Source organism: Salvelinus sp. IW2-2015, linkage group LG28, assembly GCF_002910315.2.
Source record: "Salvelinus sp. IW2-2015 linkage group LG28, ASM291031v2, whole genome shotgun sequence".
Classification (NCBI taxonomy): domain Eukaryota; kingdom Metazoa; phylum Chordata; class Actinopteri; order Salmoniformes; family Salmonidae; genus Salvelinus; species Salvelinus sp. IW2-2015.
In genome coordinates, this window is record NC_036868.1 from 27,014,415 (window position 1) to 27,070,900 (window position 56,486).

The 56,486-nt window shown below is 42.7% G+C and overlaps 3 protein-coding genes across 10 annotated transcripts; 2 read left to right on the forward strand and 1 right to left on the reverse strand.

Moving 5' to 3' along the window:
- The first annotated feature begins 10,261 nt into the window (after nucleotides 1–10,261).
- On the forward strand, nucleotides 10,262–22,290 carry LOC111954501 (fermitin family homolog 1). 4 transcript variants are annotated; one of them, XM_070435834.1, is made up of 16 exons: nucleotides 10,262–10,447; nucleotides 11,058–11,196; nucleotides 13,251–13,405; nucleotides 14,167–14,400; nucleotides 14,749–14,886; nucleotides 15,804–15,990; nucleotides 16,173–16,275; nucleotides 16,409–16,516; nucleotides 17,256–17,387; nucleotides 17,591–17,640; nucleotides 17,936–18,167; nucleotides 18,282–18,358; nucleotides 18,453–18,600; nucleotides 20,840–20,964; nucleotides 21,135–21,276; nucleotides 21,445–22,290. In XM_070435834.1, exons 3-16 carry the CDS (start codon nucleotides 13,255–13,257, stop codon nucleotides 21,616–21,618), a joined length of 2,001 nt encoding a protein of 666 aa, XP_070291935.1. In that variant the 5' UTR covers nucleotides 10,262–10,447; nucleotides 11,058–11,196; nucleotides 13,251–13,254; the 3' UTR covers nucleotides 21,619–22,290. The 4 variants fall into 4 exon arrangements, with proteins under 4 accessions (XP_070291935.1, XP_070291934.1, XP_023830052.1 ...); XM_070435833.1 differs by lacking the exon at nucleotides 10,262–10,447 and adding an exon at nucleotides 10,450–10,525; XM_023974284.3 differs by lacking the exon at nucleotides 10,262–10,447 and having other exon boundaries at nucleotides 10,635–11,192.
- Nucleotides 22,291–23,398: 1,108 nt separating this feature from the next.
- trmt6 (tRNA methyltransferase 6 non-catalytic subunit) lies at nucleotides 23,399–39,766 on the forward strand. Its single transcript, XM_023974057.2, has 12 exons — nucleotides 23,399–23,714; nucleotides 24,081–24,211; nucleotides 24,322–24,431; nucleotides 25,048–25,139; nucleotides 25,242–25,325; nucleotides 25,516–25,640; nucleotides 37,086–37,256; nucleotides 37,365–37,537; nucleotides 37,677–37,762; nucleotides 38,506–38,608; nucleotides 39,087–39,173; nucleotides 39,288–39,766. Exons 1-12 carry the CDS (start codon nucleotides 23,608–23,610, stop codon nucleotides 39,447–39,449), a joined length of 1,431 nt encoding a protein of 476 aa, XP_023829825.1. The 5' UTR covers nucleotides 23,399–23,607; the 3' UTR covers nucleotides 39,450–39,766.
- LOC111954368 (golgin subfamily A member 6-like protein 25) lies at nucleotides 39,632–47,563 on the reverse strand. 5 transcript variants are annotated; one of them, XM_070435837.1, is made up of 7 exons: nucleotides 47,342–47,563; nucleotides 46,472–46,518; nucleotides 46,267–46,360; nucleotides 43,787–44,732; nucleotides 41,821–41,968; nucleotides 41,495–41,593; nucleotides 39,632–40,286 (listed from the first exon to the last, which is right to left on the reverse strand). In XM_070435837.1, exons 1-7 carry the CDS (start codon nucleotides 47,388–47,390, stop codon nucleotides 40,206–40,208), a joined length of 1,464 nt encoding a protein of 487 aa, XP_070291938.1. In that variant the 5' UTR covers nucleotides 47,391–47,563; the 3' UTR covers nucleotides 39,632–40,205. The 5 variants fall into 5 exon arrangements, with proteins under 5 accessions (XP_070291938.1, XP_023829824.1, XP_070291937.1 ...); XM_023974056.2 differs by having other exon boundaries at nucleotides 39,632–40,289; XM_070435836.1 differs by having other exon boundaries at nucleotides 39,632–40,289; nucleotides 43,661–44,732.
- Between the last annotated feature and the right edge of the window lie 8,923 nt (nucleotides 47,564–56,486).

Consider the following 56,486-nt stretch of genomic DNA (forward strand, 5'->3'; position numbering starts at 1 on the left):
CCACAACAATCACATTCAACAAATGCTCAGGAAACGAACAGAAATAAGAGGGAAACACCGACCATCCTATATTACACTCTGAGAGAAGAGATAGCGCACGCAAAGAACTCCGCCTGGTTGGTTCCCGACAGTGAGTGGTGTTTGAGTGTGCGTTGTATGGCGTGCTGCGTGTGCGTGGCGTGCGAATTCGTGCGTCCGTCGTGGGTGTGAGTGTGTGTGTATGTGTGTTGTGTGTGTGAGGTAAAAGGAGGTTGCTGCTAGCCTCTCAGCATTCTCTCAACCATATTGCACAACTTCTGTACAGACTAACGACCATGCTCAAAAACAGCATTGCAGGCTTCCTTTCTAATTGTACATTTATCGCTTTTCAAACAGGAGAAGAAGAGAAGTGTTAGGGTCAAGACACTGAGAGGTCTGTGGATAGGCCGATATGGGCCAGCATCTGTCCCAACCTCCCCTGGTATTTAAAGGTACAGTAGGCTGTATTTTCCACCCTTCCGCCGGTCTCCGTATTGGAACCAGATGCTGCTGGATGCGAGGCCCCACCAATTGAAATGGACAGGGCAGATGGAAGTAGCTCCCCCTGCATGCCATACCACCCCCTGGTTGGCTTTCATTGTGATCGAAAAGCACTCCTGCATGGGTGGGCGTGGTGTGGGCCACACATAACACCACACATTATGTACACATATATACCACGCACACACATGCACGCACTTGTACATGCACTCACTCAACACGCAGCATGGCACACACCACACACACACAACACACACACACACACACCACACACACACACACACACACACACACACTCTTACACACGCACACACACACATACACACACACATATACGCACGCACACACACAAACACACACGCACACATAATTTCATCAATTTTAAGGAGGATTAAGTTTATTGTCATGAATCTTGCCCTGGAGGCAGAACTGAGCGGTTTCGACTAGATTGGCCAGCTGCAAAGTCAAAATTGGCTATATCGTAAAAATCCATATAAACAAAAATGTCTTTTTGGTCTTAATTTTAGGTTAGGGTTAGGCATTAGGGTTAGCAGTGTGGTTAAGGTCAAGGTTAAGATTTGGGTGAGGTTTAAAATAAGTTTTTATGACTTTGTGGCTGTGCCAGWAAGTGACCACTCTGCAGAGCTGCCTCCAGTACATGAGTCATCCCAATATTATTATTATTATTATTTGTTGAATTTTTCATCAAATCAAATCAAATGTTATTTGTCACATGCGCCAAATACAACAGGTGTAGACCTTACAGTGAAATGCGTACTTACAAGCCCCTTAACCAACAATGCAGTTTTAAGAAAATACCTCCCAAAAAAGGAAAAGATAAGAAAAATAAATAATTAAAGTGCAGCAGTAAATAACAATAGCGGGGCTATATACAGGGGGTACCGGTACAGAGTCAATGTGCAGGGAACCGGTATTGAGGTAATTATGTACATATAGGTAGTTATTAAAGTGCCTATGCGTAGATAACAGAGTAGCAGCAGCATGGGGGGGAGGGGAGGGGGCAAAAAGTCTAGGTAGCCATTTGATTAGCTGTTCAGGAGTATATAGAAGGGGTACCGGTYCAGAGTCAATGTGTCAATGTGTGGGGGCGAGGTATTTGAGTTAATATGTACATGTAGGTAGAGTTATTAAAGTGACTATGCATAGATAATAACAGAGAGTAGCAGCAGCATATAGTCTGGGTAGCCATTTGATTAGCTGTTCAGGAGTCTTATGGCTTGGGGGTAGAAGCTGTTCAGAAGCCTCTTGGTCCTAGACTTGGCGCTCCGGTACCGCTTGCCATGCGGTAGCAGAGACAGCAGTCTATGACTAGGGTGGCTGGAGTCTTTGACAAGTTTTAGGGCCTTCCTCTGATACCGCCTGGTGTAGAGGTGCTGGATGGCAGAAAGATTGGCCCTGGTGATGTACTGGGCCGTTCGCACTACCCTCTGTAGTGCCTTGCGGTCGGAGGCTGAGCAGTTGCCATACCAGGCAGTGATGCGACCCGTCAGGATGCTCTCGATGGTGCAGCTGTAAAACCTTTTGAGGATCTGAGGACCCATGCCAAATTTATATGAGTCTCCTGAGGGGTAAAGGTTTTGTCATGCCCTGTTCACGACTGTCATGGTGTGCTTGGACCATGTTAGTTTGTTGGTGATGTGGACGCCAAGGAACTTGAAGCTCTCAACCTGCTCCACTACAGCCCCGCCGATGAGAATGCGGGTGTGCTCGGTCCTCCTTTTCGTGTAGTCCACTATCATCTCCTTTGTCTTGATCACGTTGAGGGAGAGGTTGTTGTCCTTGCACCGCACGGTCAGGTCTCTGACCTCCTCCCAATAGGCTGTCTCATCGTTGTCGGTGATCAGGCCTACCACTGTTGTATCATCAGCAAACTTAAGTGTTATCTTATCTCTTAAAAATGCCACAAAAACACTACATACATAAATGAAGGAAGTTTTTATTGTTAGCAGCTGATAAGAAGTTCCTTGTATGTGGACACATTTAAAGTTTAACCTACCAATTGGTTTCATTATGTGATAGTTTTTACAAGTTACTGTCAATGTACTAATGACTGTAGGGACTCTGGCTTGTGTCTACTCCGAGATTGACCTTAGAGAAGCCCTTTACCGTTTCTTTACCTGGCCCTAAAACACTGGCGTGGCGCTAAGCCTGCAACCCTATCCAGCCATGAATTACTACAGCACCTAGCAACCATAAGAACAATGGTATGGTGCCAGTGTCTGTGTGCATAAGAAATAGAGATATATTGTGTGTGTGTGTGTGTGTGCTGTCTCTTATACACATCTAGATGTGTATAAGAGACAGGTGTGTGTGTGTGTGTGTGTGTGTGTGTGTGTGTGTGTGTGTGTGTGTGTGTGTGTGTGTGTGTGTGTGTGTGTGTGTGTGTGTGTGTGTGTGTGTGTGTGTGTGCGTGTGTGCGTGTGTGCATAAGAAATCATGTGTCCTTTGTGTTGCAAGTGACAGGTAATTGAGGCAGATAGGTAGGGGGAATTATGGCAAGGAGGCAACTTTAAACGCTGCACGGCTTTACACAGCCAAGCGCTCGCTGTTTGGTAACCTACCACTATTACACAACCGTGGCTCCTTCTAATTTACACACAATTGCATTAAATGCAAATATGATTTTGGTTTTATTCATGTGTAATAATGTTTGTATTTTGACACACAAAATGGCCTTGAAAGTTACCAAAATGTGTCAATAATAGTAACATAATTTTCATTTTAAGTCAGGTCAAACTGATGTAGGTGCAAATAATGAAAGAATCCCCAAACATCTTATGATAAGAATTTGGGTTGGAGGCTGAGCACACCTTTCTCGTCTATCTGTGTAGATGTTGTCAGACTGTGAAGGAAAAGCCTGTGGATTGACAGGAAATGTCTTCTGTGACTTCTCTGGTCAGCCTCAGCCCTCTCTGCCCGGACCAAGATTCAAAACAACATTAACAACAGAATCTCCATCTGTGTAGATTTGGCTGACATGTAATCTAAATGTTGTATTGACCTGTAGGGCCAGGTCATAACTTGAGGAGTCTGTGCCTATTACAACCCTTGTATAAGAAACCTTTCCTGGCTTAGAAACTGTAAAATATACAAAAAATATGTTTTCTAGGAATAACCTGTAGGTTTTCAGATTGGGGGATTAATGCTGTAAGGGATTCATCCGGACTGAGCCGTGCATTCAGGGACGAGAAAATCAAACGAGCGATGGACTCACACATGGGTTAAGGTGCGTTGGCCCCTTAACCGAGGGGTTAAGAGGGAGTATTATACACACACATGCACACATGCACACAGGCACGCATGCACACACCACACACACTCCTTGGGGGGTTAAGAGGTTGTTTTGTTTCTGCTGTTCGGGCCCTATGGCTGTGATTAAGAGTGTTTCCCCTGTCCTCTGCATGTCCTGGCGTTTAGATGTCACCGCTATGGTAGGAATGCTGAGAGGAGAGGCCAGGAGGGGTCACCGCCATGATGTAAACATCAACATTTTCTTTCTTAAATGGATTTAGGCCACTTGAAAGGAAAGGCCCCCTACAGCAGTAGAAAGCCTGATCCAGTGGCTAAAAGTTGCCCTGAGGCACAGATCTAGAATCAGCTTATACCCTTTCTAAGTCCAAACCTTAACCATTAGGGTGTAAAACACCAAACTGACCTTAAACCAGCATCTAGGGACAGCTTCATCCTATACTGGGCGGTTGGCTGTGCGTGTAGGGATTGGGAGAGGGGCTTTACCCTGAGATGATCAGAACAGTCCGTTTTTTTTTTTTTTAACTACGGTCGATGTCCGCGCCCAGGTGGAAATCACATTGGCATAATAAAAAAATCACCATCAGAATCTGTCAGTTTAAGCTAGAGATATCTTTGTAAGATGTCCACATCTGCGGTGAAAGGTGACAGAGCTAGAGTGATGTTAGTCAGAACAAAATCAGTCTTCTCACAACATTTACATTTACATTTAAGTCATTTAGCAGACGCTCTTATCCAGAGCGACTTACAAATTGGAAAGTTCATACATATTCATCCTGGTCCCCCCGTGGGGAATGAACCCACAACCCTGGCGTTGCAAGCGCCATGCTCTACCAACTGAGCCACACAAAATCGTCTGGAGCATCCGAATGGCTTGGCCTACAAAACACGATGGTGTTCTCTGTGTTGCTCTACGACCCCCACAAGCGCCTTGGGACTCGTCTGAAGTTGGTACCGCCGATCTGCCAACTTCTGTCTGTACCATCCGAACAGTTTGGGCTACACACTAATATGACCCGTCTGTGTAAAGGTGAGACTCTCACGAATGCAAACACGTTGGTTTTTCTCTACGACACTTACAGGCCTCACAGGACTCGTCTGAAGGTCCCCCGGTATCAGTCGAAAATATTAATGGAAGTTTACAGTATATGGAGACCGTTTAGTGACAAAAAAGAAGGTTTTAAATATGTGTAAAAAATATAAATGTTTCCTAATCTTTCTTATATCTCTCAGATATAGGACAGACACTTTACAACCAACTTCCTTTAGATCGTTTTTTGGGGACTATCTGTTGTTCCATGTAGTGAATCTGTTATTCAATGTGTTTGTATGGACTAATAATTTTTGTTCATCAAATATTTTTTTGTATATATTTTGTTGATACTTCAAGGGGTCTTAAAATGTTAAATCAAATAGCAAAATTATCCTTGGTATAACCTTTCCGTATAGCTTAGTAGAACTCGCCCCACTCCTCCCCCCTCCCCCGGCTTAGACAGGGGCTTAAACTCTTATGGGTTAACACCCTCTCTGGAGCAGGGCCATGGCAGGGAGCGGACAATAGAGCCTTTGTGACTTCCTGATTGGACTATCTGATCACAACAAACACAGTAAGGGTTAAGTCAATGTGGGGGGTAAAGAAAAAGTCTCTCAGCTCCAACTGAAAGTTTCTTGGGCCTCAGGTCGAGCTGTCGGTTTTCCATAATGCCAGGTAGATGTTGTTTGATTTTAAAACAGGGTTTAGCGTTGTGCAAAGCGAGTTACAACTCTGTAACAGCTGATTCATCCTTAATTTAGTCAGATAAATCATTGAGAACGAGTTCTCTTTCACATGAACCACCTGGTAAAAGTTAGACGATTGTCAGTATTGTTGTAATGACCATGTGACATTTGCTCTTTCTCTCCAGTGGGTCCGGGATCCTTCAGGGTCATGTGCAATCGGCAATAAACAGCTAAATATGACCTGATCTTGTCCAAAAAAAAAACGTATTTTTTGGGTTTTCCTTTGGAAAAGATTTTGCTACATTGTGCCGTACTGAACATGACCCTGTTGACATGGTTTGAATCAACCAGACATACTGACCTTGTCGTCTTTGTAGGGTTAGTAGTGATGCAGATATGGTTATTTTCTGACAAGGCCCTGACACTTGATATGTTGGTCAACACCCTGGTCYCTCAATGTTAGGTTTACCAAACCATAAACATTGTGTCCGTAGGGACTTGTTGCACTATGAGAAAGCCCAGGACATATACTAGCAGCCAGGCTGCTATACATATACTAGCAGTATACTGCTACGGACCTTCAGCTACAGGTTTTCACGGGTCCGGGTGAACCCGATATACCTGAGACCCAACCTGGGCCCGATTGCGTTGGGGTCTGAAACTCTAATTTGTCCCTCAGGTCTGGGTCTGGTCCTGTTTGATTGTCATCAGGTCTCAGGTCTATGTAACTACAGCTGAAAGACCCGAGTGGGCCCAAATGGACCCGACCACGGCTCTGCATAGCTTATATCATATTTATTTTAAGCTAATAAGGTGAATTTATTTACTAATTGAAGGCCAAGCCAACAGATAAAGACTTATRCGTTAATCAGAAGAGCAACTAAAAATAATTTTTTGTCACTCTGGTCCTTTCGGGTCAGGTCTGATTATTCTCGGATCCATCAACTGTTGTACTATACACTACCAGGTAGAGGCTGGCCTTAAGCACAGATCTAGGATTAGGTCATGATCCAGAGTTCTAACCTGAAACCATAAGGTAAGGAAACATCAAACTGACCTTAGATCAGTGTGTAGGATCTACTGTTTTAAACCAGAGCAGAGGGTGTTCATTTTCGTGAGCCATGTGACCATGGTTGTGGTAACCAGGGTTGGGGTCAATATCATTTCAATTCCAATTAATTTAGACACTAACCCACATTTTCCTAATAGAAAAGCATTGAAGATAATTGGAATTGGGATTTCAGTGTACTTCCTGGATTGACTGGAACTGAAATGGAATTGACCCCAACTCTGGTGCTTACACAGAATGTGATGCATATATAGACTTGGCCTGGACCTGGGCCACAACCAATCCAACCAACTGAACCAACCAAGCAGCCGACCAACCAACCAATCCAACTATCCAAGCAGCCAGCCAATCAACCATTCCAACCATCCAATCAACCAGCCAAGCAGCCAGCCAACCAACCAGCCAGCCACCCAAGCAGCCAGCCAGCCAACTAGGCCACATGTAGGCCTTCCTTCCACTGTCCTAAGTGGGAAAACACAACCCATAAGCATGTGGCTTACTGGGTCCTCTCTGACGTAAAGGGGCAATCTGGGATTCAAACAATAACAAAGTGGGTGTACCAATTCCAGATTGGCCCTGTAAGTAGAGGAACGAAACCAATCTGGATGAAAAAAGTCATCCACACGACAACCAGACACATTCTTCTGGGTTACAATTCCATGCTACTATCTGTGAAGTGAAGTAAGTAAGTGGCTCTTGTTTTATTCTCCTATTATGAGATTGTTGATTTACGTAAGAAAGCAGAGAGTGAAACTCCCACAGCTGCGGCTGTCCCAGGCCAGGAGGTGTCTCCAGGACAGGTGTGTACTGTATCGTACTCTGGCACAACGTCTGTCTGTTTGCGTCAGGATGTAGCCGTGAAAGACCTCTGTGTGATCTGAGAGTTTCAGTACCTCAGGGGCACTTCCTATCTTTAGATACACGTGCGTATCTTGGGACTTCAGGGCAAATGATGTACGTATTGAAGTCGATTGAAGATCTTGCAGCTGCTGAGATGTGTGAAAATGTGTGTTGTGAAAATGTGCATGTGTAACAGAACTGAACGTTGAATACTGTTAGTATGCCCTCCAAAAAGCCTAAATGCTTGATTACTAGAATGCATGGCTGACTTCATGCCCTAACATTCTATTGAAATCGATATGTGCATTACACACACAGATTTCAGCTTGGATTGGTCCCTCATAGAGTTGAATAGTAACAGTCCCAGCTCCCTGTACCTATGAGCTGAGCAGTGTAACCTGAGTTAGTCACAGGTCAGAGGTCAGTTATGGAACTCGAAATAGAGGGAACGGCCCCCTGCCTTCCTACCACTACGCTGTAGGCTTGTTTGTTTTCTCTCTCTCAAAGTGGTGTTCAGGCCCTCTTAATGACTACTAATAATACACACCCTCACACATCTCCCTCTGTTTATACGGCCCTGTTAACAGCATGGGATGGACTGAATGAGACCTGTTGTGTGTGTGTGTGTGGTGTGTGTGTTGTGTGTGTGGGTGTGTGTGTGTGTGTGTGTGTGTGTGTGTGTGTGTGTGTGTGTTTGTGTGGTGTGTGTGTGTGTGGTGTGTGTGTGGTGTGTGTGGTGTGTGTGTGTTGTGCGTTCTCCCGTGTGTTCCCTGGTTTCCATATTTCCATCTCACACCCCCTATTTTCTTCAGTTCTGAAGTCTATAGCCTGAAGGTAAGAGCACCTGCCAGTTTTTTTCTCTGTAAACCCGAGATAAGACAATGGGATCTGTAGAGGTGTCTTGTTACAGAGGCAGAGCAGGGATCCAGACACTGTAAAACCTCTCCTGTCGCCTCTGCACTCCAGGTGTGAAAAAGGTCACCTCCACACTCCAGGTGTGAAAATGCTACAAAAACATTCAGTCTTTCATGCCAGCAGAATTGGGGGACTGAAAAGTTTCAGCATTTGCCCCCGAACTCATAATTTGACTTGAACTGTGCCAGGTTGGTTGCAGCTCTGCAAGCTGTTAAGTTTTCGACGTATCGTTTTCAAGTGCACATGTTCCATGTTATGCTAGTCACTGTGGAGGAATGTGGAGTGAATGGACAATGAAGTTATTGAACTGAGAGAGAGACAGAAAAAGAGGAAGAGAGAAAGAGAGGGGAGATTAAGCCTAATAGCAAGCAGAGGGCTTTCCCAGTTTGTTTTAGAGTGACACAATAGCTCCCTCTGCTGGTTCCACCACCACATCATCACACACATGACAAGACACGGAACTTCTCACTTGAAAGCCTTGTTCTTTTTATAGGCTCAACCACATCCATCATGGCTTTGAACTGCACATATTCACTAAGTAGTAGTTTGGCCTGCCCAGCCCGGCCTGCCCGCCCTGGCCCGACCTGGGTTGACTGACTGACTGACTGACTCACTTCTTTATATGTATGAGGGGGAGAGAAACTCTTTGATCCACACCCATTGAGGATCCTGCGACACACTGATGGCTTTATAATACAGTAGTAACTAGTCCATGAATTCCATCTGAGTGACTGTAGATTCTCCACCTGGGTGTACAGGCTTTTGCTTCAGCCCTGCTCTAACACACTTGACTCAGCTAATKATGGTCTAGATGTGCAGGTCATAAGAAGTATCAGGTGTTTAAGAGCATGGCTGGAGCAAAAGCCTGCATTCCCCAGTAGTTCTGTAGGAGAAGGGTTGGCCTTGCCTGGCAACCCAAACTCCTTGCTCCGGCCAAACACTACACCACGCCATCCATGCCCACGGACGMTAGTTTCTTCTCTGCAATGAGTCMGGATCTGAGTACCTCCCTGARYATTTCTAGAACACAAACACATTCTAACAGTTCTGATTGGTTCTAGAAACCGATGGGTTCGYCCAGAGCCAGAATAKGCGTGGGTAAAGRGGCGTTTTGAAAATTCCTCAATACTCTGACTGGTTAGAGATGATCRAATTGCTGATCCAATTTTGTACCACACCTCTCATTTGCCTYGTCACTTTACCCCTACCTATATGTATACAGCTATCMCAATTACCTCATACCCCTGCACATCGATTCGGTACTGGTACTCCCTGTATATAGCTGTAATTMTTWATTTWTTTATTTKACCTTTATTTAACCAGGTAGGCTAGTTGAGAACAAGTTCTCATTTACAACTGCGACCTGGCCAAGAATAAAGCAAAGCKGTTTGACACATACAACAACACAGAGTTACACATGGAATAAACAAACATACAGTCAATAATACAGTAGAAAAAAAAGTCTATATAAAGTGTGTGCAAATGAGGTAAGATAAATAAATAGGCCATGGTGGCGAAGTAATTACAATACACCAATTAAACACTGGAGTGATTGATGTGCAGAAGATGAATGTGCAAGCAGAGATACTGCGGTTCAAAGGAACAAGAACAAATAAATAAATACAGTGTGGGGATGAAGTAGTTGGATGGGCTATTTACAGATGGGCTATGTACATATGTATTTTACTTGTTATTGTTAATCATTATTCACTGTTTATTTATTCCTCGTCACTATTTCCTTTTTTTAATTGTATTTTTTATCTTTATCTTTAAATCTGCATTGTTGGAAAAGTACCCATGCTTAGCTTAAGCATTTCACTGTCAGTCTACACCTGTTGTTTACAAGACATGTGACAAATAACATGTGATTTGATTTGATTTATATTTTGACGTCACCACAAAATACTATGATGGTGGGAGTCTCAGACTGAGCAAGTGCCTCGTTCACGTGCTAGTRAGAACTAGGACACTTGGACATTTCRGACTAACTAACTGGTTGTAGTTTAACAGGTGCCGCGTTCAACGAACCAGTTTCCTAGTCCCGACGAGTATATGAACGTGGCATAGGCTATGTAGCAAACAGAGCAGCGGACGAATTCAGTTCGAGTCGTTCYGGTAAGGGTTGGCTACTCCTATATGCTCTGTCCACCACTAGTATCCAGTTGGTGGCAGGCTTGAGTCATCGTTACCACTGTAGGTCTATTTTCAATTACTATTCTGTGTTTCAGTACATGGAGTTTCTAAATGTTTGATTTCCTATGTAGCCTAACATGTTGAACAGTAACTCAAATTATATTTGATCTTTAGTTTTATGAATGCATGTGTAATGCCACTACATCAACCAAAAAATACACAAATAGGCTACATTACATAAGTGCAACTATCGTGACTACACYTTGAATCAGTGTTATGATTCATACGGACTTGGAGACAGGATGTTTGTGGGTATGACGATGTTATTAAAGTAAGGGAAGGTGCGCTGACTGACTGGTTCATACAACTCAGACTAGTCTAAATAGGAAGTTTACCTGTTCCTCCCCAACACACCCATTCCAAATGATAGTTAGCCTTCTATAATTAAACATGTGTACAGCCTACGCCACATGCTAGTTTCGCGAGTAGGCCAATACAGGTGGGAGAACTTGCTACTGAGACATTTTACAAGGTGAAGCTTCATTTGCCGTTTTAATAAGTGGGGTTATTTTGTGAACGTGGACTGGACTAGGCTGTTTCCTTACCTGTGTGAACTGGGCGGGTACCTGAGCGAACGGGACAACAGACCGCACCACACTCACAACAGAAGAAGAAGAAAAAAGATTTCAGAGACGGAATATTAATTTAAAAAAATACTTTGATCAAGGTGAGTTTTCTATTTAACATGTGTTCTGTTACAGTCAATTTGGTTTTAGCGCGCTACCTGCGATGAAAGGGCGTGAATAGAGATTGTAGCCTATATACCTGGCTGAGGTTCGGGCTAAAGTTTTAGCTTTGTAGGCCTATATGCGGTGGGCTAGTWTACAGTCTACTGTAGCCCTAGATAGCACATTTGCTATGGCATATGCTAGTCTACTAAATGTAGGGGAAAGTGAGGTAAGTTGAGCCATTTTTWAAAATTCAGCATAACTCCCTCAAGGGAAATTTGACTTGGTAAAAATCCGTTTATTGGACCTAACTTGCTTACAACTTTTTTTCCATAAAATGATGACCTCTTCCTAAATATTTGGTCAAATTATACATTTTGTGTATGGTTTCCTAGAAACAAGGGTGGCTCAGCTTACCCCTTTAGCTAAACTTACCCCACTCTCCCCTAACCTGAAAATCTATATTATAGTCATGTTTTTTAAATTCATATTTCACCATAGAAGAGTCTCAGAGCATTTTTATGGGAGTTAGAGACGGTTATTTTCTTCCAGATTTCCTCATGTGAATAAAAATCATTATAAATTATTGCTGCAAAACAAACATGGAATCTGGGTTCAATAACATGTTCTCTACAACCCTTGTTTTGAGTTTTCATGTGACGAAGTAGTCTACACTGTATCTCATTTGGGGCAGCATCTTTGTTTTGAATACTGTAGGATATTGTAGCCTACAACTATTGACAGACTTTCCCAAGGCCTGGCTATAAATGCAAACCACGTTTTTCCATCACYCTTTGTTCTTTGTTTTTGCTCCACATTTTTGTCCTGGTGGTTTGCTTATTAATGCACAGTAGGCCTATTTTGGCTGTCTCTCTGTGAGGGTGTGAAGTTACAGCACACCCTCTCTGTACCCTGCAGCCACTAGTATTGACAGGTTCAGACCCCACAGCTATGTGAAGTGAGTGAGAGGATCACTCTGACACATTGTGATCTCGATTAACTCAATGCTTTAACAATTATTAACCATAAAACCATAGGCTATTTAAAAAAAAAACTTAAAATACATTTTTCAAAACACTTAACAATAGTCCCTCTCTCTATAGCTGTCCAGCTAGCATACTTCAGGTATTTGTACTATCCAAAGAGAAACAATGAGACAGGTATTTCTACATAGCCTCGGGCGACAATCTGACTGAGAATCTGAGCAGCTCGGTAAGTTCCCTGCCATTGTTCTGCGTGTGTGTCCCATTGTTTACCGGGAATTAAGACGGGATGATAGAGAGAGACAGATCTGGGTTGTGTGGTTGTTTTGCACAGTCTCTCCCGCGCCAGATTCGTGTTCCTGCTCGTCACACATTCCACGGATGGTACTCAAAGTCCTCCCTCGCTCCCTATCTCCTTTCCTTCTCCCTTGGTTCCCCTCTACAACTTATTCATGGAATGGGAGATATATGTTTGTGATATATGTCCCTCCTCCTCTCTTTCTCCATTACTCTCTGTCCGAGAACTGTATTTTACTTTACCCCTCTCTCTCTGTCCTCCATCTCTTTCTCCATTACTCTCTGTCCAAGAACCGTATTTTACTTTACCCCTCTCTCTCTGTCCTCTCTTTCTTCATTACTCTTTGATCTCATCTGTTTGCAGAAGCCCTTCAGAACAACTCTAATTACATGTAGTGCAGTAGTTTTTTTCCCCTCCAGACCAGCTGTGGCATTCAACTAGGACACCAAAGTGTTTTACTGTACGTTCCACTGTTTTGCTTTACCTCTGGCAGTAGCCCAATGGATACTACACACTATAGCTACACATGGATATATGTGTGAAAGGATGTTTTATTCATAAATGTAGCACCACCTCAGCCTCTGCTTTCAGTCAGCCAGTACAACAGATGACATGCCCTTTCACTGACCTGTCTTCAGTCAGTGTTTCGGGGAAGCCACAGCAGGATCAGTCGCTCAATCCTATGTTCATTCATGCAGCACATTTTAACCAATACATTTGCTATTAAGTCCTTTATCTCTCTGCTAACCTCCCTCTCTCCCCTCCTCTTCGGGCAGGGCCATGGTATCCACGGCAGAGTATGGCAAAACGTCATGGGAGCTGTCAGTCCAGGTGAACCAGAGAGGTGGAGATGAGGGCATGAGGTTTAAACTCCGAGTCAAGGGAGACCTGCACATCGGAGGACTCATGCTCAAACTGGTGGAGAAGATCAGTGAGTCTCTCTCTCTCAGTACTAGACTGGAGAACACACTCTGGTTTGCCCTACATTCCTCTAAACTGCTGAGTAGTATTGTCTTCCCACAATGCTTCAGTACCACAGGCTGAAGTTCACCATATCTATTATCTCATATCTATTCACCTGGGAAAAATCTCCCAAAGACCCTATTCCCTGTGTGGTGCACTATATTTGACAGTTATTATGTCTACAAAATGAGTGCASTACATGGGCAATAGGGTGTGATTTAAGACACGGGCTGTGTTCATCCAGGAGGATTAGACATTAGGGACTTCCCCATGGGAAGACAGCATGAAAGTGGCCTYAGGCAAGGTGTGTTGTGTTTGTTACGTCAGCGTTAAGTAGGCATATGACTACATGTATATGATTAAGCCATATATGACTCAGTGGCCGGTCATCAGACTGGACTAACAGTGGTCTGGTTTTAGCCATAACACTCACAACATGATGTCTTAGAGAATCATCAAGCCACACCCATCTGCTTCCTGTGGGGACTTCTTATGCCTGCTGCAGGTGGTTTGTTTGGCGTAAACTTATGGGCAGAAGCTTTCTCGTATGGTCAGAAACTTACTCATACTCCATGCTGAAATTGTTCATAGACAATTGAATATCAATTTGAATTGTGGATGAAATATAAAATGATACATGTTTAATGGCAATGTTTGTACTTTGAGAAACMTCTGMCCTTTTACCCAACCATAACCCRTCTCTTTCCCTCCTCTCCCTCCCTCCGCCAGAGGCCCCTCAGGACTGGTCAGACCATGCTCTGTGGTGGGACCAGAGGAGCTGTTGGCTGCTGAAGACCCACTGGACCCTGGACAAGTACGGTGTCCAGGCGGACGCTGACCTGCGCTACACTCCCCAGCARAAACCCCTGTGCCTGCAGCTGCCCAACATGAAGACAGTCAAACTCACCGTCAGCTACTCTGCCGTCGTCTTCAAGACCGTCGCTGAGATCTGCAGAGCGCTCAGTCAGTACCCTAACCGGGCAATAGTGCCGCTCTGAAAGAACTAGATCACTGTTTAATATGGTGAAGTTCCCAATACGGGAAATGTTCGCCATATTGTTCGAACTTCTCCAGTTCTCTCACATCTTCACCAGGGCTGGGGGGGGGGCTAGGGGCAAGGACCTATGGGGTAGGGGTTTAAATCTAGATGTAAGGATATAGGTCTAGGATCTAGGAGTCAGATAGGGTGCAGTGTCTCTCCTTGACCTGGTCTTCCTTTTTCCGGACGTCAGGAGGCCGTAGGAGAGGGAAGGGGTTAGGGTGTAGTCTTAGAGGTCGGATCTCTCCTTGACATMCCTCTCTCTCCTCCAGACATCAGGAGGCCAGAGGAGCTGTCCCTGCTGAAGCCTCCAGATGACCCGTCCAAGAAGAAGAAGAAGAAAGACAAGAGCCCAGCACTGGACGACGTCTTAGACATGGACATCGTCAGCGGAGGCTCTGGGGGAACAGGTGAGAGACACAGTGTTATAAGCGTGTTATAAGCATATGAATACAATGTTAATGATGTGTTATTAGATGTACTGTGTCTTCAATGGTCAGATTCTTCCAATCTGTTTTCATGTGACGATTTTTCAACCAGTTAGCCAGTTAGCCATATCCTGGTGACAGCCCGTTTCTGCTTTAGCCAACCCCTTTATTGTCGTCTCTCTGTCAATATAGCTTTGTTGAATCATAGAAACCACCAGGCCCTTAGGCCAAGTTATCCTCTCTGAGAAGTTAGGCTGGCTCAAACTCTCCTCATATCGCGACGGTCTGTTTTCAATCACGCTGTGAAGGGATTTAATCTATCACTATTGCAACACAGTCAAGGTTTCGAACCTCTGGCTAACTCAAAGTGGATAGCTACTGACTTTTATGTCTCGCGCCACCACCAGATTCCGCCCACATGGTGGCTTCTGTACACTTCTGAAACAATCTAAGAAGGACTGGAGAATTCTATAAAGTTTCTGAAGATCTAAAAGAATACAGCAATCATTAAGGAAATCTGAAAGAATAGAAGCTATAGTTCACAGCTTTGTTCTCAAGGCTTTCGTTAGCGCATCCTCTGCAACGCAGACACACACACTTTCTGGGTCTGCGTGAGAGTACAGTAGCTACGGTATAGGGCAGCTGAGGATTCCACACCAACTCATAAAACCAGCCTCATTTTGACAGTTGCTCTGAACCGTGTCAAAGGAATTATTTCTGWGTTAAAGGCTCTGCTGCTTTTAAACAAATGTAGACGGGGCCATTTTGCCCCCACAATCCTCTCTGTTCCCATGAGGCCTCACTCCTAGGCTAAACTGATTCTAGATCAGCATTCTCACTCAGAGCCTTTATGAATATGGGCCCTGAGTTGTATCTCCTCCTCCACCTGACCCCTCCAGGCAGTCCCCTGTACAGTAAGACCATGGTGCCCACCTACGACCCAGAGAACGGGACTCCTGCCTCGGCCACCAGCCTGTGGTTTGGGGACAACCCACTGACCTCCAGCCAGCCCAACCTGCCCCCTGCGGAGCTGTCCAAGATGTACCAGCAGCTGTCCATGGTGGACAAAGCCATCATCAACGCAGGGTAAGAGTTACTCAGAAACAAAAACTCCATTGGAGCGAATAAACCTTGAGAGGAACCAGACTCTAAGGCTGGACAGGTAGAAAAGACTCTAGTTGTTGCTATGCTGGAGGGCACTGCTCTGTCTCTCCCCTGAGCACATAACTGCCTGGTTGACTGTGACATGCTGCTGGTGTGATTGACAGGTGGCTGGACTCCTCCCGCTCCTTGATGGAACAGGGCATCGGAGAAGATGACAGACTGCAGCTGCGCTTCAAATACCACTGCTTCTTCGACCTCAACCCAAAGGTTAACCTAACCCCTAACCTTAACCCAAAGTGGGAGTTTGAATAGCCACTGAACCTCGACCCTATGGTGATACTAACTGTAACCGTAACCCCCACGCCTAACCCTAACATTGACTGATTTGTGTGTGTTTCAGTATGATGCTGTGAGGATAACCCAGCTGTATGAACAGGCTCGCTGGTCCATCCTACTGGAGGAGATCGACTGCACTGAGGAGGAGATGCTCATGTTCGCCTCCTTACAGGTAGACACGCACGTGCACACTCACACCTGCCCACACGCACGTCACACATTCAGACATACACGCACACATACACACTCGCGAGCGCGCATGAACACACACACACACACYCTCTCACACTATTGTCCATCTGGGAGATCCGGTTTGGAGTCTCATTCCAAGAGAAGGCCTGTTGGGACAGGAGGGAAATCCCATAGGAAAGAGGGTGGGAGGGACATCTGGCTATCACCCTGTACTCCTCTGGTTGAGAAAATATAACTAACAAAAAACTATGAAGCGAAAGAACTTATGACTGTTACATGTTAAATGTTCTTCATCTCTGACTTTGATACCATTTTTTTTTTTATTACAAATTATTAATTTTGCAGATGCTCTTATCCAGAGCGACTTACATTTTGAATGTCTTTTTCCATGTTCTCAGCTGATATAAAAACCATTGTGAAATCCCTGAGATGGTTATTGCTTTCACCTGCATAATTACTGGAATCACAGGGCTCTCTCTTCCTCCCAGTCTCTTGTGTTATCATCTGGCCTCAAGTGTTGAACTAAAATCTGTTTTAGGGTTCAAACCTGCCATTTAGACCGCTAAAGGCTGGGTATATTTCGTTTTTTCAAAGTTGTCTGTTAGTTTTGTACTCTTCTTATCTGGGGTGTGTTGTAAAATCCCCAGTTGCTCTTAGTATGATTATATCCCCCAATTCCCATCGTTCACTGATGATTATTAATGTCAATATTGTTTCAGTATCACATATGCAAGATGACTATGTCCACGGAACCTCTGGACTTCTCCAACGAACCAGAGATGGATGAAGTAGAGGCTGCCCTATCCAACCTAGAGGTGACACTTGAAGGAGGAAATGCAGACAGAATTCTGGTTCGTGTAGATTTCATACATATGAAGGATTCATACTCTTTACATATATAAATGATAAACAAGTTTGTTTTCAACCGTTTCAGAGGGTTCAACACCTGTATTTAAGCAGGGGTTGATGGGTAGTCTGCTTAGATTGCATGTCTCAACGTGATGATGTCACTAAGTCACAAGATAATTGACAGTTGCTTGTTCCCGCCCCACAGGAAGACATCACAGACGTTCCGAAGCTGGCAGACTCCCTCAAGCTGTTCAGGTAAATCCCGAGGGCCCCTGTATTTGCCCAGAAACGCACAATGTATTGTATACTGTACCTCTATATCTATGTAACGGATGGAAACATAAGTCAAAGAGACCTTGAATGATAAGTAGTAGAAATAAAATGCCATTTCACTTCAGATAAGGGAAGGTTAATGCACCACGCTGTATATGGCCTGGAGTCCATGACACAGACAGTTCACACAGCAACATTGAATGTGCAACAGTGTGACTGTGTGGGGACACAACCTGTTCATGTTTTCCCTCACGGAGCATTTTTGTTTCGTAACCAGGCCTAAAAGACTGACGTTGCGTCCGTTTAAGGAGTATTGGTTCGTGTTTAAAGACACCACCATCTCCTACTACAAGAACAAAGAGACGGCTAGCGGAGAGCCCATAGAACAGTTGCATCTCCGAGGATGTGAGGTGGTCCCTGACGTCAACGTGACGGACAAGAAGTTTGGAATCAAACTGCTGCTCCCAGTGGCTGATGGGATGAACGAGGTCTACATCCGCTGTGACAACGTAAGATGCTATTTCTTATTTAACTTTTTAGTTTATTAAAGCTGGGGCACCACCAACATGACTCATGACATTGTTCCTCCTACATATTGTTGTAACAGTTTTGTTTTTATCCAGGAGACACAGTATTCCAAGTGGAAGGCAGCCTGTACCCTGGCCTCKAAGGGCAAGACCATGGCTTACAGCTCCTACAGGTCAGACTTGTTTTACCTAATACTTCARATGCCTTGGACCACATTAGCAGGGTTGTGACTGTAAACTGACCAAGAGAAACTGTGATTGGTCCAGGTCGGAGGTGAAGAACATCCAGTCTTTCCTGCAGATGAAAAGTCTGGCGCCCCCTCCTGGTCAGGCTGCTCCAGACTTGGACGCCATGGAGATGAACGCTGAGTGCTTTGTCTCGCCCAGATACACCAAGAAGTACAAGACCAAACAGGTGGGTGTCTATCTTCAATATAGAGTGATCATTCATGATTCAGTGTTTGTGAAGCCATAGACAGAGAGAGGATGTCACCAGAGCTCTCCAGAGAAAGAGTTGATTATCTCTGGCAGGACTCAAGTGACACAATAATACTTATCTCAAATCAAATCACAAGGTCACATACACATGGTTAGCAGATGTTAATGTGAGTGTAGCGAAATGCTTGTGCTTCTGGTTCCCGACAGTGCAGTAAAATCGAACAAGTAATCTAACAGTTCCCCAACAACTACCAAATACACACAAATCTAAAGGGGTGAATGAGAATATGTACATGTAAGTATATGGATGAGCGATGGCCGAGCGACATAGGCAAGGTGCAACTAGATGGTATAAAATACAGTATATACATATGATATGAGTAATGTAAGACATGTAAACATTATTAAAGTGGCATTATTTAAAGTGACTAATGATCCATTTGTTAAAGTGGCCAGTGATTGGGTCTCATGTAGGCAGCAGCCTCTCTGAGTTAGTGATTGCTGTTTAGCAGTCTGATGGCCTTGAGATAGAAGCTATTCTTCAGTCTCTCGGTCCCAGTTTTGATGCACCTGTACTGACCTCGCCTTCTGGATGGAAGCGGTGTGAACAGGCAGTGGCTCAGGTCGTTGTTGTCTTTGATCTTTTTTGCCTTCCTGTGACATCGGGTGCTATAGGTGTCAAGGAGGGCAGGTAGTTTAAAAAAWATATATATTTTTTAAGGGGTGGATCAGCTTAATATTGCGGAAAGAATGTTGCTTCCTTCAATGTAATTGTCTGCATCATTTCTAATCCCCCATATATTTTTTGTAAATATATATATCCAGATACATACACGCATGCATACATACATATACACATATATAAATACACATACCTATATAGACATACATACTTTTTAAAAGAATATACCTTTATTATTATTCCCTGCAAACCCTACCACCGATTCCCCCAATTGGAGTAAACTAATAAACACTTCTGCTTTTACCTTCAATTTATACATCTTATACACATTTTAGACAGTCTACTTTACAATAGTTCTCTCTTGTTTGTTCTTAGTCCTTCCTCTATTTCTTATGTCCATCCAGTTTGATTTCTATTTGTAACTGCTATTTCACAAAAGTTCCGAACCTATATATATTTTACAGATCCCGAATGTTTTACATTGTTTATCTTGTTATTAGTCCCACCCTTCAGCTCCATTCAACCCCTCCCATCTATCTCTCAACATCATCCATTTCGGATTTCTATTTGCCATATATTTTCAACTTTGCTGTGATGCTTCACAAAAGAATTGAACCTTCCTATTCTCATAGCTTCTACAGATTGTAAATTAAATTTTAATTATTATATTATTGATTGATTGACTATGGCTTTTCAAATCACCCAGTATTGCAATCTGTAGCGTTAGTTCTAGGCAAATGTTGCAATTCTTCAGCCATTCCTGGACCTGTGACCAAAAACGAGCTACATATGGACAATACCAAAGTAAATGATCTAATGACTGCCTCCTCACAGCAGATTCTGCAGATCTGGGAAAATTGTATCCCCCATATACGTATATATATAACATTCTATTAGTTGCAATAATTTTGCATAGTAATTTAAATTGAAAAATTTGAAGTTTTGAATCCGGCGTTGTTTTGCGAATCAATTCATAAACCATGTGCCATGGAATGGGTACATCGCAAATCTCTTCCCAACTATTTTGCAATTTATATGGCACAGCTGTCAGTTTTTTGGTCCTTAAATGAAATTGGTATATGTTTTTATTTATCACACTTTTCTTTAACCATTTATGTTCTTTAATGGATCTGATTTTAACAGCTAACATTTAGATGGCAATTCATAGATATGCCGATAGTGGACAACCTTGTTTTAGTCCTCTTGACAGTTAAAACATTTCTGAGAATTAGCCATTATTTACTATTTTACACCTAGGGTTACTATACATAACTTTAACCCATTTTATAAGAGTATTGTGTATTGTCCATGTAAAAAAAAAATGATTTATGAGGAATAATAATATAATACATTTTTGCATCACAACACTGAAGTGTAATAGGCCTCCAATTATTTAAATGGACTGGATCTTTATATTTACCACTTGGATCCTGTTTCAGTAATAATGAAATCAGACCCTTTCAGTATTTGTTAGATGATTGACATAATGTCTGTGTAAAGTAACCTAAATGTCCCTTTTCTGTCTCCTGTCCAGCTGACAGCGAGGATCCTGGAGGCCCATCAGAACATCGCCAGGCTCTCCCTCAATGAAGCTAAAATGCGCTTTATCCAGGCCTGGCAGTCCCTGCCTGAGTTTGGTATCAAATACTACATTGTCAGGTACGTAAATGTGACCGACCAGGTTCAAACAGCTCAAGACTGTGTTAGCGAGATAAAGCCTAGGAGTTCGCTCAGGGAGCAGGTCCCAGGCAAAGTTACTCATCACACAATCATGGTTCACAAAACCACTATGGTTACATAAAGACATTATGAATGTGTGTGTGTTCCAGGTTCCGAGGCAGTAAGAAGGATGAGCTGATGGGTATCTCCTATAACCGTCTGATCCGTATTGACATGTCCACTGGCCTGCCTGTCACCACCTGGAGGTTCGCCAACATGAGACAGTGGAATGTCAACTGGGAGATCAGACAGGTAAATGGTTCTAGATTGATTGATTGGTTCATTGATTTATTTAATTGATTACTTTTTACAGATTAGAAAGTAATGGATAATAGTTGCTTTTGAGAAACCAGTTTCTCCTGAAAATGTATCTATAAAGTACATTAATCAGTAATAATCCATGTTGTTTCATGTCTCCAGGTGGCCATAGAGTTTGACCAGAACGTGTCGATAGCCTTCTCCTGTGTGAGTTGTGACTGCAAGGTGGTCCATGAGTACATAGGAGGATACATCTTCCTCTCAACACGCTCCAAAGACCAGAACGAGACACTGGACGAGGAACTATTCCACAAACTTACTGGAGGGCAGGAATGAACCTGGGACATCAGCTTTCATTTAGTGCCGTGGCGATCAAACATGAGGATTTGTTACAAGCTGAGACTATCCATGCAGTCAATCATTCATGTACTGAAGGCCTGTAAAAAGCCAATCCAGAGTCAAGAAAGAATTTAAATTAATTGCTGATATGGTTTTGTAGGCTACATAAATGACATTTTCATATTGTAAGTGCAGAGAAAAGTACACTTATTGGTCACATTTGATTCTAAGACCATCTCTACAAAATGTGTGGACCATCTCTACAAGGCTTATTTGTCTGACGGTTAGGCCTGGCAATTCATTCGGCACATGGGCTGTACATCTTGTCACCTGTTTACCTTGGTGTAGCCCAGAAAAAATCTCAGTGACAACCAGCAGACAGTGGTTGAAGAGGAGGATTTAGGTAGTTTTACCGACACCAAATTTTTTAAGTCTTTGAATTCAATGTTGTTGGCTAATTTCACAATCACTTTATCGGGCTGCTCATTGCCCTATTTTATACATATTACTTTTATACTGTTTTATAATGTAACATTTGCAATTGTATTACAATCCAACAGAATTTCAAAGATATTTCTGGTGGTGGGTTATTATCATGTTGAACGAGACATTTGTTTACACTGGAATTTCTCTTGACTGAACTGCATTGAAATAAACTTGAGAAACATGTTTTGGTCAATTGTTGTCTCTGTAATGGCACAATGTTGAGAGCAGTTCGTGGCGCATCTACATACAGTAGAATTGGCTTTCCGGCCTTAGATCAGTTATATAACCCCATGTGAGAAAGTTAAAACATCCCTAGACACATGAGCATGTAAGAAGACCAAAATTGCTCCCTCAGTCTTTGCTAATTATGTCAAACGGATTATACTGTATGTCAACTGTATGAGAATTATGTTTTGAGAATGGAGGCACATACTAAGGAAGCCCATTCCAGCCATGAAAAAAATCAATAAAAATGCTGATACTTTGCTGATACAAAATGTTGAGATAATAAGTTGAATGTTTTAGAAAGTAGAGCATGCTTATGTTTCTTAATTTGTAACATTGTGTGGTGATTTCAGAGGTGGAACCACAGGTCCAAGGTGTGGTGGGGGAGTATTTCAATGAACAGTCATGAATACATAATTTCACATTTCATAGTTCCCTGCAATATAGTGTTGGAACAGATAGGTCCTGCCCAACAGTACTTTATCCCTATTTTAAACGCTTTTGTGTCAATATTTGTTGTTAAAGAGAATCAAAAGCTTATGCTAGCTCAACACGTTGCCGGCGGCCCTGCTTTGCTGATCTCTGCAACATGGATAGATGGAAATCGCCACATAATGCTACAAATTAATAATATATCCTGTATGTTCTGCTATCTTGAAATGTCATGTTAGTCTCTTTAAATGTCGAGTTAGTTTCTCGAAATGTTTAGTTAGTATCTCGAAATTTGTATAGTATCAACAAAAAAATATATTCGTGGCGGGGATGACTAGCTAAAACACAGCCACGACCGGAAATGCCTTTTCCGTAGCAGGTTAAGATAATTTATGCAGCAGGTTAGGATAATGAACGTAGCCGGTAAGGAGAATGAGGTTTGGGGAAATTATCTTATAATGTGCTACAAAAGCCACACTTCCGCTAGTAGTCTTCTAGTCACAAAAGAAATCGACAACGATATTTCTGAAGTCGATTTTCCCCCTGTTTTCGCGACCACCTATCGGAAGCTAGACAATCCTCGTACTTCTCTACCATTGGAGGATACGCTCTACGAACATCAATGAGCCAATCAGAGTCGAGTACGATGAGCGATTGATACAGCGTCGACTAATCGTCCTGAATGCTAAGGAAATGCAGGCTAGCACGTGGGTCAATTCAGTAGGCGATCTCTCCCAAAAATACTTCATTTCAGTACATTACTATTCTCTTTGGTGATTTAAAACAAATATTCTAGTGGGTGAAAAGTCGATTTTACCACTAAGCTGGCTATCAAGCTTTCTAATGGCGGACAATGGCGATAATGACTCCCAGCACAGAGTGAATGAGGGTGACTACGTAGTACTGAAACGGGGAGACATCTACAAAGCTGTGCAGATTCAAAAGAAAAAGTGAGTCCTTACACAACTTTGCACATGCACGATCACATTATCTGTTGATTTGCGTTAGCTAACAATGCTTCACAGTCAAGTCAAAACTTTTGCCTGTACTAATGTTCCTAGTTTGCAAGCTATGTCTTGTTGATTAGCATTGTCCAATTGCCGTCATTGCTTTCTAGCTAGGAGTAGGATACTCAGCCAGGTAACGTTAACGTAACATTTTTACATTTATACAAGAGAATGTCATGTTGCCAGCTTCAAGCTGGATGACATATTGGCAGTACTCCAGTTGTGCAGTCAGTATAGTGTATCATAGTGGACTCACTGTGTGTCATTGTGCGTTTGAGATGATCTGACATGTCTTCTTCCCAACCCCAGGAAAACTGTATTTGAAAAGCAGTGGTTCTTCCTGGACAATGCAGTGGGGGAGTTGTATGGGACCACCTTTGAAGTTGTGACTGGTGGAACACTGCAGCCACGGAAACCTAAACTCGTTGAGAGCTCTGCAGGTAGCTACATGCCAACAACAACCATCTCAATTTTTCTCTAACTCAGGTAAGGATTCAGTTGTCCAGGCGCAGAGTTGATGTCTGAGTCTTGTTTTTGTGCATCTCTTTAGATGCCAAGGAAGCAGGAACAGACAACAGGAACATTCTGGACGATGGAAAATCACAGAAACTCACCAGAGACGATATTGAGACCCTCAAAGAGCAAGGTCTGAAGGGACAGGTACGTGCACCTCTGGATATATGTGGATTAGTTGTCATTGATGTGGATTAGTTGTCATTAGCCGGAAGTGGAGATCCTGGACTGGCGTTGTTACATGTGGTCTGCGGTTGTGAGGCTGGACTCTAAAATGACATTGGTAGAGAAATTAACATTAAATTATCTGGCAACAGCTCTGGTGGACATTCCGGCAGTCAGCATGCCAATTGCACGCTCCCTCAACTTGAAACAACTGTGGCATTGTGTTGTAACAAAACGGCACATTTTAGAATGGCCTTTTGTCCCCAGCACAAGGTGCACCTGTGTAACGACCATGCTGTTTATTCAGCTTCTTATTATGCCACACCTGTCAGGTGGGTGGATTATGGCAAAGGAGACATGCTCACTAACAGGGATGTAAWCAAATTTGTGCWCTAAATTTGAGAGAAATAAGATTTTCGTGCATATGGACAATTTCTGCGATTTATTATTTTATTTATTTTTGTTTATTTTTTCCCAGCACTTTATATTCATAGTTTTTGTTCAGTATATGTTGAAGTTATGGTGAAAGTTTTCATTCGTTTTGTTTTATGTTGAAGATGCTCCTCTGACTTCACTTTCCCATTTCTCCTCTCCATAGGAAATAGTCCAGCAGCTGATAGAGAACAGTACAACATTCAGGGACAAGACTGAGTTTGCACAGGAGAAATACATCAAGAAAAAAAAGAAAAAGTGAGTCAGTGGAATATAGGCCTACACACTCCAGGACCAGGGTTAGTGATAAATGAAATAGGCTTTCTGACTTCTGAATGTCTTGTGTTCTGTTCCCTCCAGGTATGAGAACAGTGTGATGGTTCTAAGGCCCTCCTGTCGTGTCATGGCTATGATGTACCACGGCAGAGAACCAGGGAAGATATGGTGAGTGTAGCCACCATGCCAGCTATGTCATACCCAGGCCTATTTGTAGGGCCTGATGTTTTTCCTGGCTAAGTCAAGTGGTCAGGAAAACCTCTGGGCCCAAATTCAGTTTTTATTGAGAGAAGTTCCTCTCTGTATAGTATGTTGTTGTTGGAGTAACCAAGACTGTGTCTCTGCCTCCCTCCTCCAGCCACCTGCGGTATGACACCCTTGCCCAGATGCTGACTCTGGGGAATATCCATGCAGGCAGTAAGGTGCTGGTGTTTGAGACCTGTGCTGGACTGGTGCTGGGGGCTGTCATGGAGAGGATGGGAGGTAACTGGACTATAGAAATGTCTGGAAGTATCATGGATAGACCTGGCATGACCTGCATCTAAAATGTCACCCTATTCCCTATATAGTGTAGTAGGTTTGAACAGAGCCTCAAATAGTGCACTATGTAGGATAATACGGTGCCATATTGGACGCACACATGATGGCTTAATTCTGCATGATTTATGAATTGTGTTTGCTCTGTGGCAAGCCGGTCTGTTCCCTGTCTATGTTTACCATGCTCTGACTGCCATGTCAGCAGTCAACGTTTTATGTAATACATTTCAATTGGAAGGTCCTGTAACGAATATTCATTTTTTTCATTACATTTTAGTCATTTAGCAGAAGCTCTTATCCAGAGCAACTTGAAGTTAGTGCGTTTACCTTAAGATAGCTAGGTGGGTCTAGAGCTGTTGCGGTGACCGTATGCCACACCGGCAGTCATGACCACAGTAAAATTCCATGTGACCGCAGTAAAATGCGCTCTGGACCGATGTTCAGTCTAAGCTGCGTGCGTGCACACAGTAGCCCCGAGATTGCTTCGCAGCTTCRCAGGACTGCTTTATATAGCGCAGAAGAAATATCAGGCCACGGAGAGAAGCACGAGATTGAACTTAACTAACTTTACTGACAGGGAAAACAGCCTACAAGCTATTTTAAAAGGTCTAATAAATCCATGTAATATAGCCTACTATAACCTTCACAATAAAGCCATTATTTATTTTAAAAAGCATGATATAAAGAAAATGTAGTCTATTTCAGAAGGACAGAATAACATGCTCTGAGTTGTCCCTACGTTATGTCTGATGTGGCTATGCCAAATAGCTGTGGGCTACACTAGTTCATTTAGCAGACAATATTTGCTTATAATTCCGTGACCTTATTTTATAGTATGAAAAATAGAATTGAACAAAGCTGAATAAAATATAAATATTTTCTCCAAACAATTTGAGGGAGTGTGCACATGCGACTATTCTGTGTTGAGCGGTTAACAAGGAAATAGGTACTCCTATATGCTTAACTTGGAGTTATTCATGTAACTTTAGTTGTTCTATAAACGTTGGGCTATATGTTTTGATTTTTAATACATTGTAAGGCTGCATGATGCGACTTTAATGATGATTTGAAGAAAGTTGCTTGAAAGGCATGAGCTCTGCTTTGGTTTTTTTGCGAAGGCTGTACACACTCCAATAGTCTCTGTCACAATTTGACAAGCACTTTATAATTCCTCAAATTTCACGGCGGCATCCCTTTTGTGGCTGTAATGCACCCTAAAAAAAATCCATGCCTTTTGTGGCCCGGAGTGCTGCGTTGTGCCTTTCTCCGTGAGTCTGCTGCGCAATCCGAAGCGTTTCTCACTCACATGGCTCTCCGTCACGTGATCGGGTCTTTCTCACAGGATACAAGTGAAGACGGACACGTTGGGGACACTGCGTGCGTCCTTAGCCAATTCCAAGGTGCATATTGAAGATATTGGAGGAACTCTCCACATTTACTTTTCGTCAGCCAACAAGATGAGTAGGCCTAACGAACAGCAAAAGCACTAGCCTATGTCAATCTATTATCCCCAATAGTATGATCTATTCTGTGCGAGAAATAAATATCCCAAACATAGTCTGGGACAGTTGTGGGATGCGATAGATCCCAGATTAATACAACCACTAGCATCAAAACAACTTTTTTTATGCAATGGGGCTGAGGCAACAGATCAGAACGTTTAGCTTAAAACGTTGATAAACTATAAGGCTATTTCTTCACATTATAYGCACAGCAATGCGCACATYGTAGTAGGCTATAAACACTAATGTTCCTTTAGCGGAAAACACCATTATCAAAAGTAACCGCAAGTGCAATTATGCATGTAATGCTTTTATTATAAATGTGCGTTTTTATGGTGAAAATMATCTTCCCCAAACTTGAAACTCACGCGCTGCTTATGTATGCCTGTTTGGCTCTACACCCCTTGTAAAGCGGATTAATGTGCTTAATTTTAAGAAGTTATTTGGCCATTTTAGTTGTGATACAAACCTTATTGAAACATATAGGCCTATGGGCTAGGTTACATGAGGTGTGCGACTATGATTTGAAGAAGTCGACAATAAAAAGGCATTGTTTCTTATGCTGTGCATCATTCACAAGGGATAATAATATTATTTTCTTGTTTTTTGGGGTATTTTCCTTAACTGCATTGTTGGTTAATGGCTTGTAAGTAAGCATTTCACTGCCAGGTCTACATCTATTGTATTCAGCGCATGTGACATACAATTTGATTTGATATAATTCACAAGTGATTGTCACCCATCAGACTATTATTGATTTAATCTTGTCTTTACATACTAAGTAATATATGTTTGACATTTGTTTTGATTTAGAATGGACCATTATTATGCAGCTGTATCAAAACAGGGGCAGCGGGAAAAATTACATGTCATATATGCACTTAAATTGCAAATGGAGGACGTTCTTCCCCGTGGTTAATTTTCATGCCTGCCAGGTAGGCTATACTCATGTTGTAAATATAAGCAGTGTGCTTAATATTAGGTAAGTTGAGAAATAAATATATTAGGCCTAGCATATAGAAATCTGATGGGAMGCTCGTCTTTTTATTAGCGGCCATCACTCTGTTTTCTTCCGCAATTGCATAGCCTATAGAAATGTTGCGCAACATGAGCTCATGGGCTCTCATTAAGTGTTTGATTAGATTTTCCAAACATTTGCATTGATGTCAGAGCGATTAGAGTGCTGAGTACCAGGCAGTTAGCAAGTTTGGTAGGCTACTAATGACCAGCAGCATCATCAGAGCTTGGAGAAGCCTAATTACCGTGACTAAACGGGCATTTGGAATTTGACTGTCTTTATGACTCGTYACRGCTGGTAAATGCGCTTGTGTTGAGATCAAAGCAAGAGCTGCATGTAGCCACGTGTGAACATTTTGTTCACATCCTTTGCTCGTTAGTGAGTTATTAGCCCAGTTGGATCATTTGTAGGCAGCAATAGGGGAGTGATTGCTTCCTACAAYAGCACAAAATGTGTGCATTTCTAGACATCTTTGAAAAGCAAGTCAGGTAAAGAGCCTTTTTTTTGTCTTAAAGGGGTAGTGTTGTATTTTGAAACAGGTTGGAATACGCTAAGTGGCCAATAGGCAGAGGGTAGCATAATTTGTCTGCTWCTCTGTATTAACGGCATGGGAATAATAATGCATTTTATTTTGTAGTGGTTTCTTCCATCAAACAACAAAACAACATMTTCAGTCACCTCCTTGTCTSAAGGACAAGTGGATAAACAGGTTGTCAAGCCCTGCATGTTCTTTTCAAAAGTCTCATGGAATGTAGGCCTACATTCCGTTGTTTTTGATAGTAGGCCACTCTTAGAACTGTAACTTAAAGCGGGTACAGCCTCTGTGTTCACAGTAAACGCGCACTGGAAGTTGCACAGAATTTTCACAACGTTGAAGTTTGCGTTCAGCAGACCTGACATTTGCTCTGTGCCCTAAAATGTGCTCTGGACATGTTGGTACCAACTCGTTAATTACCATCAGGCCGCTAATGACCTGCTACTCAGCGTTCTATTGTCCCTCTAACATCAATGCTATTGAAAATCACATCAATCACTTATCCAAACAGTATCATGCTTTTAAAACTCACCTCTCTGTGATCGATCAAGTTGAGGAAAGAAGTTTTAACCGGTTGAAACTGAGTAGAAAACATGGTCGTTGTAGAAGCCTCAAAACGAAACGGACAGCACTTTKTAAGGTGATGATTCATTCCGTAACGCCCGTACACATATTAGAACCTATGGACACGCATAGGACTATATATGAGCCCAAGGCTGAAAATACCTGAATTAAAATAATGGTAAACCTGAATTTAAATAAGGTTTGAGTTTACCGCATATTACACACAGCAGAAAAACATAAAACAAAACGGATTTCGGATGTCTTCGGTACATAATTGGTCTAGCCTATACTCCAAAATTAAACGAATTATAGTAATTGCCTTTAAGTGTGGACTGTATTATGCATAGGCTACTGGATTGACCGGTTACCTTATGCTACTCTCCAAACTTTTCTACCCACGAGTCTGGGAGGGAAAGTATAGCCCTAGGCGATGCTGTTGGTTCATTGATTGTGCAGGGCGGCTTACAGTTGGCCTACAATTATAGAGAATTTGTATTTGATTTTGAACGGCCTAGTAATAGTGAATGTTGTATATTTTCATAATTAATAGGCTGACACATTACCTCTAGCTATACAGAACATCTCCCCACTGTGCTTTTCCATCTCATCTCCTTCATTCCATTCTCGTGCATGCAGAGCAGTGGAGGCTGCTGAGGGGAGAAAGGCTCATAATAATGGACGGAACGGAGCAAATGGAATGGCATCAAACGGAATGGCATCAAACACCTGGAAACCATGTGTTTGATGCATTTGATACCATTCCACGGATTCCGCTCCAGTCATTACCACAAGTCCGTTCTCCCCAATTAAGGTGCTACCAAACTCCTGTGGCACAGATGGCCTGTCAACAGTTTAATGAAATATGTTTTGTTGTGAAAACGTGTTACTATTGATGTTCCRGAACAGATTTAACTTGTTTTCCCAAATTAAGCACGGGGTAGCTGSAGGAACAGGGTTGGAGAGCACATAGCATACAGAGTTTGGGCGGAATATAATTTGTCGCACAGCGAGAATATGCTCCTCAAACAGTGGTTGTTTTGAGTGAAATACAATGTCGTGAATATTAGATAAAGGGAACCTGAGTTTACAAATAACAAAACAATTTGATACTTATTTAATTTATTTAATTAACAAACTTATACAACACCCAATTCCCATGTGTGGAAAAAGTAATTGCCCCCTTACACTCAATAACTGGTTGTGCCATCTTTAGCTGCAATGACTGCAACCAAAGGCTTTCTGTAGTTGTTGATCAGTCTCTAACGTCACCGTGGAGGAATTTTGGCCCACTTTGTGGGATTTCAAGCATGAACTGTTTGTTTCAAGTCCTGCCACCACATCTTAATTGGGATTATGTTTGGACTTTGACTAGGCCATCCCAAAACTTAAAGTTTGTTGCTTTTTGTGTGTGTTTTGGATCATTGTCTTGCTGCATGACCCACCTGCGCTTCAGCTCACAGAAGTATGGCCTGTCATTGTCCTGTAGAATGATCTGATAATGGGACCCAAGTCATCCAAAAAGTTGACTCAATTTTGCCAAAAAAGCACCTGGAYGCACCTGGATGATCATCAAGAATCTTGAAAGAATGTTCRATGGATAGATGAGTCAAAAGTATAACTTGGGCGACATGGGTCCCATTTATAGTCGCATCGTGCAGTCCATATGTTTGGATTTCTACGTCATTCTAAGGTTTGTATCAATATCAACTTAAGTTGCCAAATAACTCTTAAGTCTAGCGTATAGGACTTGTTTCAAGTGATCACTTTTACGCTCAACATATCCACATTTGCGCACTTGATCCGGATTGGGAAAAATATCCTTTCTYTTTTATTCACCTATGTTTAATTATATTCTTCTTACTATAAAATCATATAATATAAAATAATGCCACTGGACTTACAAGCATATATTGTCTGATAAATGCACAAGCCTACAGTCTATGGCATGGCACTGTGACATCAAATACAATAGGCCAATCAAAAAAAATGTATGCACTCTACTGTAAGTCGCTCTGGATAAGAGCGTCTGCTAAATGACTAAAATGTAAATGTAAATATTCTGTTCTTCTGAAATACATTTTCCTCATCATAATGTTTCTTTAGATCTGCCTAAAATAAATCATGCATTTATTGTGATATTTTCCAAAGGCGTGCATCAGCGGCTTGTATGCATTGAGGCATGGAGATGCGAAATGTGCTTATGTTAATTAACGGTAAATTACCGTGAGACAGGCAGTCTTTTGCATGACAATAACCAGCTGACAAAATGTCATGACTGCCACAGCCCACAGTATTCAGACCCCTTGACTTTTTCCACATTTTCTTACGTTACAGCCTTATTCTAAAATGGATAAATAATATAATCTGCATAATTTACACACAATACCCCATAATGACAAAGCGAAAACTGTTTTTGTTTTGCAAATGTATAAAAAAATAAACAGATAGCTTATTTACATAAGTATTCAGACCCTTTGCTATGAGACTCTAAATTTAGCTCAGGTGCATCCTGTTTCCATTTAGTATCCTTGAAATGTGTCTACAACTTGATTGGAGTCCACCTGTGGTAAATTGATTTGATTTGGAAAGGCACACACCTGTCTATATAAGGTCCCACAGTTACCAGTGCATGTCAGAGCAGAAACCAAGCCATGAAGTCAAAGGAATTGTCCGTAGAGCTCCGATACAGGATTGCGTCGAGGCACCGATCTGGGGAAGGGTACCAAAAAATGTCTGCAGCATTGAAGGGCTCCAAGAACCCAGTGGCCTCCATTATTCTTAAATGGAAGAAGTTTGGAACCACCAAGACTCTTCCTAGAGCTGGCAGCCCAATGGTCACTCTGATAGAGCTCCAGAGTTCTTCTATGGAGATGGTTGTCTTTCTGGAAGGTTCTCCCATCTCTGCAGCACTCCACCAATCAGGCCTTTATGGTAGAGCGGCCAGACGGAAGCCACTCAGTAAAAGGCACATGACAGCCCGCTTGGAGTGCCTAAAGGCACCTAAATGGCTCAGACCATGAGAAACAAGATTCTCTGGTCTGATGAAACCAAGATTGAACACTTTGGCCTGAATGCCAAGTGTCACGTCTGGAGGGAGTCTAGCACCATCCCTATGGTGGTGGCAGAATCATGCTGTGGGATGTTTTTCAGCGGCAGGGACTGAGAGACCAGTCAGGATCAAGGGGGGGGAAATGAATGGAGCAAAGTACAGAGAGCTCCTTGATGAAAGCCTGCTCAGGACTTACGACTGGGGCAAAGGTTCACCTTCCACCAGGACAATGACCCTAAGCACACACCCAAGACAACGCAGGGGTGTCCTTGAGTGGCCCAGCCAGAGCCCGGACTTGAACCCGATCGAACATCTCTACAGCGACGCTCCCCATCCAACCTGACAGAGCTTGAGAGGATCTGCAGAGAAGAATGGGAGAAACTCCTCAAATACAGGTGTGCCAAGCTTGGAGCGTCATACCTGTCATGACTCTCCTGGTTGAGTATCCAGCCCTCAGATCAGCTTGGCAAATGGCTGACAGATAGCCAGACCCCATCTCTCCCACAGGAGAGGAGAGMACTGCTGGGCTGGTTTTGACACCTTAACACTCTGTCATAAATTAGGGAGGATGGTAATTTCTCTTTGCGCTCTAATATTACCAAAGCAATCCCCTCAGACTTTTTCTGCCAAAAACTATAACACCCAAAAAGTGAATATTGGAACAATATTTATGTGATAGGAATGGTCAGTGYGGATCTAAAGAATAGTCKTGTCATATTGTTTATTTTGTGATGTCATTAACTGTATAACGAAAATACTGTAACTTAGGAAGGAAACCCCCTTCGGCTGTGAAGTTTCCATCCAATATGATGTTAATACAATATGAAGAACGATTAAACTATTTTTGTTAGGATGGGAGTGTAATTTTAGTTRTCTAACGAGATCATAGTTTTCATGTCCCTTGCACATTAACTAAGCTACGCCCCAAATGAGTTCAGAGGAGCGTGTCAGTGTGATGGAACCGCCCTTTCTGACCAGTGCTTAAAAGGACTCGCTAAGAATMAACATATTCKGACCAGCAGACGGACAGCGTGAGCTCAACGRTACGAATGGTTGAAACTCTGAGACTCAACACGAGATGAGAAGATAACCTCCACACGAGACCAGAAACATTCAGTCTGCAGCTGTGCATGTGAAGTAGTCCTAGTCAAAGTCCCACTTTGAGTAAAGACACGAGGTGGMAAGGAAGAAATCCCATGTCAGACAATCACTGGCGCATCTGAGTAGGTATTCTACTTGAACACTCCACTACCAGAYAAGCTCTACAACTAAGAAGGACATTGTGACCTCTGGTGGACAATCCGAGCATTACACCGARGCATGAACTATAACTACCCTGTCCACATAGAAGGGTTGATTGGATCGACAGAGATAGACGACGAACAAAGACATCTACGCGTTAATATATACATTGCATTTCTTATCGAATGGGCGGTGGTTAGGGTATTAAGTATTTTGATTACTGTGAGCGTAGTTTCCAAATGTATGTASGATAAGTTTGACTCTTTTTGTCTCTCCCTCTCTTTATCTACCCCTCCCTCTCCATATGTGTAACAAGCCATCACATTGTGTCAGTCCACTAGGGACTTTTGTCTCATGTAAGTGTGTGTGTATTCTGTGTTGTTATTTAGTTAGTAAATAAATTATTTAAAAAAATTTGTGTTGTACTGAATGATCAGAAAAGGCTGGGGTTCTTGRGGATTCAAGAGGTCTGCGACATTCAGAATGAGACTGATATGAACGAGGTAATGATTAATAAATCACTGTTATCGATATATCTTATAGATACCATCTCCCGAATTAAACTCAAGATGATAACMCGTTAAACAACTTCTTCCGTGGTGCCCCAAATTCCCAATGAGTTAATTGCTACATGAATAATTTAATCGGGTAACAATTAAACATAGTTTGATTCGATAAATAACAGTCATCACATTAATGAAAGTCATGTCACGACATACCCAAGAATARTCGAGGCTGTAATCGCTGCCAAAGGTCCTTCAACAAAGTACTGAGTAAAGGGTCTGAATACTTAAGTAAATGTGATATTTCAGTATTTCTTTTTCATTTTGCTAAAATTTCTTAAAACCTGTTTTGCTTTGTCATTATGGGGTATTGTGTATAGATTGGGGGGGGAACGATTTAATCAGTTTTAGAATAAGGCTGTAACGTAACAAAATGTGGGAAAAGTCAAGGAGTCTTAATACTTTCCGAATGCACTGAATGCACTTTCCGAATATCAACGTCATAGTAAACATTTTCCCTCAAAATAGCTATCAGCAAAGTCAGCTAATAAGGGGGGGAAACAATTCAAGTGTGAGTGTTAGTTCACAAAATATACTTTTTTTGTTAGGGTGGGGAGTGGTGCAYGGGGGGATGCTGTGGGATTATTTAAGATACTCTTTGAAGAGGTAGGGTTTTAGATGTTTTCCGAAGATGGGCAGGGACTCTGCTAGCTTCAGGGGGAAGCTGGTTCCACCATTGCTGCACAATACAGTCCTATCTGACTAAGGTCACAACACGGTGTCAAAAGTGCTTCAACCTGATCAAATATATATACAGGAGAGATTATTTCACAGAAAACAATAATGTTCCTTGTAGAGAACGATATATCGGGCTGATGTTGGCCTTTTCTAGTCTATCGGCCCATCTTCTGCGAGTCTACATATCAAAACTACTGCTATGCCAGCTGCCACTCATCGCCTGAGCCACGAGCACTGCACATTGCTGAGGAATGTCTAGCTGGGAAAATTAGCAGCAGCAGCAAGCTAGCTCTTTCTTCAACAGAAAGGTGCAGTATTGATGGATGAATTGACACAGTGGCCAAAATCAAACTCCTGTTGCAAATATTAGATTAATTAATTCACTAATAAGGCTTGTGTCAACATGCCCAGACATGGATGCAACAAGCAGGTTTACTAGCTAAGCAGATAGCTATGTGACCTTTTAGGAAAGATTACTAATCTGGGGTGTTGGCTAGCTAGATATCAGATAGGAGCTATTAGCTATTAGCTAATAGGAGCTATTATTAGGAGCTATTAGCCAACGTAGCTAGCTAACGTTAGCTGGTTACCATTTTGAACGTGCACCAAGTGAAATGAGCGATGGAGAGAGATGTGATAGGGAGCCGGAGTTAAGGCGTCCGGTGAGTTTTTTTTTCAACTGTTCAGGCACACAAAAAGCAAGCCGAAGTACGGTGCCTTTGTRTGTGAATGGTTAACAGTAGGGATTCTTCAATGAAGTCTTTGATGTCATTCAATGAGAGACAAWTCATTTTCATGCAKWTTTTTTRATTGAGAAATACTGCACTGTAAAWTTMKGTSACMKAAWTTAATGACAGATTTCTTGAGTTATTTTAGATTGTGACTATTTTGAGGAAGTGTATKCTGGCTATGGCGTCTCAAAATAGACACACCGAACTATTGCCGCTTTTTTCTCTCAATTTTCAGTCGAAGGTCTTTAAAGCGAATATGCAAGCACACTCGTTTGGTTTGGCTACCGGACGGGCTAGGCACCAGCCGGACTGAAGCATGCTGACACCTTTTGAGTTGTTACGAGTTATCGTCCTGGCAGCTAAAAAATACAAAACTTTTTCCTGATCACAGAAATTGTCAAAAATACTAGTTTCATAAGCATCCGTGATCACAAATCATGACGTTACGTTAAACCCATTTTTTGGATTGAATAGATGTTCTTTTAAATTCTCAAACTAACAGCAGTGCRTATATGATGTRCTTCCATACAGGCGTGACATGCTGGAGTGATGCTTATATGCAAATGTTGTTGATCAGTAGGCTAATATGGAAGGCAAACTGATTGTTTGTCATCGGCAGCACCATAGACTCCACTGATAAGCCAAAACAAGCTCAATAACTCAATGTATGCACACACTACTATTGAATATGCATTCACCTGTATTGTGGATAGGCCTTGGCTACATCTTGATTTACCCAGTTTAGGGTTACCATTGAAATAAAATTATTACCATTATTGTTATGTAGTTTGGTAAAAACCAAGTCAGATGTATTGTTTTGATTTTAAAATGTATGCAAGGATCATCAACTATATTCAGCTGCAAGCCGATTTTGTCTTGAGAGGATGGTCGGGGACCGGAGCATAATTATAAATAATTTGTCAACTGCAAATTGACCGCAAGAAGCCCGAACAGATGTGTTTGACTAAAACATAATAATTTCAAACTTTGCTTACATTTGGATGRGATCATGTGTCTCTATGTTATGTGTGGGAATACTTCTTTAAGATTTCTTAAATTAAAATCACTTGAAACTGATGTACTGGAGTTTTTACCGCCTTATGTCCAACAATAAAATAAAAAATAATAATGTTTTTGCTCAGAACCCAAATAAAACCATCCGCGGGCTGATATGGATACTCACACCACCATGAACAGAAGCGTGTTCAGAGTGAGCTGAGTGCAGGGAGCAAGTGACAGACAGAAAGGAGCAGCTAATGATTTCGGCTTTCAGGCAGGGCCTTAAATTTGACAGATACAATCGAGGTAGGGTGGGGCCTGAACGTCGCGGGCATGGGTAGGAAAGGTCGTACTCGACGGATGTTGTAGAGCATGAACCTGCAGGAGTGAGTCACTGCTTTGGTGTTAGCAGAGAACGACAGGGTGTGGTCCAGGGTCACGCCAAGGTTCTTTGCACTCTGGGAGGGTGACACTTCCATCTTCATATTCTGTCTCTCCTCTCTCATCCAGGCTATGGGTCAGTGGTGCAGATGTACCCAGGAGGAGGTCCTGTGAGGGCGGGGATGGAGAGCTTTGGGTTCCCGTCCCACTTCCACGACACGCTCCATGAGTTCCCCATCTGTCACGTCAACGCACTGCTGGCGGGGGCACTGGACACAGAGGCCAAAAACATAGACGCAGGTGTGCGTTTGTGTTTATACTAGGAATGTAATAATTTAATAGACCAACAAATGATATACTATCTTATCTATTGAATTTATCAATTTTTTGTTGTTGTCACAACTGCAGATTCCGGACAGGCCAATGGGGACAAGTCCAACCTGACCCAGACTGGCCCAGAGAAGGCAGAAAGCAAGGAGTGTAGCGCAGACACGGAGGACCAATGCATGGAGACTAGTACCAGTACAGACCCTGCCGCGGACAAGGAGAGAGAGGATAGGGAGAAACTTAGAGAGATCAGAGTATGACAGCACATAGTAAAGCAGCAAATGGTGTCTGTTGTTTGCCACACCTGTTTGTGCTTGTGTGTTCCAAAGATTCGTTCAACTTAGTCCGATCAATGGCGCACAAATTGAAGAGCAACTGCGTGTTGTGTTTTAGGGCCAGGAGAGGAAGGTGAAGATGGAGGAGAAGAGGAAGAAATTAGCTGCTGCTGCTGCCGTGCTGGAGGGGAGGAATGCCGACGGGTCAGTCTGTTCTCTCACCCCCATCCACCATTTTTCTGTTTTAATAACACTTGGCAACAGTGAACTCTGGACTTGTTTATTAAACCATTAATAAGAGGTAATAAACATGTATGAGCTCTAATAACCAGTATAACAGCTCTGTGACACTAAGATTACACCCCCTTGACACGTGAGTTAAATAATCCGTGTAAACAATCACAGTGACAGTTTCTGCTCTTGTCGGCATGTTGGTGTTTTGTTGCCCTGTCTAAAACCAGTGAAACGTGTCCGTGCTAACATCTCCGTGTCCGCTCAAGACGAGCAAAAGAGGATGGCTCAGCAGTTCTCTTGATCAGAAGTGAGAGAGGCGTGACATGTCTAGTTAAAGACGATTGATGTTTGGGCTTACGGCACATGMCATCTCATCCTGTGTTTATTGATTTGGTTTGTTGGAAAAGCTCGCGTTTCTCCAGGTCACCTTGAACACATCCCTTGTCTTTCTCTGGACAAAGCACACTGTAGTGCCACAGCGGCCCCGTTCCAATACTTTTAACAGGCCTTCGTCGTTCCATCCTCCCTTCTTTGAAGTACTCACTAATCTTACCCAATTGGTTAGGCACGGGCTTTCATCTGTCAAGTTTTTCCAGCTCAGTTTTCACCGGGAGGGAGGATGGAAAGAAGAAAACATGTTCGTAGTGTTTGAACAGGGCCCCACACTGGTGGTAAAATATGTGTTTAATACCTCTGGTTGTTCTCCTCTTCAGGTTGGTGATTGCCAGTCGGTTCCACCCCTGTCCAGTTCTACTTGGCCTTATCAAGTTCCTTGCCCCCTCCAGACCCTTTGTCGTGTACTCTCAATACAAAGAGGTATGATTCGGAGTGCTCTCTAGTATGCTTCCTAGTAGTACTGATGACAATACCAGTATCGCAATATTTTTTCCAGGGCAAAAATGAAAACGCGAAGCAGACCAAACTCTTTGGTCCTTTAAAAACCTGCTTTGTGTTTTGTTTTCTTGTCACGATGTTAAAGAGTATTGCGATACGTGTATCGTCCCGGCCCTACTTTCTAGTGTGTGTCGTGTTCTTAATAATGTAGCGTATTTAATAATCMTCTTACGTTACAAACCAAACTTTGTGTACTACAGACCCTTCATAGTTTGTTGCCAGTAGACCCTAGTGTACTGCCATTATACAGAGGTACATTTATTGTCTTTCTCCAGTGGGAAATCTATCAAAACCACTGATAAAACAGTCTGTAATCTAGTCCGGAGTTTGGAAATATCACCCCTGTCATGTTCACTCTGTTCTTTRGTTGATCCTCTGTTATTAAATCTCTCTCCCACAGCCTCTGATAGAGTGCTATACAAAGCTCAAGGAACAAGGCGGAGCAGTCAGCCTGCGACTCACCGATTCCTGGATCAGACATTACCAGGTATAATCATTTTCAAACTGAACTGTATCTCTATGGAAGCATCCATGTTTGTAGTACCAGCACTAGCTTTTACCTCTGACCTCACTTCCTGTCTCTGTGTTTGCGTGTGTGTAGGTGTTACCTAACAGGACGCACCCCATGCTGCTGATGAGTGGGGGTGGGGGCTACCTCCTCTCCGGGACGACCGTTGCTACGGATACACCGAAGATGGGTTCAACGAGAGGAGAGGAGCCAGCTGCAAAGAGACTGAAACTCACAGAGACCACAGAGGGATAACACTTCAAACTTATTGCGGTCACCCATTTGTTGTGAAATTTATATCATTGATGACATCATTTAACTGTACTTGTGGGATAGAAGGACTGAAATCTCTCACGCTTCTTAAGATCAGTTATATAATAATTTGGCTGTTATTGAGCCCTGGAGCTGCTTTCCAAAGCTCTTAGCTCCCAAATGCAGTATTTCGTTATCATRACATTTTTTMGGAAGAATGTGCCGTGGTGTAATAAAYCAGCCATTTGTTTTCGCAGACTCATCCCGTAACGCATCTGTGTATATGAATTTCAATAAATTACAGTGCTCTAAAGATACTATTACTGTTGATAAGCCCTGTGTTCATGAGGTATTAAAGTTCTTTGTATAATTGTTTCGAAGAAGGAAGAATACTGAGATGTTAGGTTTGGTCCCGGGATAATATATTTTATTAAATGCAGACTGAAGAAACAAACAACCATTCAAAAGTTTGAAGAAAACGGCAATGCATACTTTAAATATATAGAGAAATCTATGACAAATAGGCAAAGCATCTCTTTTATAGAAACTAAACGGTCTCCATGCTGATTCTTTTGATAACTTTTGTACCTGAATTCTTTTTTTWAACATTTATTTACGTTGATGTTATCACAGCAGAATTTGTGGCAAGTCTCTTAGATTTATTTTTTTGTTCTCCCATCTCTTCATCTCTAGTATTTTCTTATACAAGGTTAGCACACTGAGCTAGTAGGTTAGCATCCCTGTCGGCCTGTCCACTATCTATTTGCTCTTGTTTTCATGCATCTTCTCAGCAATTTTCTGTAGCTCCATGTCCATAGCTGCTAGGTTTTGCAGCTCTTTCTCCTGAAAACACACACACACCTTGTCATTATTGCTTAATTACATCACTTCATTTAGGCTACTATCCTAGGTAGAAACAGCACTGATAAAATTGTGAAACCTCAAAAACTACATTTATTGTGTGCATTTATCCCTTCTGGAACAGGGCAAGCCCTTCAATAAAAAAAACTTTTAAAAGGCCATATTTCAAATGTTATGTAACCGTATAACCGCTGCTCCTGAAATCGGACTCCTCTTAATTAGCCACTACTTTCCCTGGATCAAGAGTGTAGATATTCCCACTGCAGTGTAGAGGACGCTAATGCAGTGTAGTCTGAAAACTGTCAGGATGAAAAAGAATAGTCAACAGTCATCCATTCTCTCTCCTCCCCATTGTATTCCATCGCAGGCGGTAAAATGGCCCCGGGCCGCACCACTATCAGCTCTAAAAGGGGTGGTTTGGCACGGTGGGTCGTGAGGGCGCCCTTAGGAGAGGGGATGTACTGTAATTACGGAGGTTTTGGTGCAATCGCTGCTGCAGCAATAAAAACCGCGGGAGCGAGAGAGGGGAAGAAGAGATGCGCTTTTCTCTGCAGCTAGAAGCACAGTCTTAAAGCCTGTGATGTTATTGCTTGCAGATGACTTCCACAGTGCAGAGGACACCATTTTTTATTTAGCCTACTCCTTCTGATCCTTTTGAAGCCCGTCGGTACCAAACAACAAGGAGTTGCAGAGGAATATATTAATAACATTAAGTTGCTTAGTGAGCCACAACTACTATTTAGGAGGACATGCTCTGTGTTAAAGGGGGCCTTTCTCTTCATTCACACACAGGCTTTTTCCCTTCTAGAATATCGAGGCTCATTTTGAGATGTGAAGCCTCAACCTGAGCCAGGTCTCCTAGAGATAAGCATATGGTTTCTGTTATCCAGCAGAGAGGGCAGTCTCTTCCCACAGCAGACTACAGAGGGCAACATCCAATATTGGGCATTCATAATTTCCATGGCTTGCAATGTGTTTTCTCACTTCAATAAAAACTGGATTTTTTTTGTGTGTCTGTGTATAACAGCATAAAACATCCAAAACTTGATAATTAATTTCAGTTATCGTTCAAGAGATCTAATCCGAGAAGTTCAATATGATGCTTATGATAAAGCCTAGTAATTCCCCATTCATAAAGGTCAATGTTCTGTGTCATGTTACGTAAAGGTATTGTGTGACGATGTTACCTCCTCTGGGGTTAGAGGTACGCTCTTCTTCCTCTCCTCCGCTGGCTCTGATTGGCTGGCCAGTTGGTGCCTCTTRAGCAGCTTTGCCAGTTCCTCCATCTTAGCCAATCAAATCACATCAAATCAAACTTTATCGCAGTAAAACATCTCTGTACGCTAAACAAGCAAAATAGAAACGGTGGAAGGAAATACAAGAAACAAGTGTTTAGAAACACTACTAATAAAATCAACACAATCATACAAACGAAAAAATGTATTATAATCTTTGACCAGTCGTAGGCCAGTCTAACAAGATATCTATGTTATCATAGGTGGTACATAGAAACCTTATGTGATGGTGTGAGTGGCTCTATCCCTCGCTTCCACCAGGCGGGGTGGTAGTATCCTCTGTACGCCCAGGGAGAACGTTTCTCATATGTCTCCCCCTCCCCCAGGAGACGACTCTCCACCTCACTCCTCTTCTCCGCCAGGTACCTGTCACACAAACACCAGCAGAACCTACACTCAGGGTCGTTTCCCAGACACAGATTAAGCCTAGTTCTGGACTAAAAAACATGTCTTTGGCTGTGTCTAATATGACTAGAGCCACATAGACATAGTGGCATTTGAGACATAAACTACGTTTCCATCCAATTGAAGACAGGTTTTCATGTGAGTATTCTAAAAATCCGCATAAAAACAATATGCTCATTTCCCCACCAGAGATGGCCATCAAATTGACTTGCTGCAGATACAAGGCTGTGCGTGATGACATAGTGCACATTAAAAAATATTTTTGCAGTTAAATTACCATTGATTGCATTTTCAACTCCACTAATGGTTTTCTAACAAAAATGTTTGCATTACATAGCAAGTGTGCCAACTCTGGTATTGGCAAATGCGCTCTAGCCCACGGTTTCCTAAACTGGGCCCCCCCGTGCACGTTTTGCTTTTTGCACTAGAACTACAAAGCTGATTCAAATAACCAACGCTTGATGATGAGTTTGTTATTTAAATCAGCTGTGTAGTTCTAGGGCAAAAACCAAAACGTGCATCCAGGGGGCCAGGACCCAGTTTGGGAAACCCTGCTCTAGCCAACAACTTGCATATACAGGGAGGGTATAGCCTACACACCTGTACATTATTAGATTATTATGAACAAAAGAGCAAGGTTATTTTTATTTGTCAAACGGCAGCCAAGCATCGATCGTCATGTCACCAGAATAAGACTCGATATTTATTGGAAAGGAGCATCAAGCTCATCACCGTGCACTTTCACCATCCTGTAAAGTTATTTATTCTGCATGCTTCCCGGACGAGTGGCGTTGGGAGGATCACACAACATGTCATCGCGTGACTTCAATTTGACTTTGAAATGATGATTATATCAATATTTGCGCATGAATGAATGCGTTCCCATCTACATTTCTCGCATAATACAATTTGTAGATGCATGTGCTGTCTTTTTGTAACATTTTTATGGGTGAAGATTTATACCAGGCCGGCAACAGGCGGGGGCATTTCGTTTCTGTTTAAGGAAATTTGTTCCCAAGTTTTCCCTCTAATAAAATAAACACACATGCGATCGTGTCTCAATGTAATCAAGGTATGATATTATTGTTATTTTTAAATACAATTTATTTTTAGGGTTAGTTGTGGTCAATTAACAGCAGGGACTATCAACTATATTCAGCCACGGGACGATTTTTTGTTGCGCAGATGGTTGGGGGGCTGGAACATAATTACAAATCATTTGTAGACTGCAAATAAATTGATCACAAGAAACCCTTACAGATATAATGTTTGACTAAAACATAACCATTTCAAACCTTGCTTACATTTGTATACGATCGCGTGTCTCTCGATTATGGGTGGGAATACTTGGTAACAGATTTCCTAAATTAAAATCACATGGAGCAGATTTCCTGGTGTTTTTACAGTCTTTTATGTCCAACAATGAATTGTTATTATCATTTTAATTTTATTATTTTTTGCTCGGAAAACTTGGTGGGCCAAATGGCTCACAGGCCGCCATTTGGGGCACCCTGATTTAATTATTATATTTATGTACCGGTGCCCCGCCCATCCCGCGGCTTAGTCTAGTTGACTCCCCTCATACACTCCTGAAAAACAGTTTCTGAAAGAAAAAAAGATGAATAGACAGATAAATACATCAGAGCCTCCTGCCTCTCTCTCTCCTCCTCGGCATCTCCGTGCCTCTTCTCCTTCTGTTCGTCAGAATCACTCCTTCGTTCCTCTTCTTCCTCCTCTGAGGAATCCCCACTGCGTTGGTGATGCTTGTTGTGATGGTACCTGTTTGTTGGTTTCCAGATTCTCTTCTCTCTATCCTCCTCTTCTTCTGACTCATCTGATCTCTTTTCCTCTGATTCCTCCTCTGGTGAGTCAGCACCTCGTTTGTGATGTTTCTTGTGGTGATACCTGTGTGTGGGTTTCCAAATTCTTTTCTCTCTTTCCTCTTCCTCCTCTCTCTTTTCCTTCTCATCCTTCAGATCCCAGGACTCCTGACTGCACTTTTCACCTTTGTCATCTCGTTTGTGGTGTGTCTTTGGGGTGTACCGATAGATAGGCCTATATCTCTTCTCCTTCTCTTCGCCCTTCTCTTCGCCCAGGCTCCAGGATTCCTGGCTACGTTCTTCGTCTGGCTCTTCTCTCTTCTCCTCAGACACCTCTTTGTGATGATACCTGTGCGTTGGTTTCCAAATTCTCTTCTCCTTCTCATCGTTGAGGTCCCATGACTCCTGGCTGCGCTCTTCGTCCTTCGGTGTCTCTCTCTTCTCCTTCTCTTCGCCCAGGCTCCAGGACTCTTMGCTGCGTTCCTCTTCTGGCTCTTCTCTCTCCTCCTCTAAACCGTCTTCGTCTCGTTTGTGGTGTGTCTTTGGGGTGTACCGATAGGTAGGCCTATATCTCTTCTCCTTCTCATCYCCCAGGCTCCAGGATTCCTGGCTACGTTCTTCGTCTGGCTCTTCTCTCTTCTCCTCAGACACCTCTTTGTGATGATACCTGTGCGTTGGTTTCCAAATCCTCTTCTCCTTTTCATCGTTGAGGTCCCATGACTCCTGGCTGCGCTCTTCGTCCTCCGGTGTCTCTCTCTTCTCCTCCACAGACTTCAGGCGGGCCTCGATGTCCTTCACGTCAGCCCCTGGAACCTCAGGCTCAGGTTCATGACCTTTGACCTCCTCTTTATGGGTCAGCACCTCCTCATCACTTTTCTTCTCCAGAAGAGCAGCATGTTGGGCACCTGTAGAGGAGGTGGAAGGAGAAGGGACATTCAAAGGGCATTGAATATCCACACTATCTACTACTCTGTCATTGTCTCATGTTGTCCAATTCAAGCCCCGCTCCGCAAGTTCCCCCTCAATCAAAACATAGTCCCTTRGAGAGCTTGGAACTATAAGGTTTTATCTGCATTTTTGTTCAAATTTAGCTATTGACATAGCCTTGTTCTYTTCAATGTTCTCTACCTCTAAATACACCAATTCATGTTGTTAKGTTCAAAATAATAGCAWATAAAAATTGCTGACATTATTCAAACAAATACGGACTTTGAAGACATTTATCTCAGAATCATCTTTTTACAGATTGAACCTTATAGTCCCAAACTCTCGCGTTGATTAGTTCATTTTGGTGACCATTGCAAAATGGCACTCAACAGTGTATGGAGAAAGCTCAGTATCTGTCTCCCATAGTGCCATATTTATAGTCAGCTAAGTAGAATTTCCATAAATACAGAAGCAAATCTAGGTTGCTCTATTCATATCTCCTCKGCTGGTTGCCAGGTTGCAGCTCTATATTTCTGGTCTCTGTGGTAGCAGAAGCCCCACCGAGTCCCTATGACCTACAGTAAGAACTCTGTATAACATTACTGTCTGCATCAGCAACAAACAGTGCCATCCTTCAGAAGGAACAGTTCTTTCACCATCTCTGCCTCCAGTCAATAGTCTAAAGTGGCTTCCTGTGCTCCTCTCCTTTCCTTAATTTCCCTTACGAAAAAAAAAGGATTGCAGTCAGAGTACAGTTTAACTGCAGTTCATTTCTGCAATTACTGTGTACAAAATACCACAGTCGATTGCAGTTACTGCACGTTTACTGCAGTTTTAAAACGGCAACAACAAACAATTGAAAGGGATTTCCACTGACATTCCAGAGCGAGACAGGCGAAAGGGATTTCTTGGTAGCGTCACGCATCATGGTAGACAAACAAGGTTCATTAACCCCAGTCTTGTAAACAAGCACTGATATCCTATTGCTGTCACAGCTGGGGAAGCCACACTGTACACTATGAAATGTGCCTTAGATTCAACTCTACAATACCATACTGCTTTTATTTATTTACTTTTCTGCTCTTTTGCACACCAGTATCTCTTCTTGCACATGATCATCTGATGATTTATCACTCCAGTGTTAATCTGCTAAATTGTAATTATTCGATTTATTGCCTACCTCATGCCTTTTGCACACATTGTATATAGATTCTCTTTTTTTTTCTACCATGTTATTGACTTGTTTATTGTTTACTCCATGTGTAACTCTGTGTTGTCTGTTCACACTGCTATGCTTTATCTTGGCCAGGTCGCAGTTGCAAATGAGAACTTGTTCTCAACTAGCCTACCTGGTTAAATAAAGGTGAAATAAAAAAAAATAATAAAAATAAAAAAAAAAGAGCAATTTTCTCCTACAATATTGGTCAAGATTTTTTTTCTCCCAATATGATGCTATGTTTTTTTATGTACTGCTTTTGAAATACAACAACTGATGATGTAAAGACTACTTGCCTGCTTTGAGAATATCTTTGCATTCCTGATCCAGAGGGTGAGAGTCAGGTTTGGTCAGTGCCTTGGACAGGACCTCAACCAAGCACCGTGTTACCTAAAACACAGTAACAAGCAACCTGTCACGATTCTCTCATTAAAGCATAGATTGTCATTTCCATTGTATAAAAATACAATCTTATCCAGAGACTAAAAACATGTTTCGTACCACATCTTCTCTCTGTCGTTCTTTTCCAACGGGAAGTAATAGATTTTCTGTAAATTCGTAAGAAGATCGGTCAGAATGTGGTTCTGTGTTGAAAACAACTTACTTGTCCTAAACAATCGGATATGAGGTTCCATTTTGTTTTGCAAAATGAACGTGTGACATACACTGAGTGRACAAAACATTAAGAACACCTGCTCTTTTCATGACAGACTGACCAGGTGAATCCAGGTGAAAGCTATGATCCCTTATTGATGTCACTTCGTTGTAGATGAAGTACAATCATTGTAGATGAAGGGGAGGAGACAGGTTAAAGAAGGATTTTTTAAGCCTTGAGACAATTGAGACATGGATTGTGTATGTGTGCCATTCAGAGGGTGAATGGGCAAGACAAACGATTTAAGTGCGAACAGAGTATGGTAGTAGGCGCCAAGCGCACCGGTTTGTGTCAGGAGCTGCAACACTGCTGGGTTTTTCACATTCAACAGTTTCCCGTGTGACTCAAAAATGGTCCACCACCCAAAGGACATCCAGCCAACTTGACACAACTGTGGGAAGCATTAGAGTCAACATGGGCCAGCATCCCAGTGGAACACTTTCGACACCTTTCAGAGTCCATGCTCCTACGAATTTAGACTTTTCTGAGTGCAAAAAGAAGGGGGGGGAGGTGTTCCTAATGTTTGGTATACTCAGTGTAGATGAGCAATTATAACAACTTCACTCAAGATAAACAGTCAAGGAGAGAAAATCCGCCATACAATGCAAAAAAGGCATGCAACACTCGCTCACGCAGAGGCACTCTCCATGGTGCTGGAACACAGCCACGATACAATATGCACCACTGAAAACAAAACAAATTCCCCCATAGCTTACCTGTGAAGAAAGACACAACCAAAGCAAAAACAAGCACAAGTTTCATCATGGAAGAATTCAATTATCTCCCCGTAGAAATGACATAAAAAAACAGAGCTGATAACTTGAAGCAAAAAAACTCTGAAGACAGCACTGCCAAGCCAGCTCCCCCAGCTCCCGTTCTCCCTCTGTGCGTATTGGAACGGTTGTGTGGGTTCTTCTGCGGTATGCTTCTTGTCTGAGAAGTAGGGGGAGGCACGCCATATATCAGGTCTGAACTGGAAGAGGCGTAGGAGGGATGTAGACGACACCTGCGTCATTATTAGATTAGATCCTAATCAGGATGTGTTCTGTGTCCATCCAAATTAATATCACATGAGACAATAGCCTACGGCAAGACGTCAACAGTCTTTTGTATACATTTGTTTGAGGAATGCAACAACCGCCAACAGAACTCTAAGCTGTGTCCGTGTGTTTACATCAGACTAGTTGTCAGTAACAGAGAAATAGGTGCAAAACAGGAAGTTTCATTTCGATAGATCAAAGTTCAGTCCTGGGGATAACAGAAACGATGTCATCTCTCCAGAAGCCTTCATCTAGTATATATTTCTCCTTGGAGTCCCCCAGTTACAGTTGTTTTCATCAGTCTCCGAGAACACTTATGCAATACTTTTATGATCTCTCTTTGACTCAGGGAATGTTAAATTATTTTAACATAGCCATCGCAGCCCCACCCCTCCCCCCACTGCCCTGTGTGTGTGTCAGTGTGCCGTGTGCTGTGTGTTGGTGTGTGTTGTTGTGTGTGGCTGTTGCGGTCGGTCGCTGCGGGTGGCGTGCGTGTGGCGTGGGCGGTCGGCGCGCGTCACCAGCGGTGGCGGCGTTGTGCCCGCCGTTCCGTGCATGGAGCTCGTGGAGCTACAATATGATTATATGTCCTCGTAGCTACTAGCCAAGGCGCATGCTCTCGCGGTGGATATAGCAAACCTGTAATAGCATAGTAGGCTGTCAGATGTCCAGAAACATGCATTTACAGTAAACAAAGGAAAAGTTCCATGAAGAGACAGAATGAGTAACACCCGTACAGATTCGCAGAGTTCTGACGCTGGTTCCAAGGCAGCCGGGATGAGCCGAGGTGCGCTGGAGCTCGGTTCGTTAGGCTGTACATCGTCCATACGGCGTGTTCTTCACTATCTCTGCGCATTTCTCGAATGATCCACTGCCGTTCCTTCTTACGTTTTTTCGTTTGATCGTCTGGCTGAAGGCCTCCTTGTTTTTAAACATCGGACTGCAGACATCTTGCGCTTCTGCAACGTCTGAATCAATACCGCGCACAACTGTGGGGAGCGGTCGTCGTAGGCACTTTTGTCCGTTGTAACCTGTGTGAGAGGCTTCTTCGCCTTGTGAGTGCACGGCTTCGCTCATCTGCGGCCGCTGACAGAGAGACGATGAGGCACGAGAAGAGAGAAGCATGTCGTTGAGAGAGAGAGCGAGGAGGGATGATGTAGCAGAGAATGCGACGAACGACGAGGTGGGAGAGCCAGAGAGAGAGAAGACGAGATGAGCAGAGAGAGATGAGAGAGCAGAGAAAGAGACGACGAGAAGAGAGAACGCTTTGACTGAGGTCGAGCGAGACGGTAGAGATGAGGAGACGGAGAGAGAGGGAGAGAGAGGGCAGAGAAGAGAGAGAGAGAGAGAGGACGAGGGATTCAGAAGAGAGGCGCACAGAGAGAGCAGAGAGAGAGAGATGAGGGACACGGAGAGAGCCCTTGTTGTGCTCTTTAACCATTTGTCTTTTCACAGGCAACATCTGTTGTATATATCAATATAAAGTGATTTGTAATTCTTTATTGTTTTGAAACTTCTGTATGTGTAATGTTTACTGTTAATTTGTATTGTTTATTTCACTTTTGTATCTACTCTACCACTTGCTTTGGCAATGTTAACACATTGTTTCCCATGCCAATAAAGCCCCTTGAATTGAATTTAATTGTAATTGATGAATTGAATTGAGAGACAGAGGAAGAGAGAGAGGAGAGAGAGAGAGAGAGAGAGAGGAGAGAGAGAGAGAGCAGGGAGGGTGGGATGGGGCATTTGTTGTTTATACAACAATAGATGAAGTGTACTGTATATGAGTGTGAATGATGCCTATTGCTATGCCTCTGGAGGTTCCCACAAGGGAATCGTAACAGCAACAGATGCTATGAATTATAAAGGCTGTGGGAATGTGAGTGTGTGTGTGTGTGTGTGTGTGCGTGCGTGTGCATGTGTACGTGCATCCGTTCCGTGTGTGTGTGTGCATGTGCTCCCAGTGCTCAAGCCCTCATTACTATTTAATCGACCCATAAAGAGTGGAGGCTGTGGAGGGGGATTGGGACAGGACCCCCAAAGCATTCAGACAGGTACTGTGAACAAGCTTCTAAACCGTCACTGTGTACGGCAACCAACGTTGGCCTTTCATCCCAGTCAGGCATCAACATGCAAGAACAAAAAAAGCAACAGGCTGGAGCTTTGATCGTTGTGCCGACGACTCCCCGACTCAAGAGGGATAGAGAGACTTTAATGATGGACCAGGCAGCGGCAACAATGGAGGCGCCAAAGGGGTCAAAAGTTTGTTGATTTGGGAGTTCTCAGCTCAGTGCACTTTAAGTTGTAATGGAAATTAAATATTCTCTCCATCTCAAATTGGGTTTGTTTTTGTTGCCTCTTGGCTTCTCATTGTGATAATAATTCATGTCTGCCTTTTGGCTCCCTCAGAAAACACACAGCTACTGTACACGCACCTCTCCATTTATCTGGAAGTAACCATAGAGGCACCACATTGTGCCTGCAAGGGGGTGAAACTTTGATTAGTACTCTGATCGAATGATTACTTAGATAACCTATCATGAATCCCTCTTTAAAACTAGGATCTCTTCTCAGATACAGTTGAATTGACAGTTMCTAGAGAGGGATGTGGGGGAGGAGACAGAGTAGGGATGAGGCACATTGGCAGTAGGGTCATTYTGTGCAGGTGTGATTTCAAAGCTCTCTGATAACTTATGCATTCAGGAAACAGACGATTGGATCAGGCTGCTTTGTCTCTGTGTCGCCGTAGTGCTCACCGCTATTGTCTCTCCACTCTCACAACAGATGACTACAATCCCCACGCTCATAGAATCACCATTGTAATTTAGGATGCCTTATCCATATAGTCCACATAAGGATCTGTCTGTATGCTACCAATGGGCAGTGGCCATCAGCAGGGACCAACACAGCCTACAGATACCTCAGGGAGAAGCTTCAGAGAAGAACCATTGTAATGCAGTTGGCAAATGCTCATTAAATATGTAGGTTAGACTATCCAATGCCTGATTACAATATTTTCCCTTGACTACTAGCAGACGCATTCATCTCATCTCAGTGTCATTCAGTTCTCCCGGTGAGAATTTAGCATTACTCTCGTTCCCATTGAATATATTACGGACAGACACAGAGTTGAATGACTCATAGAAACGAGACTGCAGAAACCTYGTTCCGTTTTGCATTTGAATCACATGCTCTCTTTTGCAGAATAATATAACTAGCGGGAAAGTATATGTATCTGTGACACACAGTCCTATAGGTCTGTGATCCAGAAAAGTGAGAAGTGGCCATGGTGAGTGAATATGCTTCATCACTCATTGACAGGGTCGATTTAACGCACTGCAGCTCAGTCAGAAAGCCCGGGTCTTTGCAAAAATCATGAGTTCCAAATGAAGAAACTCATCTTCTTTAGGGAGATGAGGATAAGGGGGAAGAAATACCAGAATATCAAATGAAAAGAACACAAGAGGTAAGAGTTCCCTGCAATCCTGAAAGTGTTTTCTCGTGAATAACAAATAGAAAATGTTAAAAAGGTAAAAGAATGRAGGAAATACACAGTAGATACAACACATAATATCAGATTTGGTTGCATTCTCTTAATAATATATATATTAGCTAACACAACGTGCCATTGGAACACAGGAGTGATGGTTGATGATAATGGGCCTCTGTACTCCTATGTAGATATTCCATTAAAAATCAGCCGTTTCCAGCTACAATAGTCATTTACAACATTAACAATGTCTACACTGTATTTCTGATCAANGTACTCCTATGTAGATATTCCATTAAAAATCAGCCGTTTCCAGCTACAATAGTCATTTACAACATTAACAATGTCTACACTGTATTTCTGATCAAATTGATGTCATTTTACTGGACAAAAAAATGCTCTTCAAAAAACAAAAAACATTTCTAAGTGACCCCAAACTTTTGAACGGTAGTGTATCTGTGGCTTCACCTCTTCCAGACACACTGTACTGTATACTGTAATTTACTGTACTTACAGTGACATATCATTTTCCTAAGGCAGCATTATTATTATTATGCCGGCCCTATATGGCTGGACTCAACAGCAGAGAATCAGAATAGAGAGTCTCTGTCACGCCCTGACCATAGATTGCTTTGTATGTTTCTATGTTTTGTTTGGTCAGGGTGTGATCTGAGTGGGCATTCTATGTTGTATGTCTAGTTTGTCTATTTCTATGTGTTTGGCCTGATATGGTTCTCAAACAGAGACAGGTGTTTTGCGTTGTCTCTGATTGGGAACCATATTTAGGTAGCCTGTTTTGTCATTGTGGGTTGTGGGTAATTGTCTATGTGTAAGTTGCTTGTGTCTGCACTTATATATAGCGTCACGTTCGTTTTGTTGTTTTGTATTAGTTTGGTTAGGTTTTCTTCTTTAATAAATAGAAGAATGTATTCACTTCACGCTGCGCCTTGGTCCTCCTCTCTTCCTCATTACGACGAACGTGACAGTCTCTCTGTTGTAGTAAAAACAATTGGGGGGGAAAAAGTAGCATACAACAGTGCCTTTGGTACAACAGAATGTATCATAAGAGTGAGTTCATTCATTCACCCAGTCCATATAGACATTCGCCCTGTGCATTGTGCGTATGTGGTATGGAAAGCCTAATGAACATTAATTGGGACTGTGCAGCCGTGTTACATCCAAGCGTGCTCTCGTCTCCTGGGCTTTCATAACGCTAACATCAGCATTGATCTCAAAGTGTTAACGCAATATACTGTAGCAGCCTTATYAACACAATGCTGGCTGCTGGAAGAACACCATCTGGCCAGTAGGAATCAATATCCACAGTCAATTTAAATGTCCCCTGATTGGTTTATCAACAACTGAGAAGRAGATTCCCCTGTGCTTTCGCTATACCACATTTTCACAGTAAAGACACAGCGAAACTTTGTTCCTCTGGTACGTTAGTGGGTCGTCGGAAAAGGACGAAATGTGCCTCTCTTTCTGAAAACGAGCAGAATATCTGAATCCTACCATACATTCGGAAGACACAAACCTAAATGTGTCTTCCGCATTTAACCCGACCCCTCTGAATCAGAGAGGTGCGGGGGGCTGCCTTAATCGACATCCAAAGCAGTTGTCGTTGGGGGTTAACTGACTTGCTCAAGGGCAGAGAGGCAGATTTTTCCACCTTGGGGATTCAAACCAGCAATCTTTCAATTACTGGCCTAACGCCCTTAACCGCTACCTGTCCACTTGATACACTTGTTTACCAGCAGCCCAAGCTGGTAATAAAAAATTACCCCAGACTCTCCTCATAATATTGTTATCTGCAGCACTAATTGCTCATAAAGAAATGGTACCGTTGCGCTATCCATACACATGAGCACTACAGTATGTGCTTCATTTACATTTTGGCCCAGAGCAGGTTTCTCTATGTGACCATGGGGGAATATCTCCGTTTACATTACCTTACATAAAGAGAGCCATATGGAAATATTTGTTGTTTTCATAAAATTACAAGAGAGCAGTTTGGGCTGCTTGCACATAAGACTGTTGATCCTAGATCGTAATTGATATTGTGTTGATCCTGGATTGTCAGTTGACACTGTTGACAGTTCTCAGATGATGCTACGATTCGATATAAAAACACATTCACCAAAACCAATACCTTGGAACTGGTGACGGATTGATATTGGCACTGTCGTTCGCCCTTCTCTTTTCGAGGAACATTAACAATGACAGATGCTTTTTTAATCTGGCCATACCACTGGCAGCGACCTTTCAGCYCATTGGGTTAAATTGAATGATTCTTGTTTTTCTTTTCTCTGTGGCTGTTGGCGAGGTGAGGAGACAGGAAGGACAGCAGACCTGTGTTGGTGACCTGGAGAGGGTGATGGAAAGTGAGTGAGGGGAGAGAGAGAGAGAGGGAGAGGTGTTTTGTGTGTGTGTGTGTGTGTGTGTGTGGTTGTGTGTGTGTGTGTGTGTGTGGGTGTGTGTGTTGTGTGTGTGTGTGTGTGTGTGTGTGTGTGTGGGTGTGGTGTGTGTGTGTGGTGTTGTGTGTGTGTGTGAGGAGAAGGGAGAGAGAGAGACAGAGGAAGGAGAGAGAGGAGAGAGAGAGAGGAGAGAGAGAGAGAGAGAGAGGAGAGAGAGAGAGAGAGAGAGAGAGAGAGAGAGAAGGAGAAAGAGGAGAGGAAGAGAGAGAGAGAGAGGAGAGAGAGAGAGAGGAGGAGAGAAGAGAGAGAGAGGAAAGTATTAATATTGTTTCTCTCCCCCTAGGTTGTAGATATTCATCGCGGATGGAGGTAGAGGCCCTGCGGATGGAGGTAGATGCCACAGACATACGACAACCTCCTGATGGTACGCCTAAACATTCTACTTGGCCGTTGTATTTTGTCTGCAAAGAAAAGGTCCTGATAGTCGTTAAATAATCGTCAGGTGGCCATGGCCGCTCATCTACTCTGACTGTTCCCATCCAGATCAGCATCACGAAAAATAGCCTTACACACACCCACACACACGAACACACACACACAATACAAATCCTCAATAAATACACGCACTAGAGCGCGGACATGCATGCTCCAGAACATTCTAGACAACTCATCACTCGCATGTGACGACCGGCTGATGGAAGAGAAAACACCTGAAACAGCAGAAACAAACGGCAGGTCTAATCTTTGTTTGGCTTCTTCCCTCACGTATGGCAGAGGGTCTCGTGACGAGATTTACAGCCAGGACATGTAGTACTAGAGGATGACTGGCAGAATGGCAGTTGTAAAAAAAGGAAATAATGAATAAAGGGCAGGGGGAAAGTCAGGGGGTCTTACATCACCTTACTGTATTCTTGGATCATCCTGTGGCTCTGTGGTTCACCTGGTCATACAGAAGCTGATGAAAGAGTGCGACTGATCTCAGAACAGCCAGCGCGACATTTATATTAGATATGGAAATAATACAAGTTCCGAGGGTCACCTTCCTACGATACCAACAGTCTGTACCACAGCTCAAGTACACGCGGAGTTCACCCCAGGCCTCATTCCCCAACCCATCTTAGTCATTAAGTAATGATACTAGACTTTGGCTTTAGCTGTCTCTGATTATTGTCTACTTATTGTTTGTCACCAAATGCAGTTAGATTGATCTGCGTGCTTTGCTGAAATGTTACTAGCATCATACTGTAAGATGTATTGGAATACTCAGTCCAGTATCATTAGTATCATCAGCGAGATAGCTTCTTGGTCTATATGTCGGAGTAGGTCTATATAATGGCTAAAGTCATTATTTTTCCTATCTTCCAGTTCTTCTGCAGGAACCACCTACTTTAGTTTTCAATCTTTGTCTCTCTATCTACCAATCTTTTGGGCAACGATTTGCAATGCTGACATTTTGTGTATTTGTGTTTCTTTGTTTCCCACCAGACTAGGGAACTGCTGACCTCTTATATTGTCTCGATGTGCTGTCATGTATATACACTATCACCAACGTCCAAGACATTGATTTAATACTACGAAGCTTTGTAAGATGGTTCGACAAGATGGATCTATGGTGAGAAAATAGCGTAGTTTATTCTCAGGCCGTAGCGTGGGAGTCGAGAGGCCATACATGCTCACACCGGTGGGGGTTGGGTTGGGGAGGCTAGATCAGTCGATGAGTGGCTGAGAGGGGAATAACGATATCATGTAGCTTCCATGCCTATAGGATATAGTCTATCACCGCCCATCAGTTCTGCTCCTGTCAAGCTGTTTTCCTGTATTTTGGTCTTGTACATTACCCTATCGTGTTACACTCTAAGTGTGTACACTTTATGTTATACTAGCTCCATTACAATTAGGTGATTGTTCCAAATTATAGCTAGGACGGACAGTGAGGACGTTGTGATAGAGCAGAATTGGACAACCTCTGCATATAGTACAAGACTGAGCAGTAGGCTTGCGTTTTGTGGAGGTCAAAGGTGCACATCTAGCCTATTTTTTTGTTATGAGGTAAGAATGGGAAACCTTACCAAGTGAGCATGCCGATGTGAGACAGCAGGTTGAGACATTCGGATTAGCCCGGGTGCCGCTGTCAGAATGGATTTAAGACGAGAAACTGTGAGCGCTTGTTGGGGGCAAAAACAACCAAAGGGTGTAGATAATCTGTCTTTCAAGGACTAACAACCTCATGTGTGGTTCTACAGGTACAAAATAAAACAGTCAGGTAGTGGGTGGAGACAAAAACATTATATCTAATTATTGACTTGATTTTTTTTAAATCCGGTCAAGTGATTAAAGTACAAAGACAGATACATAAAAATCACTGTCAAACCGACCCAACTGCCTCCAAAACATAAACAGGAAGATAAACGCCTAAGATCTCAAGTGGGGAGTCAGAACGTTATTCACTACAACATGATTCCTTGCCCAAATAGTCCATGTTATGTCCGGTTCAATGATACGTGTCTTTATTAATGTGTCCTCAGGTATCACGAGATCATGGGATCAGTAGGTCTTGAATGGGTCTAAGTACAGACACTCTATCTCTGTCTGTCCTCTCTCTTCATGATCTGGCATGTCTTTACAACAATGACAGTGGTATGAGTCAACTGTCGTCAGTGGTGTACTGGTGGCTGGTGTGGGAGGATGAGAGGTGATGGGCTGGTGCGGCGATGCGAATGTATACTCAAATTTTGCCAAAGAATTCCTCACGTTCCATCCGGCCGAAGGAAAGGTGTGAAACACTCTATGACAACCAGTGACTACACACTCTGAATGACCTAAATGATAAATCATATTGGTCGTTTCACAGTCAGGCAACCAAGCCGTACTGTCAGGTAGGCTAATAGTAGGGCACTATTGAAACGACCTATGAGGC

Excerpts from the sequence above, each read along its gene's own strand:
- trmt6 (XM_023974057.2), top strand. The coding sequence starts at position 23,608 with ATGGCGGACAATGGCGATAATGACTCCCAGCACAGAGTGAATGAGGGT. Across the intron at positions 24,432-25,047 it reads AGCAAGGTCTGAAGGGACAG|GAAATAGTCCAGCAGCTGAT; the intron begins GTACGTGCACCT and ends TCCTCTCCATAG. Across the intron at positions 38,609-39,086 it reads TGTACTCTCAATACAAAGAG|CCTCTGATAGAGTGCTATAC; the intron begins GTATGATTCGGA and ends TCTCTCCCACAG.